This window comes from Pristiophorus japonicus, chromosome 2 (genome assembly GCF_044704955.1).
Source record: "Pristiophorus japonicus isolate sPriJap1 chromosome 2, sPriJap1.hap1, whole genome shotgun sequence".
In the NCBI taxonomy this organism is placed as follows: domain Eukaryota; kingdom Metazoa; phylum Chordata; class Chondrichthyes; family Pristiophoridae; genus Pristiophorus; species Pristiophorus japonicus.
This window is the reverse complement of record NC_091978.1, coordinates 31,173,433-31,245,521: the sequence shown is the minus strand read 5'-3', so window position 1 is coordinate 31,245,521 and position 72,089 is coordinate 31,173,433.

Genomic DNA, 72,089 nt, shown 5'->3' with positions numbered 1-72,089 from the left:
CAGCTACAGCCGCCTGGTCGCAACAACATTTAATCAACATAAACAAACAATATAAAAGTAAAGTAATTGCAACAAATAGAATTAAACCTTCCACCAATGAAGTTCCTATTGAACCTAGCTTTTCAGTGGCTCCGATCCACAAAGTGAATGATGGGGGTTGCTTAAGTTTTTCTACCTCCTTTTGGATATGCTCCGCTAAGTGGGTAATTTCTTCGGAGCTATCTGGGATATGTGTGCAACACTCAGTTCCGAGTAGGGCGCAAGTACCTCCCTTTTCAGCCAGGATGTAATCAAGGGCAAGTCTATTCTGTAGGGCTACTGTGTGGATTGCTACCATTTCTGCATTGATTTTAACTCGGGCCTCTGAGGTATCATTGGCTACCCGTTCCACAACGGATGCCATGTTAATGGATTCCCTTGCCAGTCTGGCGGTCCCATACCTGGGGATCAGAATGGCAAAGAACCTCTCTGTTTCTGTGATAGCTCTCTTAGGACGGTGTAAATGTTCCGACATATAAGGCACAATGTAGGCTAAATAGCAGGATCCCGTCCAATTCTGGAGCAACCAAGAGTAGGCCTTGTGGCCACATACCCAATAGGTGCCATTATAGGCAATGAAGGTTAGCTGTTTCTTTGTCAGCAACACTCCGGGGCCTATCCAGGCTTTTCCATCTGTTTTATTCAGTATCCCCGTTACGTTAAGAATTCCCACATCGGCCCAGTTTGGACGGTTCCGTGGCTTGATTATATTATAATTCCGGGAGCAGTTACAATGCCCCATATATTGACCTCCTTTGATGTTTCTAATCAGACAAACCGATTCCCCCGGTCTTCCTATTCCCGTTGTATTCGTGATAACAAAAAATGGGGGCCGTTTGGAATTATTGTAGCACGGTTGGTATCCCCCTTCAAAGGTAGTCAGATTGTAACCTGCTGACTTCCATTTACCTGCCCAGTTTTCTGTATCCTGAAACGCATTGCCTGTTGTGTTTTGATTAATTATCCAATCAGCCATTTCCGAGATATTCAAGGGAACTGGCCTGAAGGGAATCCCTCCCTTTGAGTGAATAGACATATGGGCACATACCCAACAACTAGAAATGTTACCTTGTTTGGCATAAATGTATGACATATATAAAAAGGTATTTACATGTAATTCCCTTGCTACCCTACTATTTCCCTTTGGTGCAGAGGGTTGGCTAGTAAGAAGTAGGCCTAGGCCTAGAATACCTACAATCAGTAATACAGTAAATTTATACATTTTGGCAAAAAGTAATTGTCCTTATTAGATTTCAGCTTCAGTTACGGGTGCTCGTTTAACGTGTGAAGCATGGATTCAGGCTTTCTTTCCTTGGACTTTAACAGCTACCTGGGTGTTCAATAACACTTGATAAGGTCCCTCCCACTTGGCACCCAAAGGTTCTTTATGCAACTTTTTCACATACACCCAGACTCCCGGGATGATGTCGTGTCCTCCTTCGGGTGGATTACCCCAAGCTGCCGATACCTGTCGGGATACAGAACTAATAGAATTGGTTAGGTTCTGACAGTATGATAACAAAGTGTCACTCATTAAGTGAACATCAGCTTTCCGTAAATCGATAGTTCCTGGCAGCGTCATGGGTCTTCCTGTTATAATTTCAAATGGGCTTAGACCTGTAGTTCTGTTTGGGGTTGCCCTAATGCTACATAGCACTATTGATAGTGCCTGGGGCCATGGTATACCTTCTTGGTGATATTTGGCAAGCCGTTGTTTCAGAGTTCGATTCATTCGCTCCATTTGTCCTGATGATTGTGGATGATAAGGACAGTGTAAATCCCACGTAATGTTCAGTAACCTACAGACTTCTTGGCAGACAGCACCTGTGATGTGTGTTCCCTGATCTGAGTCAATGCTACTCGGGACTCCCCATCGGGGAATGTAATCCTTACACAAGACCTTTGCAGTGTGATTGGCTGTGGCTCTTTTAGTTGGGACAGCTTCTACCCATCTAGAGAATCTGTCGACCATGACAAGAATGTTAGTGTATCCTTGGCATGAAGGAAGAGATATATATAATCAACCTGCAGATGCTGGAATGGTCTGACAGGGGCAGGAGGCCTCAGTTGGGGCATTACCGTGATGGGTCCAGAATTATTTTTCTGGCAGACCACACAGCGGCCTGTTACGAGCTGGACATGTTTTTTAATCCCCGACCTCACCAGCTTTTCTGGAACCGTGCCGTCATCTGTTGTGAGGCCAAGTGTCCCCACAAGTTGGGCTAAAAAAAGCATAAGCGCTTGTGGCGTGACTGGCTTGTCGGTAACTCTTTGTCTCCAGACACCGTCTTCACATAGCTTAATTCCTGCCTCAATCCATGTTCATTTTTCCTCTCGGGAGCACTCGCCTTGCATTGTTTGAAGGTCTCGTGTCAGAGTCCTGAGTGCTTTCAATCTGCAGATCTGTGTTGGTTCTTCTGGAGGAACGCCCTGTGAGGCGGCATCTTTAGCTGCCTGGTCGGCTAGGGCATTTCCCTGTGCTTCCATGGTATTTTCCTTGGTATGGGCCTTACACTTCAGGATGGACACTTCCTGAGGTAATTGTATGGCGTCCAGTAAGTCTCGGACTTCTTTTCCATTTCGGATAGATGTACCAGCAGCAGTGAGGAATCCTCTTTTACGCCATAACAGACCAAAGTCATGAGCGACTCCAAAAGCACAACGCGAATTTGTGTAGACATTAGCTGTCTGTCCTTCTGCTATGCTTCTGACAGGGCCCGTAACTCGACCTATTGTGCTGACGTTCCTGAGGGTAAACATCCTTTTGCCACTACCTCATATAAGGTTGTAACTGCCCATCCTGCTTTTCTGGTACCATTGTCAACAAAGGAGGAACCATCTGTAAACAGGATGAGGTCTGGGTTGTGCAGAGGCTCCTCTGCTGCTAAGGCTGCTTCTTCTGTTTCTTTTAAAATCTCCACGCAGTCATGCTCTTCACATTCTCCCCCTCTTGCTCCCTCGATTCTGACATCGGGAGCATAGTTGCGGGATTAACCGGGCTGGCCCGGACGATATGGAGATTAGGAGCTTCCAAAACTGCTGTCCAGCGGGTCCATCTAGCTGCCGTCACCTGAGACATCCTATTCATAGACAGCAAAGCGTGTACGGTGTGGGGACACTTGACAATCAGATTTTGGTCGAGGACTAGACCCGCAGTGGTCATTACCGCTCGACATGTAGCTTCCATGGCCCTTCGGCAACTTCCCCATCCGAGGGCTACCGCATCCAGTTTTGCCGAATAATAGCCAATAGGTCTTTGCCGATCCCCATGTTCTTCTGTCAGTGTAGCTGTTATATATCCTTCTTTCTCATCGACAAACAGGGTAAATGGCTTACCACTGTCGAACCTCCAGTGCCAGAGACACCGTCCAAAATCCGTTGGCCATATCCATAACCGAGAAATATTTATGTTCCAGTTTGAGGGCATTAAAAATGGTGAAGGGATCTGCGACCAAAGGAGTTTTTTGATCAATACACTGGTTAGCTTTCCTATAATCGACAGTCAAACGCCAAGTCTCATTAGATTTCTGTACCGGCCACATGGGGCTATTGGAGGAGCTATGCGTTTTAATAAGCACCCCTTGTTTCTCCAATTGTTGAATAACCGGTAAGATTCCTACGATGGCAGTTGGACTGATGCGATACTGTTTAGTGCATGGATGCTTGGTCCCGGTAAATGACACAGGCTCCATCTGGAGTAGGCCACAATAGTTCTTATCTTTAGCCCATATCGGGTGTTCCTTCAATTCTTCTTTTTTAAAAGTTCTAATTGACCATGTCACCCGACCATCCTCGAAATGCAACGATGAATCTACTTGGATTAGAACGTCCATTCCCAAAAGGGGTTGATCTACTGGGCCTATCCAGACCGGCGTGGTTAGTTCATGTGGACCCAACCCTAAAAGTACCGGTGTTGTCCTTATAATTTCCATTTTATGGTCCCCAACTCCATAGGCTGTACATGCCCTACCATCCAACGGCAAAAAGTCTCCATATTGTAGGGGTAAGCATTTTAATTCTGTCCCTGTGTCTAAAAGACAGTCCACATCCTTATCGCCCACCCTCACAGTTATATATAGCCCATCTCCCCTTTGTTGTATTAGTGCGAGGAGTGGGGCCAGGATGGGCTCTAATCGTTTTTTACTATCCCAAGTAACTCCTTCTGTTGTTGTATTGTCAGTCGCTTAAATGCTTCTATGAGGTCATTATCTTGTGACAAGCCTGGTTTGTTGGCTGAATTGTATCCCTGGCTGCGTCCTCTTCCCCGGCCACGACCTTGCTGTTTTGCCCTACATATCTTGGCCCAGTGACCTTCTTTCCCACAATAATGGCATTTTCCGGGTAATTTTCCTAATGGCTGTTTATCGGAATCCTGGGATTTCCATCCCATAGCCTGTACAGCTCGGACTTTAGCTCCCATATCCCTGTCTAATTGGTAACTTCGATCCACCAATGCTGCAAAGGTAGTTCCTCTACCTTCCCAGTCCGGTAACACTACCTTAAGCATTTTGGACAGTTCTGGCTTTAGACCTGCCACGAAAGCTGTTTTCAGAGGTCCAAACACTTGTTCATCCATTTCCTCATCCGTATTATTCATACCCGAATGTTCTAGCCACGTGCATCTAAACCGCTTGTCATACTCCAGGACCTCCTCTGTTCCTTTCTGTTGGCAGGCTGCAATTTTTCCCCAGTCTGTCTTAGCCGGACTGAAGGCTTGCAACCAGTGTTTAATCGCCTCCCATCCTGCGTTTAATTCTTGCTCGTCCTGCCCCAAAGCTTCTTCTATCTTGTCATGCAATTTTCTTCCTTGTGTTTTTGTCACCATTATAATCAAAATTTGCACTCCATCCCAGGGATGAAGTTGATATATATTTCTTAAGCGGTCCAATTGGTCCCACGTTTTCACTCCCCCTTTCTTTGGATTGGCATTTCCTTGGACCATTTATCAATTTTCTCTGGGTCTGCCGGATCATGAAATAAGTATTCTGCATACACCCTTTTCCTCGTTTTTTTTGGTTCCGCCCTCATCCGCAGTCTCTTCTGATTTGACTACAAGTCGTCTTTTTTTAAATGGGGCAAAGCGCACCCCTAATTCTTCATCCTCCGACCCTGTATCGTCAGAGGATTCAGAATCCGTATCTAATCCTCGGTCGTGTCTTCGGGTTTGCGCTTTTAATTTATCCAAACATGGGTACACTGGGAATTGACCGATACATTTTCCTTTTCCTATTACTGTCTCTTGACCTAATGATTTTTTCCATTCTTTAATTTCACCTTCAAGATCTTTAACTTTCGCTTCTGACTTTTCAAGTTCAAGTCTTGTCTGTCGCAGCTGCGCACAAACAGCTTGCAATTGGTCCTTTGTACTGGTCAGGTCCCTATCATGTTGGGAATGCATTATAATTTCATTCTGCTTTCGGATCTGTCCCATAACGGCTAGGGACCATCTAGTCCGCTCTTTATTTTTCATACGGGTCATTTTTCCCCAGACCCTTTTGATCTCGTCCAAGGATCATTGTCCTTTGGAGGTTCCGTACTTTTGTTCGATCTTAATACAGGTTTTAGATAAGTCAAATTGTTGCTCTATGTATTCTTTCAACCGTTCGAGGATTTCATCTATCGAAACCTCAGGTGGTGCCTGCCCACCTTTAACAGCTGTAGGCAATTCTTTGCTCTTATCTCCTGCTGCCATAATACTGATTTCTTTACTGGGGTCTCGAGTCGTAGGCTTTCCAGCCGATCAGTGGGTTGGTGATTAATTAACTAACACACCGCCGAAGTTAGACGTCTATGGGACAGCGAGCCAACTACCAACCGGAGGGTTCACAAACCAGAGGCTTTCGGAATCGTGTAGAAGGAGAGGCAAATTTAGACTTTTGACCGAGGACTTTTATAAAGAGGAGTCCTTACCTCAGTATGTAGGTCCGATGTCCAAAATTCAGTTTCTTTCCTCAGCGATCGTGTTCGTGATGCCAAAATTGTTAGATCTCTTAATTTCCAATGAAATACGAACTCCGATTGTAGTTTTAATGTAACTTTATTCTGGCAGCAGCAACAAGCTCTTGGCTTTAAGCCAGGCCTTTGTCCTTCTGATACCACATGGCCAAAATGGTTGTACTTATACCCGGCTCAGTTTACAGAAAATAACTCGCTTCTTTGACCTTATTGGCTCAATTGATAGTCTGTTAACCTTTAATTGGCTCGCTACCCAAAGGTCCTAAAATGTCAAGTTGATTGATGACTTAATGCAATGTGGTCTGTGCTTTCTCAAAACTGCAGCCAGGCTGCAGAGCTTGAATTCTCTATCAGTGAAGAAACTACCAGAACTCATCAAGAACAGACCGAGCACGAGGCCCACGAAATGGAAGGTTGTCAGCAACCAAATTGACAACCACTCTACAATCTACTTCTGAACGACCAACGGGGGAGAAATTACCAAAAGGGACTAACTAAAACTATTCCGAACCAAAGAAAGTGGGTACTTACCCCATACATCCAAAACGCAACTTACCGCATCAACGGACGCACCCAACCGAAGACTACGCAGTCCGAAGTCCTCTCCTCCGTCCGGGGTGCGGCTCGCCTAGAAGGCCAAGTGCAGCGAACCCCGAAACCACGATTCACCAGCAACTGTCTAAAGGGATTGGTGAGCATAGCCCCTGAATCCTAAGAGCTATAACTTAGTTAGTTAGGGGAATTGGGAGGGAGGAGGCTAGGATAACTTATGTAAATGTATCTGCATTCTCCTCTTTACCCCATTTAGAGTTTAAGCTGTATTCTTTTCCCCACAGGCTGTAATTTGACAATTTATTCAATGTGTTGTACCCCTCAGTGTGTATTGGTCTGTGTGTGTTATTAAAGGTGTGCCTTTTACTTCTTTTTAAACACAATAAAGCCATACCTGCTTCCTACCTTAAAAGCGACTGTCTGTCCAAGTCTGTCACAGTCCCTTCATAATTCCAGTGTCTAGAACCAAGGGTGTGGGAGCGATTCGGAACCGCTCATATAAGGTCAGAAGGGAAAACTGACCCCCTGACAACCACACCTTACAGCTTTTTAGTCCATAAAAGCTCACTCTCATTATCAGTTATGAATCCTGGTATCAAAGGTCAGTGTTGTTGTGTATTTTGCCTGTATTTGAAAGTGGCAAGGCATGTGAAGCATTCCATCCCACACAGTAATAATACTCGCATACTTATGCATTGAGATCAGACTATTTTGCTTTCATACTCAGTTGGGATATTATCAGTAAAAGGTGCATCTTGTTTTGAATTTTCAGTAGCGGGTTTTATTTCAGTGAACAACAGTGTCCTTAAATCAAAGCAGTGAGGGTTCAAAGAGTGAAAAGGAGTAAGGTGGCGTTACAATGGGCGAACTGAGAATCCTTTTGACTGAGTAGTTTTCTAGTGATGACCAGATACAATCCACATATGAAAGTCAGGTCATATTACTTGAAGCTTTGCTCTGCAATTAATTAAAAATGATTCCGATTGTGGTGGACAAACTTGATTGTGTGAATGTTCTCCTGGAATATATCCCGGGGAATTATTCCGAAAATAAAATGAATAAATTTATTGGTAAAAAGATAAAAATGGAAACAAGCTAAATTAGAGGTACCAATACAGTATTCAGAACAAAATGGGAGTCAGAAGCAAGTCATCAACATCAATAGTATGAGCAGAAGAAATAAGAGCAGGAGTAAGCCCTATGGCCCATTGAGCATGCTCCGCCATTCAATAAGATCATGGCTGATCATCAGTTTCAATTCCACTTTCCTGTCTGATCTCCATATCCATTAATTCCCCTAGGCTCCAAAAATCTATCTATCTCAGCCTTGAATATATTCAGAGACTCAGCATCCACAGCTCTCTGGGGTAGAGAATTCCAAAGGCTACGAGACGAATTTAAGGAGCTAGGAGCTAAATTAAAAAGTAGGACCTCAAAAGTAATACTCTCGGGATTGCTACCAGTGCCACGTGCTAGTCAGAGTAGAAATCGCAGGATAGCTCAGATGAATACGTGGCTTGAGCAGTGGTGCAGCAGGGAGGGATTCAAATTCCTGGGGCATTGGAACCGGTTCTGGGGGAGGTGGGACCAGTACAAACCGGACGGTCTGCACCGAGGCAGGACCAGAACCAATGTCCTAGGGGGAGTGTTTGCTAGTGCTGTTGGGGAGGAGTTAAACTAATATGGCAGGGGGATGGGAACCAATGCAGGGAGACAGAGGGAAACAAAATGGAGACAGAAGCAAAAGACAGAAAGGAGATGAGTAAAAGTGGAGGGCAGAGAAACCCAAGGCAAAAAACAAAAAGCGCCACTGTACAGCAAAATTCTAAAGGGTCAAAGTGTAATAAAAAGGCAAGCCTGAAAGCTCGGTGCCTCAATGCAAGGAGTATTCGGAACCCAGGAGAGGGCTCTGAGCTAGTTAGAGTGGGTAAGAGCACAGATGAACAGGACCCCAAGAAAGAATGCAAAAGGCAGAGGCAACAGAGCAGAGTAGCACTGGGGTAAGAGTAAACCACAAGGTGATAGGAAGGGACAATATGTATGAATATAAAAGGGCTGCAGGAGGGGTCAAAACTAAAAATCATGGTTTAAAAACTAGTATTAAAACACTCTACCTAAACGCACCCAGCATTCGAAATAAAGTAAATGAGTTGACGGCACAAATCATTACAAATGGGTATGATTTGGTGGCCATTACAGAAACGTGGTTGCAGGGTGGCCAAGACTGGGAATTAAATATACAGGGGTATCTGACAATTCGGAAGGATAGACAAGAAGGGAAAGGAGGTGGGGTAGCTCTTTTAATAAAGGATGATATCAGGGCAGTTGTGGGAGATGATATTGGCTCTAATGAACAAAATATTGAATCATTGTGGGTGGAGATTAGAGATAGTAAGGGAAAAAAGTCACTGGTGGGCATAGTTTATAGACTCCCAAATAATAACTTCACGGTGGGGCAGACAATAATCAAGGGAATAATGGAGGCATGTGAAAAAGGAACAGCAGTAATCATGGGGGATTTTAACCAACATATCAATTGGTCAAATCAAATCGCACGGGGTAGCCTGGAGGAGGAATTCATAGAATGCATACGGGATTGATTCTTAGAACAGTATATTACAGAACCTACAAGGGAGCAAGCTATCTTAGATCTGGTCCTGTGTAATGAGTGAGGAATAATAAACGATCTCCTAGTAAAAGATCCTCTCTGAATGAGTGATCACAGTATGGTTGAATTTGTAATACAGATTGAGGGTGAGGAAGTAGTGTCTCAAATGAGCGTACGATGCTTAAACAAAGGGGACTACAGTGGGATGAGGGCAGAGTTGGCTAAAGTAGACTGGGAACACAGACTAAACGGTGGCACAATTGAAGAACAATGGAGGACTTTTAAGGAGCTTTTTCATAGTGCTCAAAAAAATATATTCCAGTGAAAAAGAAGGCCGGTAAGAGAAGGGATAACCAGCCGTGGATAACCAAGGAAATAAAGGAGAGTATCAAATCAAAGACCAATGCGTATAAGGTGGCCAAGGTTAGTGGGAAACTGGAAGATTGGGAAAATTTTAAAGGACAGCAAAGAATGACTAAGAAAGCAATAAAGAAAGGAAAGATAGATTACAAAAGTAAACTTGCGCAAAACATAAAAACAGATAGTAAAAGCTTTTACCGATATATAAAACGGAAAAGAGTGACTAAAGTAAATGTTGGTCCCTTCGAAGATGAGAAGGGGGATTTAATAATGGGAAATGTGGAAATGGCTGAGACCTTAAACAATTATTTTGCTTCGGTCTTCACAGTGGAAGACACAAAAACCATGCCAAAAATTGCTGGTCACGGGAATGTGGGAAGGGAGGACCTTGAGACAATCACTATCACTAGAGGGGTAGTGCTGGACAGGCTAATGGGACTCAAGGTAGACAAGTCCCCTGGTCCTGATGAAATGCATCCCAGGGTATTAAAAGAGATGGCAGAAGTTATAGCAGATGCATTCGTTATAATCTACCAAAATTCTCTGGACTCTGGGGAGGTGCCAGCAGATTGGAAAGCAGCTAATGTAACGCCTCTGTTTAAAAAAGGAGGCAGACAAAAGGCCGGTTAGTTTAATATCTGTAGTGGGGAAAATGCTTGAAGCTATCATTAAGGAAGAAATAGCGGGACATCTAGATAGGAATAGTGCAATCAAGCAGACGCAACATGGATTCATGAAGGGAAAATCATGTTTAACTAATTTACTGGAATTCTTTGAGGATATAACGAGCATGATGGATAGAGGTATACTGATGGACGTGGTGTATTTAGATTTCCAAAAGGCATTCGATAAGGTGCCACATAAAAGGTTACTGCAGAAGATAAAGGTATGCGGAGTCAGAGGAAATGTATTCGCATGGATCGAAAATTGGCTGGCTAACAGAAAGCAAAGAGTCGGGATAAATGGGCTCTTTTCGGGTTGGAAATCGGTGGTAAGTGGTGTGCCACAGGGATCGGTGCTGGGACCACAACTGTTGACAATATACATAGATGACCTGGAAGAGGTGACAGAGTGTAGTGTAACAAAATTTGCAGATTACACAAAGATTAGTGGGAAAGCGGGTTGTGTAGAGGATACAGAGAGACTACAAAGAGATTTAGATAGGTTAAGCGAATGGGCTAAGGTTTGGCAGATGGAATACAATGCCGGAAAATGTGAGTTCATCCACCTTGGAAAAAAAAACAGTGAAAGGGAATATTATTTGAATGGGGAGAAATTACAACATGCTGCAGTGCAGAGGGACCTGGGGGTCCTTGTGCATGAAACTCTTTTGAGTTTACCTGCGAAAACATAAAACATTAAACGGTGCCACCCGACCTGGGTGACACTCCAGACATTTACAAGGCCCTTTTTTTTTTTCCCCCCTTTTTTTTTTTGTGTTTTTCTTTTTTTTGTTTTTTTTTGGGCACTAAAATCACAATTTTCCCCAGTGCCCCCTATAAAAGGGAAGGGGGACACTAAAAGCACCGGCAATTAAAACAAATTAAACTTTAAAATGTAAAATCAAATTAAAATTTGGTTGCCGGGCGTGATGATGCACTCCAGTCCCTCCGGTGCCCACCTCTCGCGGAAGGCCGCGAGCGTACCGGTGGACACCGCGTGCTCCATCTCCCAGGACACCCTGGACCGGATGTAAGAGCGGAAGAGAGGCAGGCAGTCAGGTTGAACGACCCCCTCGACCGCCCGCTACCTGGACCGGCTGATGGCACCCTTGGCCGTGCCCAGGAGCAGTCCTACGAGGAGGCCTTCAGACCTACCCGCTCCCCTCCGCACAGGGTGCCCAAAGATCAGGAGAGTGGGACTGAAGTGCAGCCAGAATTTCAGGAGCAGCCCCTTCAAATAATGGAACAGGGGCTGCAACCTCATGCACTCAATAAAAACATGGAACACGGACTCCTCCAGACCGCAGAAATTGCAGGCGGCCTGGGAGTCCGTGAACCGGCTTAAAAATTTGTTGCACGGCACTGCTCCGTGCACCACCCTCCAGGCCAAGTCCCCGATGAATAGTGGGAGGACCCCTGCGTAGAGTGCCCTCCATCGGGAACCCCCGCCTCCTCCGGACGGCAAGATGGTACGCCATGGCGTGTCCGGACGGCCGGCGAGGATGGCAAAGTTGAGGGTGTGCAGGAGCAGCCCGTACAGGAAACCCCTCCGCGCGGAACTGAAAGGCGCGGAGGGGATTTCCCCGAGGCGGCTCAAGTTGTGAGGCGCCGGCCCCCGAGGGAGGTTCCGGGGTTTGGCGCCGATGAGGAATTCCGTCCGGACGGGGGTCAGTTCGGACGGGATCTCCCCACGTGCTTGAGCCTCCTCGATGCACCTAACGGAGTCAGGGCCCAGAGCTGTTTTTAGCGACTCGATGGCATCGGCCGCATGGCGGACGTTGGCAGAATTTAGGCGCCGCGCCAGCGTGTCTGGCGCCATCCAGCCCGCTCCTCCGCCATCGAGCAGGTCCCTGACCCTGGTCACCTCACCAGCCACAGCCCTCTCTTCCGACCGCCACATAAAACCTCGGCCGTGGAGGTACGGATTCCCGAGCAGCGGTTCCTGCAGGACGGCCGCCACTCCAGCCGGTGGAGAGCTGCGCTTGGTGGAGACTTTGTTCCAGACCCTGATGAGTTCCCTGTAAAAGACAGGCAGCTCCCGGAGGGCGGTCCTGGCACCCCCCAAGTTCACAAACAGGAGCTGCGTGTCATAATTGAGGTCGCGCTGCTGGCGGAAGAAATACCTCGCCAGAGCACACCACCTAGGAGGGGGCTCGACGTAAAGGTATCTCTGCAGGGTCTGAAGACGGAAAGTCGCGAGCTGGGCGCTGACGCACACCAACGACTGACCGCCCTCCTCAAGCGGGAGACTCAAGACCGCAGCAGAGCCCCAGTGCTTCCTGTTGTTCCAGAAGAAGTCCACCAGCTTCTTCTGTATCTTGGCGACAAATGCAGGGGGAGGGGTTAAAGTGACCAGCCGGTACCACAGCATTGCGGCCACCAGCTGGTTTATGACTAGCGCTCGACCCCTGTAGGACAGCACTCGGAGCAGTCCTGTCCAGCGCCCTAGGCGAGCGGCGACCTTGGCCTCCAGCTCCTGCCAGTTCGCCGGCCAGGCTCCCTCGTCGGGGCTAAGGTAGACTCCCAGATAGAGGAGATGGGTCGTGCTCCAGGCAAAAGGCCTGAGCTCCTCCGGCAGGGAGTCCACCCGCCACTGACCCACCAGGAGTCCGGAACATTTCTCCCAGTTGATCCTGGCGGAGGACGCGGCCGAGTAAATCTCCTGGCACTCACGCATCCTCCGCAGGTCAGCGGGATCCTCTATCGCGAGGAGCACGTCATCGGCGTAAGCCGAGAGGACGACCTCCACGCCCGGCCCTTGCAGAGCCAGTCCCGTCAACCTCGTCCGCAAGAGGCGCAGGAAAGGCTCCACGCAAACGGCGTATAACTGGCCGGACATGGGGCATCCCTGGCGCACCCCTCTCCTAAAGCGAAGGGGCGCCGTCAAGGACCCGTTAACCTTAATCAGACACTCCGCGGCGGCGTACAAAAGTCGGATCCGGGCGACGAAATGCGTCCCGAACCCGAAAGCGCGCAGAGTTCCGAGCAGATAGTCGTGATCCACCCTGTCAAACGCCTTCTCTTGGTCGAGGGATAGGAAGGCGACCGACAGACCAGTCTCCTGGGAACAATGGATGAGGTCCCGGACCAGATGGATGTTATCGTGGATTGTCCGGCCCGGGACCGTGTAGGACTGGTCGGGGTGGATCATGTGGTCCAGCACGGCACCAAGGCGAGCAGACATCGCCCTGGCGAAGATTTTGTAGTCCGTGCTGAGGAGGGAGACCGGGCGCCAGTTCTTAAGGAGGCGGAGATCGCCTCCTTGTGCATGAATCCCAAAAAGTTAGTTTGCAGGTGCAGCAGGTAATCAGGAAGGCGAATGGAATGTTGGCCTTCATTGCGAGAGGGATGGAGTACAAAAGCAGGGAGGTCCTGCTGCAACTGTACAAGCTATTGGTGAGGCCGCACCTGGAGTACTGTGTGCAGTTTTGGTGACCTTACTTAAGGAAGGATATACTAGCTTTGGAGGGGTTACAGAGACGATTCACTAGGCTGATTCCGGAGATGAGGGGGTTACCTTATGATGATAGATTGAGTAGACTGGGTCTTTACTCGTTGGAGTTCAGAAGGATGAGGGGTGATCATATAGAAACATTTAAAATCATGAAAGGGATAGACAAGATAGAGGCAGAAAGGTTGTTTCCACTGGTCAGGGAGACTAGAACTAGGGGGCACAGCCTCAAAATACGGGGGAGCCAATTTAAAACCGAGTTGAGAAGGAATTTCTTCTCCCAGAGGGTTGTGAATCTGTGGAATTTTCTGCCCAAGGAAGCAGTTGAGGCTAGCTCATTAAATGTATTCAAATCACAGATAGATAGATTTTTAACCAATAAGGGAATTAAGGGTTATGGGGAGCGAGCGGGTAAGTGGAGCTGAGTCCACGGCCAGATCAGCCATGATCTTGTTGAATGGCGGAGCAGGCTCGAGGGGCTAGATGGCCTACTCCTGTTCCTAATTCTTATGTTCTTATGTTCTTATGTTCCTCCTTATCTCTGTCTTAAATGGCCTACCTCTTATCCTGAGACTTTGACCGCTAATTCTAGACACTCCAGCCAGGGAAAACAACCTCTTCGCATCTACCCTGTCAATCCCCTTCAGTGGCCCCTTCATAAACAAAATTCAAGTTTTGCAATATATAAAGAGGAACAGAAAACAAGTGAAAATATTGTTTTTGACTGAGCTTTGTGTGGGGCTTTACGTGTAATCGTGCAAGAGATGGGCCGGAGAACTGTAGAATTGGACGGGGAAATCATGCAATCTCCTCTGCGCACGTGAGATTTCAGATTCTTGAAACTCTTGAGACCTCAAGCTCACTAAAAAACTTCAGGGTCCAGATTTTCCGTTCTCCTCCCCAGAATAAGGTAGCTCACCCGCTAGGAATGGACATCAGGAAAACTGCTGTCACACTGTTCAATATTTTCCGATTCACCCTCATGGTGAGTGAGGTACCACGCCAACAGGCGAGCACTTAGAAAATCTGGCACTGCTATGTCTTCATAGCAAGTTGGTGTTGTTACGTATGTAAACATTGTAACTGTGTAAGACTTGCCACCAGAAGGCGCAACTGTTGGAGGCCCAAGGGTCACCTGACACCTCGTGCAAGGGAGTATAAAAGATTGTCTGCCATGCTGCTTAGGCACTCTGGAATTGTATTAAAGAGACTAAGGTCACATCAGTTTTAGCTCACAGTACTCAGTCTTGTGGAGTTCTTCCATACTTAACAGGTATCTCTACACATCTGGCATCCAACATGTCATCTCAGTGGGAAGCAATCTTGCCTCTGACTCAGAAGGTAGTGGGCTCAAATCCCACTCTGGAGCCTTGAACATAAAATCCCGGCAGACACTGGTGCAGTACTGAGTGAGTGCAGCATTGTTAGAAGTGACTGCACTTCTAAAAGTATTTAATTGGCTGTAAAGTACTTTGGGACATCCTGGGAACATTAAAGGTGTTATATAAATGCATGTTCGTATTTCTTTACACATTGGACAATAATATTCTCCCTGGATATGGTCACTGGTAGTCCATGTTCCTTATGACATGGATAACACCTGGAACAATTTAAATTTTAATTTAAAAAAATGAATTCTCTGCAGCATCTTCTCTGCAAATTCATCCTGTCTTCAGCTCATGTGTTCATTTCAATGGTACAGTCAGTATAGTCTCGTTGAGTCTGGAATTCGGCGAGTCCAGAGTTCGACGAGTTGGGAGATCAGTGAGTTCAGCGAGTCGGAAGGTCGGTGAGTCGGGAGGCCCTGTGCGTTCGGCAAATCGGTATATATCAAAGATCTATATTTGAATATAGGGAGTATGAATAAGAAGTTTGCAGATGACACTAAAATTGGCCGTGTGGTTGATAATGAAGAGGAAAGTCATGGACTGCAGGAGGATAGCAATCTACTGATCAGGTGGGCAGAACAGTGGCAAATGGAATTTAATTCAGAGAAGTGTGAGGTAATGCACTTGGGGAGGGATAATAAGGAAAGGGTATACACATTAAATGGTAGGCCACTTAGAAGTGTAGATGAACAAAGGGACCTTGGAGTGCTTATCCACAGATAAGGCAGTTAAGAAGGCATACGGACTGCCTGCCTTTATTGGCCGAGGCATAGAATACAAGAGCAGAGAGGTTATGCTTAAATTGTATTAGGTTAGGCCAATTAAATTGGTTGGGCCACAGCTGGAATACTGTGTGCAGTTCTGGTAGCCGTATTATAGAAAGGACATGATTGCACTAGAGAGGGTGCAGAGGAGATTTACTAGAATGCTGCCTGGAGTGGAGAATCTTAGCTATGAGGACAGATTGGATAGGCTGGGTTTGTTCTCATTGGAACAGAGGACGCTGAGAGGAGACTTCATTGAGGTGTATAAAATTTTGAGGGGCCTGGATATAGTGGATAGCAACTGCCGATTTCCCTTGGTGGAGGGGTCAATTACGAGGGGGCATAGGTTTAAGGCGGTTGGTGGATGGTTCAGAGGGGATTTGAGGGGAAGCTTCTTCATGCAGAGTATTGTGTCTGTAAGCACTCTAGTAATGACTCCATGAGGTAAGGTATTGTACTTGAACTGTGGTGACCTTAGTCCATTTATTGCAGCTCCTGAATGAGGGTACAGTAAGGTGAGCTCCCTTTTATACTTGGTTACTTGCAGTGTGCAGGTGACCTCTAGGTCTGCACCAGTTGCACCCTTGGTAGTACAGGCATATTGTATACAGTGTGAAGATACATTCAATGGTCTCATGTAACTATACATTAAGTACAAGGTATATACATAGACAACATCACTCCCTCCTCAGTCTTGTGCCACTGACCTTTGCACTGTGTGCTCTGGCCCTCGACTTGAGTGCCCAAAGCACTTTGTCTGTGTTTGGGAATGGCTCTCTCCCTGTGGATCCCCAAGTCCTTATTGCCACGACATTGGGAAATAGTCAGCAGTGGACGGTTGGAGGTTGCAGTGGGGTTTGAGTGGGTATGGGTGTGATCCATGTGTGTCCATGGCTACATCCATCCATTTCCGCCCCCACCCCATACATAGTGTCCCTCACGAATACATGTGCGGGAAGTGTATCCATCTGCAGCACCTGACAGACCGCATTGCGGTACTGGAGCTGCGGGTGGATTTATTCTGCGATGCTGAGGATGTTGTGAATAGCACGTTTAGTGAGTTGGCCACACCGCAGGTAAAGGGTACACAGCCAGATAGGGAATGGGTGACCAACAGGAAGAGCAGTAGAAGGAAGGTAGTGCAGGGGTCCCCTGCGGTCATCCCCCTGCAAAACAGATACACCGCTTTGAGTACTGTTGAGGGGGATGACTCATCAGGGGAAAGCAGCAGCAGCCAAGTTCATGGCACCGTGGGTGGCTCTGCTGCACAGGAGGATAGGAAAAAGAGTGGGAGAGCTATAGTGGTAAGGGATTCTATTGTAAGGGGAATAGATAGACATTTCTGCGGCCGCAATCGAGACTCCAGGATGATATATTGCCTCCCTGGTGCAAGGGTCAAGGATGTCTCAGAGTGGGTGCAGGACATTTTGAAGGGGGAAAGTGAACAGCCAGTTGTCGTGGTGCATATAGGTACCAACGATATAGGTAAAAAATGGGATGAGGTCCGACAAGCTGAATTTAGGGAGCTCGGAGTTAAATTAAAAGGTAGGACCTCAAAGGTAGTAATCTCAGGATTGCTAGCAGTGCCACATGCTAGTCAGATAGGAATCACAGGATAGCTCAGATGAATACATGGCTTGAGAAGTGGTGCAGAAGGGAGGGATTCAAATTCCTGGGACATTGGAACCGGTTCTGGGGGAGGTAGGACCAGTACAAACCAGACGGTCTGTACGTGGGCAGGACCGGAACCAATGTCCTAGGGGGAGTGTTTGCTGAGTGCTGTTAAGAAGGGGTTAAACTAATATGGCAGGGGGATGAGAACCTATGCAGGGAAACAGAGGGAAATAAAATGGGGGCAGAAGCAAAAGATAGAAAGAAGAAAAGTAAAAGTGGAGGGCAGGGAAACCCAAGGCAAAAATCAAAAAGGGCCACATTGCAGCAAAATTCTAAAGGGGCAAAGTGTGTTAAAAAGACAAGCCTGAAGGCTCTGTGCCTCAATGCGAGGAGTATTCATAATAAGGTGGACGAATTAACAGCACAGGCAGCAATTGATGAATATGATATAATTGGCATCATGGAGACATGGCTCCCGGGTGACCAAGGCTGGGAACTCAACATCCAGGGGTATTCAACATTCAGGAAGGATAGACAGAAAGGAAAAGGAGGTGGGGTAGCGTTGCTGGTTAAAGAGGAAATTAATACAATAGTAAGGAAGGACATTAGCTTGGATGATGTGGAATCGGTATGGGTGGAGCTGCGGAATACCAAAGGGCAGAAAACGCTAGTGGGAGTTGTGTACAGACCACCAAAACAGTAGTAGTGAGGTTGGGGACAGCATCAAACAAGAAATTAGGGATGCGTGCAATAAAGGTACAGAAGTTATCATGGGCGACTTTAATCTACATATAGATTGGGCTAACCAAACTGGTAGCAATATGATGGAGGAGGATTTCCTGGAGTGTATTAGGGATGGTTTTCTGGACCAATATGTCAAGGAACCAACTAGAGGGCTGGCCATCCTAGACTGGGTGATGTGTAATGAGAAAGGACTAATTAGCAATCTTGCTGTGCAAGGCCCCTTGGGGAAGAGTGACAAATTTATATGCCTCTTTTTTGGATTTAACACTATCCTTAATTTCCCTTGTTATCCACAATTGAGCCATCTTCCCCGTTTTATTTTTACTCCAGACAGGGATGCACAATTGTTGAAGTTCATCTATGTGATCTTCAAATGTTTGCCTATCCACCGTCAACCCTTTAAGTATAATTTTCCAGTCAATTCTAGCCAATTCACGTCTCATACCATCAAAGTTACCTTTCCTTAAGTTCAGGATCCTAGTCTCTGAATTAACTGTGTCACTCTCCATCTTAATAAAGAATTCTGCTGTATTATCCCAGGTCCCATCGGGAGGGCTGGAGGGTGCTAGCCTCTTCCTCCCGGTACTTGCTCCCGGTGGTGGCCAGAGAGGTAGGGCCGATCTGGGGCAGGGTGCCAGTAGTGGTGCCTGTGCCATCCACTGATCGCTGGCCCTGCAGTGGGTATGTCCCCTCTGTGTGTGGCCACACTCCCTGGGGCATCACATTGGTCCCGGAGGTGCAGGCTATATGATCGGGTAGCCCACTGGACCTGGGTGCTTCAAACGGGAGGTTGCCCTTGGTTTTGTCGGCGTACATGTAGAACCCGGCATCACACATTATTCCATCATTTACATTCATGATACATTGGCTCCGATCGCAATCACCCGACTCAACATTGTTGGTTGTCTTTACAAATTCACATTTGTCAATTACATCTTTTCCCTCAATTACATCTTTTCCCTGTATACTGCCGGCATTGCTGCACAATATTACATTTAGATACTTGTATCCATCAATTACATCATTTCCACATATCCTACCGGCATCGCTGTTCAAAGGTACATTTAGATACTTGCATTAATTACATCTCTTACATTAGTATTACGGGCACAAAAAGTGGAACTGCCCCTTTAATTATTCTGGGTTGCCGGTCTCCTTTAAGAGTGCCTTGCAATCTTTACCCCAATCCAGTTCGCTGCTCAACATCAAGTGTTGCTCCCTCAACTCTGCCCCTCGTGGTCTGGTTGCGGCCATCTTGATTTCAGGTGCTTCACCTCGTGGTGCGGGCGCCATCTTTTCTCTCTCCACGAGGTAGGCTGCAGTGATCCTTCTCTCCCCAGGTTCTGCCACTGAAACTGCAAAATTACCTTCTGCGCCGATCTTCTTCCTTCGGAGTCCTGCCACTGGAGCCTGGAAGGTGAGGTCTGGTCGTTCAGGTTGGATCATCTCACTGTTGGGTAGTGCGGTCTGTGTCGTCGCAGCGCAGTCGAGTGGACGGTTGGATCTTCAGGTGCTGCGATGGATCCAAATTTGGGACCGCGTAGGACATCGATCGGCGGGGCCTGGAGGCTTTCCCAGCTCCGACAGATTTGGATTTATTTCATCCACCTCCTTCCTAGCAGCGTTGGACCATCACCAGCAACGATCCACAAAGGTAGCCTGTGCATCATGCCGCAGTAGGACACCTGGACATCCACGCTGCCAACGACTGGGATGGTGTTGTTTGTGTAAGTGAGCAGCTTCACCTGGACTGGTAGCATTTTAGGTTGTTCGCCGGGATTGTCCCAGAGTTTCTCGTCTGGTTCATCAGCAATTGGCTCGCCCCTGTGTCGACCTCCATCGAGACTGGAACATCGTTGATTTCGACTTCTATTTTCAACGGGGAACTCTCGGTGGAGTAGCTAAACACTCCGTACACCTCTTCCTGGGGCTGAGCTGCCTCCTGGACTCTCTCTTCGTCTTCATCAGCGCTGGAGCCCGGGTGATCGGCCAACTCTTCAGCGACTCGGTGAGTAAAATTTCTTTTACACATTCGCTGGAGATGGCCTTTAGTGTTACAGCCTTTGCAAGGATAGACTCTGTATCGGCACTGGTGGGCTCTGTGATTTCCTCCACAACACCAGCATGGGGCTGGCCGGTTGGCCCCATGCGGTGGATTCAGGGTTGCGAGGCCCAGGGTCGCAGTCTTGCCTCTGAAAGGCGCCATTCGGTTCATGGTACTTGCCGGCTTAGAGTCCTGGGGTTGAGTCATCATCCTTCTGGAATCACAGGCCGAGGCCATGACTGACTGGCTGACGTTAATTGCCTTCTGCAGGGTGACCATGGTGTCCGCAGAGAGCAGCCCGTAGAGGAGGCCTTCGTGCCCAATTCCAATAACAAAGATGTCCCTCAGTGCTTCGGTGAGGTGGTCACCAAAATCACAAGGTGCAGCCAATCGTCTCAGGTCTGCAGCATATTTTGCGATTTCTTGACCTTTGGGCCGCCGGTGTGTGTAGAACCGGTGTCTGGTTGTGAGGATGCTCTCTTTAGGCTTGAGCTGTTCCTGTATCAACATTACGAGCTCCGCAAACGTTTTGTTTGTCATCTTCTCTGGGGCTAGCAAGTCCCTGACAAGGCCATAAACGGTGGGCCCACAACTGTTGAGCAGGACAGCTCTGCGCTTATCAGCCAGTAATGTAGATGTGTTTCCAGCCAGGTCGTTCGCGATGAAATAGTGTTCCAGTCTTTCCACAAAGACATCCCAATCTTCCCCATCAGCAAATTGTTGAAAGTTGCAAAGGTTAGCCATTTTTCTCATGGAAATTCGTATTCTCGTCGGCAGTTATTGTGTCTGCAATCATTCTGGTAATGATTCCACGAGGTAAGGTATTGCACTTGAACTGATGTGATTTAGTCCATTTATTGCAGCTCCTGAATGAGGGTACAGTAAGGTGAGCTCCCTTTTATACTTGGTTACCTGCAGTGTGCAGGTGACCTCTAGGTCTCCAGCAGTTGCACCCTCTGGTGGTACAGGCATATTGTATACAGTGTGAAGATAGATTCAGTGGTCTCATGTAACTACATTAAATGTACAGGATATATAAATGCACAACACAGAGGGTTGTGAGGGTCTGGAGTTCACTGCCTGGAAAGGTGGTAGAGGCAGAAACCCTCACCACATTTAAAAAGTGCTTGGATGGACTCTTGAAGTGCCGTAATCTACATGTTTACGGACTAGAGCTAGTAAGTGGGATTAGACTGGATAACCTCTTGTTGGCTGGCGCAGGTACTGTCATGTATCTCACATTACTGTATATAACTGTATCTTACCATGCTATACATGACTGTAACTGGATATGACCTGTAACAATAAGCATACCTTACCACCAGGAGTGCACTTGCAGGAGACACTCCATACCTGTCCCACTGAGGTATATAAAGGGAGGTCTCAGGCAAGTGCAGCACTGGAGAGCTGGAACTAAAGGTACAAGTCCTGAGTGACCTTGACTTCAGCATGTGTCCCGTGTAAGTCAGTACATTAGAGTCAGGACTTAACAGTGGCGACGAGTTACGGGATCACAGAATCCACAGAATGGCTACCAACAGCTCAGATGAGAAATACAATGCTGGAGACAATTGGGATGAAAGGCTCCAGGAAAGCTTTGTGACCAAAGACTGGTTCGGCAATGATAAGGCAGACAAGAGAAGAGCCCATCTCTTGACCAGCTGTGGCTCGAAAACATACGCTTTAATGAAAGACCTGTTGGCACCCGAGAAACCAGCAAGCAAGTCATTTGAGGAGTTGAGCACACTGGTGAGAGACCACCTGAAGCCAGCGAGCAGCCTACACATGGCCAGACACAGGTTCTACAACTACAGGCGCTGTGTGGGCCAAAGCATACCCGACTTCGTGGCGGAACTTCAGAGGCTGGCTAGTTCATGTGAGTTCCCCGATGAACTAAGGAGAGAAGTACTGAGAGACTTGTTTATTGAAGGAATAGGCCACGCAGGCATATTCCGAAAGCTTATAGAGACTAAGAACTTGACTCTAGAGGCAGCAGCACTGGTTGCACAGACGTTCTTGTCAGGCGAAGAAGAAACGAGGCGGATCTATACTTCGGGTACGACAACCAACGAGGCATCGGAACAAGGGATTCACATTGTGAAACAAATCGCTAACCCCACACACAGACAAAGGCAGGAGAGCAGGCCTTCAACAGCAGACAGTGGCGCCAGAAGCCATCAAAATCAAGGGCCACATGAACGGCCGATCACACCTCATCAACCCACAATGCGAGCAATCAACAAAAGATTGAGAGTAGCTCAAGGGAGATCAGCCAGACGCAGCTCATTCTTTGAAAACAATGGAAACGTTCTGTGTTGGAGGTGTGGGGTAAGACACTCAACCAGGGTGTGTCGATTTCAGCATGCCGTTTGCAGAAACTGCAACTACACAAGGCATCTGGCTTGCATGTGCAGAAAAACAGTAGCTCGGCTGGTACACGAATCGGAAGGGTCGGAAAGCGGACTAGAAGACGGTTGAAACAGTGCACGGGACGCCGAGGTACAGCGGGTTAACACGATCAATGTCCACTGTTCTTACACCAAGACGCCTCCAATTATGATGAGGGTTCTACTCAATGGGATACCCGTCAACATGGAACTGGACATGGGGGCCAGTCAATCCCTCATGAGCATTCAATAATTTGAACAGCTGTGGCCGCACAAAAGCAACAGACCAAAACTCACAAAGATCGACACCAAACTAAGGACCTATACTAAAGAAATCATCCCAGTCCTTGGCAGCGCCATGCTCTCAGTCACACACAAAGGGATGGTGAACCGACTTTCCCTGTGGATTGTCCCCAGGGATCTTCCAGCCCTGTTGGGGAGAAGCTGGCTAGCAGAACTTAATTGGAAATGGGATGATGTTTACGCCATGTCGTCAGAGGAACGGACCTCCTGCTCAACAGTTCTAAGCCGTTTTGAACATCTCTTTCAGCCAGGTGTGGGCACCTTCAAAGGAGCTAAAGTTAGAATCTACATCACACAGAATGCCAGACTGGTCCATCACAAGGCTTGAGCTGTGCCTTATGTGATGAGGGAAAAGATTGAAAACGAACTGGACCGGCTTCTGCGGGAAGGCATAATTTCTCCCATGGAATTCAACGACTGGGCAAGCCCCGTTGTCCCCGTCATGAAGCCTGATAGATCCGCGCGAATCTGTGGCGATTACAAGTCCACCATAAACAGAGTCTCCCTACAGGACCAATCCCCGCTGCCCAGAGCGGAGGACCTATTTGCCACGTTGGCTGGAGAAAAACTTTTCTTGAAACTTGACCTCACATCTGTGTATATGACACAAGAACTGACCGAAGAGTCCAAGCTACTCACCACCATCAACACACATCGAGGCCTTTTCATGGACAATCGATGCCCATTCGGCATCAGGTCGGCAGCGGCTATATTCCAGCGCAACATGGAGAGTCTGCTCAAGTCCATCCTGGGGACGGTTGTGTGTCAAGATGACATACTCATCATGGGCAGGGACACAGAATCTCATCTCCGCAATCTTGAGGAACTACTAAGTCGATTGGATCAGGCTGGCTGAAGAGTTAAGAAATCAAAGTGTCCGTTTCTCGCGCCTGAGGTTGAATTTTTGGGCATAGAAACATAGAAACTTAGAAAATAGGTGCAGGAGTAGACCATTCGGCCCTTCGAGCCTGCACCGCCATTCAATAAGTTCATGGCTGAACATGCAACTTCAGTACCCCATTCCTGCTTTCTAGCCATACCCTTTGATACCCCTAGTAGTAAGGACTACATCGAACTCCTTTTTGAATATATTTAGTGAATTGGCCTCAACAACTTTCTGTGGTAGAGAATTCCACAGGTTCACCACTCTCTGGGTGAAGAAGTTTCTCCTCATCTCGGTCCTAAATGGCTTACCCCTTATCCTTAGACTGTGACCCCTGGTTCTGGACTTCCCCAACATTGGGAACATTCTTCCTGCATCTAACCTGTCTAAACCCATCAGAATTTTAAATGTTTTGATGAGATCCTCTCTCATTCTTCTGAACTCCAGTGAATACAAACCCAGTTGATTCAGTCTTTCTTGATATGTCAGTCCCGCCATCCCGGGAATCGGGCAGAAGGATTGCCGCTGATGGAATGCACCCAACCGAATTCAAATCCGAAGTCTCACCACATGCTACTCAGAAAGGGGTGCGATTGGTTTTGGGGGGACGCCCAAGAACGCGCCTTCAATAAGGAACGCAACCTTCTATGTTCCAAGAGTGTTTTAGACTTTTTTGACCCAGGTAAAAAGTTAGTCCTTACGTGTGATGCATCAGCGTACGGGGTTGGGTGCGGTTTACAGCACATCAATGATGCAGGTAAATTGCAACCCGTTGCTTATGCCTCCAGGTCATTTTCGCGGGCGGAGTACAGGTACGGTATAGTTAAGAAGGAGGCGCTCGCCTGCATGTATGGTGTCAAAAAGATGCACCAATTCATTTTCGGAGCCAAGTTTGCATTAGAAACCGACCACAAACCCCTCATTTCCTTACTATCCGAGTGCAAGGCAATCAACGGCAACGCCTCAGCGCGCATTCAGCGGTGGGCACTCATGCTGGCGGCTTACGACTACACGATAAGGCACAGACCAGGCACAGACAACTGTGCCGACACGCTTAGCAGGCTACCCCTGGCGACCACAGAAGGGTCCAACTAACAGGACTGTGAGATGGTCATAAGAACATAAGAACCTAAGAATTAGAAACAGGAAAAGGCCATCTAGCCCCTCGAGCCTGCTCCGCCATTCAACAAGATCATGGCTGATCTGGCCGTGGATTCAGCTCCACTTACCCGCCCGCTCCCCGTAACCTTTAATTCCCTTATTGGTTAAAAATCTATCTATCTGTGATTTGAATACATTCAATGAGCTAGCCTCAACTGCTTCCTTGGGCAGAGAATTCCACAGATTCACAACCCTCTGGGAGAAGAAATTCCTTCTCAACTCGGTTTTAAATTGGCTCCCCCGTATTTTGAGGCTGTGCCCCCTAGTTCTAGTCTCCCCGACCAGTGGAAACAACCTCTCTGCCTCTATCTTGTCTATCCCTTTCATTATTTTAAATGTTTCTATAAGATCACCCCTCATCCTTCTGAACTCCAACGAGTAAAGATTCAGTCTACTCAATCTATCATCATAAGGTAACCCCCTCATCTCCGGAATCAGCCTAGTGAATCCTCTCTGTATCCCCTCCAAAGCTAGTATATCCTTCCTTAAGTAAGGTGACCAAAACTGCATGCAGTACTCCAGGTGCGGCCTCACCAATACCCTATACAGTTGCAGCAGGACCTCCCTGCTCTTGTACTCCATCCCTCTCGCAATGAAGGCCAACATTCCATTCACCTTCCTTCTTACCTGCTGCACCTGCAAACTAACTTTTTGGGATTCATGCACAAGGACCCCCAGGAAATAAAGGAAAGTATCAAATCAAAGACCAATGCGTATAAGGTGGCCAAGGTTAGTGGGAAACTAGAGGATTGGGAAGATTTTAAGCAACAGCAAAGAATGACTAAAAAAGCAATAAAGAAAGGGAAGATAGATTACGATGGTAAACTTGCGCAAAACATAAAAACAGATAGTAAAAGCTTTTACAGATATATAAAACGGAAAAGAGTGACTAAAGTAAATGTTGGTCCCTTAGAAGATGAAAAGGGGGATTTAATAATGGGAAATGTGGAAATGGCTGAGACCTTAAACAATTATTTTGCTTCCGTCTTCACAGTGGAAGACACAAAAACCATGCCAAAAATTGCTGGTCATAGGAATGTGGGAAGGGAGGACCTTGAGATGATCACTATCACTAGGGAGGTAGTGCTGGACAGACTAATGGGACTGAAGGTAGACAAGTCCCCTGGTCCTGATGAAATGCATCCCAGGGTATTAAAAGAGATGGCGGAAGTTATAGTAGATGCATTTGTTATAATCTACCAAAATTCTCTGGACTCCGGGGAGGTACCAGCGGATTGGAGAGCAGCTAATGTAACGCCTCTGTTTAAAAAAGGGGGCAGGCAAAAGGCAGTTAACTATAGGCCGGTTAGTTTAACATCTGTAGTGGGGAAAATGCTTGAAACTATCATTAAGGAAGAAATAGCGGGACATCTGGATAGGAATAGTGCAATCAAGCAGACGCAGCATGGATTCATGAAGGGGAAATCATGTTTAACTAACTTACTGGAATTCCTGGAGGATATAACGAGCATGGTGGATAGAGGTGTATCGATGGATGTGGTGTATTTAGATTTCCAAAAGGCATTCGATAAGCTGTCACACAAAAGGTTACTGCAGAAGATAAAGGTACGCGGAGTCAGAGGAAATGTATTAGCATGGATAGAGAATTGGCTGGCGAACAGAAAGCAGAGAGTCGGGATAAATGGGTCTTTTTCCGGTTGGAAATCAGTGGTTAGTGGTGTGCCACAGGGATCGGTGCTGGGACCAAAACTGTTTACAATATACATAGATGACCTAGAGGAGGGGACAGAGTGTAGTGCAACAAAATTTTCAGATGACACTAAGATTAGTGGGAAAGCGAGTTGTGCAGAGGACTCAGAGAGGCTACAAGGAGATTTGGATAGGTTAAGCGAAAGGGCTAAGGTTTGGCAGATGGAATACAATGTCGGAAAATGTGAGGTCATCCACCTTGGGAAAAAAAACAGTAAAAGGGAATATTATTTGAATGGGGAGAAATTACAACATGCTTGGTGCAGAGGGACCTGGGGGTCCTTGTGCATGAATCCCAAAAGGTTAGTTTGCAGGTGCAGCAGGTAATCAGGAAGGCAAATGGAATGTTGGCCTTCATTGCGAAAGGGATGGAGTACAAAAGCAGGGAGGTGTTGCTGCAACTGTATAAGGTATTGGTAAGGCTGCACCTGGAGTACTGCGTGCAGTTTTGGTCACCTTATAAGGAAGGATATACTAGCTTTGGAGGGGGTACAGAGGCGATTCACTTGGCTGATTCGAGTTGAGAAAGAATTTCTTCTCCCAGAGGGTTGTGAATCTGTGGAATTCTTTGCCCAAGGAAGCAGTTGAGGCTGGCTCATTGAATGTTTTCAAGTCAAAGATAGATAGATTTTTAAGCAATAAGGGAATTAAGGGTTACGGGGAGAGGGCGGGTAAGTGGAGCTGAGTCCACGACCAGATCAGCCATGATCTTATTGAATGGCGGAGCAGGCTCGAGGGGCTAGATGGCCTACTCCAGTTCCTAATTCTTATGTTCTTATGTTCTTACGTCCCTCTGCACCGCAGCATGTTGTAATTTCTCCCCATTCAAATAATATTCCCTTTTACTGTTTTTTTTCCCAAGGTGGATGACCTCACACTTTCCGACATTGTATTCCATCTGCCAAACCTTAGCCCATTCGCTTAACCTATCTAACTCTCTTTGCAGCCTCTCTGTGTCCTCTACACAACCTGCTTTCCCACTAATCTTTGTGTCATCTGCAAATTTTGTTGCACTACATTCTGTGCCCTCTTCCAGGTCATCTATGTATATTGTAAACAGTTGTGGTCCCAGCACCGATCCCTGTGGCACACCACTAACCACCGATTTCCAACCCGAAAAGGACCCATTTATCCCGACTCTCTGCTTTCTGTTAGCCAGCCAATTCTCGATCCATGCGAATACATTTCCTCTGACTGCGTACCTTTATCTTCTGCAGTAACCTTTTGTGTGGCACCTTATCAAATGCCTTTTGGAAATCTAAATACACCACATCCATCGGTACACCTCTATCCACCATGCTCGTTATATCCTTAAAGAATTCCAGTAAATTAGTTAAACATGATTTCCCCTTCATGAATCCATGCTGCGTCTGCTTGATTGCACTATTCATATCTAGATGTCCCGCTATTTCTTCCTTAATGATAGTTTCAAGCATTTTCCCCACTACAGATGTTAAACTAACCGGCCTATAGTTACCTGCCTTTTGTCTGCCCCCTTTTTTAAACAGAGGCGTTACATTAGCTGCTTTCCAATCTGCTGGTACCTCCCCAGAGTCCAGAGAATTTTGGTAGATTTTAACGAATGCATCTGCTATAACTTGCGCCATCTCTTTTAATACCCTGGGATGCATTTCGTCAGGACCAGGGGACTTGTCTACCTTGAGTCCCATTAGCCTGTCCAGCACTACCCCCCTAGTGATAGTGATTGTCTCAAGGTCCTCCCTTCTCACATTCCTGTGACCAGCAATTTTTGGCATGGTTTTTGTGTCTTCCACTGTGAAGACCGAAGCAAAATAATTGTTTAAGGTCTCAGCCATTTCCACATTTCCCATTATTAAATCCCTCTTCTCATCTTCTAAGGGACCAACATGGTCATGGCAATCAATGCCTTTGAATCCACAGGTTCGCCCATGATGGCTCGCCAAATCAGAGCCTGGACGACCAGCGACCCCACGATGGGCTCAAGTTTCGGCCTCAGTTGCTCCTGATTTTTTGGAGCAACTGGTGTAGAACGGAGTATCTTAGAAATTCAAATTCTCGGCATTTAGTTTGCTCCAGTTCTCGTCAGTTAGAACAGTTTCACTTTGGAACAGAATTTTTTTTTCAAAAGGGGACGTGTCCGGCCACTTACGCCTGTTTTCAAAGTTTCAGCAGTGAAAACTTACTCCAAACTAACTTAGAATGGAGTAAGTGAAGATTTTTGTACGCTCGAAAAAACCTTGTCTACACTTTAGAAAATCAGGCGTAGGTTACAAATCAGGCATAGGGAATGGGGGGTGGTGGTTTAAAGAGAATTTTACAAACATTAAACACTTCAGTTTTACAAAAAAAGAGCCATCATCAGTAATAAATGATAAAAACATCAATAAATCAACCAATAAATGAATCAAAAAAAATTAATAAGAAATTATTTTTTTTTTAAATCAATAAATAAAACATTTTCTACTTTCCGACTGCAGCACCGGGAGCCCTCCAACCGCGTGCTGGGATGCCCCCCCAAGTGTGTCTCTGTCAGTGTCTCTGTCAGTGTCTCTATCTCTCTGTCTGTCTGTGTGTGTCTCTCACTCTCTGTCTGTCAGTGTCTGTGTTTCTGACAGCGATGGGAGGGGGAGGAGTGTGGTAGAGGGAGAGAGGCAGGAGGAGGGGAGGGAGGAAGGCAGGGGGGGAGGGATGGGGGAGAAGAGGGAGGGAAGGGGAGGGGGGAGAGAAGGGGGGGATGAGAAGAGGGGGAGGAGAAGGGGGGGAGAAGGGGGGAGGAGAAGGGGAAGGGGGAGGAGAAGGGAAAGGGGGGGAGGAGAAGGGGAAGCGGGGGGGAGGAGAAGGGGAAGATGGAGGAGAAGGGGAAAGAGAAGGGGGGGAGAAGGGGAAAGAGAAGGGGGGAAGGGGAAGGAGAGGGGGGAGAAAGGAAAGGAGAAGGGGGGGAAAGGAGAAGGGGGGAAAGGAGAAGGGGGGAAAGGAGAAGGGGGGAAGGAGAAGGGGGGAAGGAGAAGGGGGGGAAGGAGAAGGGAGGGGGGGAAGGAGAAGGGGGAGGGAGGCTGAACAGGCCGGGCCCGGCCGGGCCCAAGACTTCGGGCAGGGCCCGTCCCCAGCACCAGATTTACAGGTTACAGGTAGGTGGCGCTGGGTCGGGTCGGGTCCGGGGTCGGGAGCGCGGGTCGGGTTGGGGGGGCGGAGGGAGGTCGGGTCGGGTCGGGTCCGGTCCGGTCCGGGGAGGTGGGGGGGCGGTCGGGAGCACGGGTCGGGTCGGGGGTGGGGAGGAGGGAGGTCGGGTTGGTTCGGGTAGGGGGGAGGGCGGGAGAGAGGGAGAGGGAGGTCAGGTCGGTTGGGGGTGGGGGGAGCGCGAGTCGGGTCCAGTCCGGGAGCGTGGGTGGGAGTTGAGTCGAGTCGGGTCGGGAGGAAGCAGGAGCTGGAAGTGGGAGGCAGCCTTATGCACGCAGCCCCAGTGAGGCCATTCGGCCAGGGCTAGGGACTGCGTGCTTCGGGCCCCTCCCACACAGTTTTGGGCATCTGGAGCTACTGCACATGCGCGCCCACTGTAGTGCACATGTGCAGAGGTCCCGGCACTGTTTTCAGCGCAGGGACCTGGTTCCGCCCCCTACAGCTCGTACTGCGCCATGCCCGACTCCAGAGGGCCAGCAGGGAGCCGGAGAATCTGTAAGTTTTTTTTAGGCGCACTTTGTGGCACAAAAAACAGGCATCGGCGCAGCCCGAAACTTGGGCCCGTTATCTCTAGTTAAAAGATGCGTTTTAACCGGTGACTGGGCAGAGGCTCGCGATGCCTGCCCCGAGGAGGTCAAACCCTTCCATAGGCGCATGCATGAACTCTCACTATGGGCAGACTGCCTGATGTGGGGCAGCCGAGTAGTTATGCCCTTACGAGGCAGGAAGGCGTTTGTCCGGGAGCTCCATCACGAGCACCCGGGGATCGTCCTTATGAAGGCCATAGCCAGATCTCATGTCTGGTGGCCTGGCATTGACGCGGACTTAGAGCTCTGCGTCCATGGTGCACCATTTGTGCCCAACTCAGTAATGCCCCCAGGGAGGCCCCCCTAAGTCCTTGGCCCTGGCCCACCAAACAGTGGTCGAGGGTGCATGTAGACTATGCGGGCCCATTCATGGGCAAAATGTTCCTCGTAGTCGTTGATGCATTTTCAAAATGGATCGAGTGCACCATTTTAAACTCGAGCACCACCTCAACCACTGTGGAGAGCCTTAGAACCATGTTTGCAACGCACGGCATTCCTGACATATTGGTCAGTGATAATGGTCCTGTGCTTCACCAGTTTAGAATTTCACGATTTTATAGTTGACCACGGTATGAATCACGTTAAGACGGCACCTTTCAAGCCGGCCTCCAATGGCCAGGCGGAGCGAGCAGTGCAGATCATTAAACAAGGCATGCTCAGAATCCAAGGTCCCACGCTGCAGAGCCGCCTGTCACGACTGCTGCTGGCATACAGATCTCGTCCGCATTCGTTGACTGGTGTTCCCCGCACATAACTATTGATGAAATGAACCTTAAAGACCAGGCTCTCGTTAATCCTCCCAGACATGCATGAAATTGTTGAGGCTAAACGTTAAAAGCTAACTGAGTACCATGAAAGAAATTCGAGGGGGAGGTGGAATGAGATAGGGGACAAAGTGTTTGTGCTAAACTATGGCCGGGGTCCCAAATGGCTTGTAGGGACAGGAACAGACAAAGAGGGAATCAGGCTACTGGTTGTACAAATGGACAATGGCCAAACCTGCCGGAGGCATGTAGACCAAGTAAAAAGTAGATTCACTGATAACACTGAAGAACCAGAGGCAGACTACAATGTGGAACTCACACTACACCTGGTGGACAGACAGGTGGAACAACCTGAGGAAAGGGCAGTCTCAACAGACAGCCCAGACGAGATACCAGCACTCACACCGAACAAAACAGACAGCCCAGGCGAGATACCAGCAATCACACCGAACGAAAAACAGGCACCAAGGCAAACAACTGAACCACAACTAAGACGCTCCACGCGAGAGTGCAGACCACCTGAGAGACTGAATCTATAAAGGCAATAAGACCTTGGGGGAGGGTGATGTCATGTATCTCACATTACTGTATATAACTGTATCTTACCATGCTTTACATGACTGTAACTGGATATGACCTGTAACAATAAGAATTCTCTACTTCAGAGGCCAATTCACTAAATATATTCAAAAAGGAGTTCGATGTACTCATTACTACTAGGGGGATCAAGGGGTATGGCGAGAAAGCAGGAATGGGACACTGAAGTTGCATGTTCAGCCATGAAGTCATTGAATGGCGGTGCAGGCTCGAAGGGCCGAATGGCCTACTCCTGCACCTATTTTCTTTGTTTCTATGTTTACCTTACCACCAGGGGTGCACTTGCAGGAGACACTCCATACCTGTCCCACTGAGGTATATAAAGGGAGGTCTCAGGCAAGTGCAGCACTGGAAAGCTGGAATTAAAGGTGCAGGTCCTGAGTGACCTTGACTTCAGCATGTGTCTCGTGTAAGTCAGTACATTAGAGTCAGGACTTAACAGATACGATGGTAAGTCCTACAGGGAATTGAATACGGCCAGGGTGATCTACTGGACTGGTTTTGATCGCCTGGATTGGTCGGAGAGGAATTTTCGCAGATTTTTTCCCCAATTGGCCTGGGTTTTTATTTGTTTTTTGCCTCTCCCAGGAGATCGCATGGCTCTGGTTGGGGTGGAGTGCAGAATGTTGCTGTCATGTATGTAACCACAATGTAACACCACGGTGATACACACCACCCCGGACGCCAGGCCAGTGCACCACAAAGCCGGAACCGTGCCGTATGTGATGCGGGAAAAGATCGAGAGCGAACTGGACCGACTGTTGAGAGAGGGCATCATCTCGCCTGTTGACTGGGCAAGCCCCATCGTTCCTGTCTTAAAAGCGGATGGCTCTGTCAGGATCTGTGGCGACTACAAGGCCACCATCAATCGGGTGTCCCTACAAGATCAATACCCGCTCCCAAGAGCGGAGGACCTCTTCGCCACGCTGGCAGGCGGCAAGCTGTTCACCAAGTTGGACCTCACTTCAGCCTATATGACCCAGGAACTGGCCGACGAATCTAAACTACTGACCACCATCACCACACACCAAGAGACTGTTCATTTATAACAGGTGCCCGTTTGGCATTCGATCAGCGGCTGCGATTTTTCAACGAAACATGGAAAGCCTGTTTAAATCCATTCCTGGAACGATCGTATTCCAGGACCACATCCTCATCACGGGTCGAGACACCGAGGAACACCTCCACAACCTGGAGGAGGTGCTACCCCGACTGGACCTGGTAGGCCTGCGACTCAAAAAGTCTAAATGTTTGTTCTTAGCTCCTGAGGTTGAGTTTCTGGGCAGGAGGGTTGCTGCAGATGGGATTCGGCCCACCGAATCCAAAACAGAGGCGATTCGACGAGCACCCAGGCCCTGCAACACATCGGAGTTGCGTTCATTCCTGGGACTGTTGAACTATTTCGGGAACTTTCTGCCGAACTTGAGCATGTTGTTGGAGCCGCTACACGTGCTCCTGCGTAAGGGTTGCGATTGGTTTTGGGGGGACTGTCAGGAACGGGCTTTTGATCGGGTGCAAAACCGACTTTGTTCAAACAAGTTGTTGACCCTGTACGACCCCTGTAAAAAATTGGTTCTGACATGTGATGCATCGTCCTATGGGGTTGGATGCGTGTTGCAGCAGGGCAATGCTGAGGGTCAACTACAACCTGTGGCTTATGCCTCCAGGTCGTCTCTCAAGCAGAACGGGGATATGGGATGGTCGAGAAGGAAGCGCTTGCATGTGTCTATGGTGTAAAAAAAATGCATCAGTACCTATTTGGTAGGAAGTTTGAAATAGAGACGGACCACACGCCATTAACATCCCTGTTGTCAGACAGCAAGGCTGTCAATGCCAACGCATCAGCTCGCATACAGCGATGGACTCTCACGCTGGCTGATTATGACTACTCCATCCGGCACCAGCCCGGCACTGAAAATTGCGCTGACGCGCTCAGCAGGCTTCCACTGGCCACCACTGAGGGGGCAGTGGAGCAAAGCGCCGAGATGGTCATGGCTGTCGATGCCTTTGACAGCACAAGCTCCCCCATCACAGCCAGCCAGATCAAAATCTGGACAAACAGAGATCCCCTCCTATCCCTGATTAAGATTGTGTCCTGACTGGGGATTGGGCGCCCGCACACGGAACATGCCCTGAGGAGGTCAGACCGTTCCACAGACGGATGGATGAGCTCTCCATCCAAACCGACTGCTTACTATGGGGCAGCTGGGTAGTTATGCCCCAGAAGGGCAGGGAGTCATTCATCAGGGAACTCCACAGCGAGCACCCAGGCATTGTGCTGATGAATGCCATTGCCCAGTCACACGTTTGGTGGCCTGGAATTGATTCAGATCTGGAACATTGTGTTCGCAGTGTACCACGTGTGCCCAGCTGGGTAATGCCCCCAGGGTGGCCCCGCTCAGCCCATGGCCCTGGCCCACCAGGCCATGGGCACGCATTCATGTTGACTACGCGGGCCCATTCATGGGAAAGGTATTCCTTATTGTGGTAGATGCGTACTCGAAATGGATCGAGTGCATCATTCTGAATTCATGCACGTCATCCACCACCGTGGAAAGCCTACGTGCGATCTTTGCAACCCATGGCTTGCCGGACATCCTGGTTAGTGATAATGGCACATGTTTCACAAGCCATGAATTCCGGGAGTTTACGTCAGGACTGTGCCGTTCAAGCCGGACTCCAATGGCCAGGCAGAACGTGTGGTCCAAATCATTAAGCAAGGTATACTCAGGATTCAAGGGCCCTCCCTACAATGCCTCCTATCGTGCCTCCTGCTGGTCTATAGATCCCGACCGCACTCGCTCACGGGGGTCCCGCCCGCAGAGCTACTCATGAAACGGACACTCAAAACTCGGTTGTCCCTCATTCACCCAGTCCTGACCGACAAAGTTGAGGGCAAGCGCAAGTCACAAAACGTGTACCATGACCGTAATGCGAGAGGGAGGTGTATAGAAATAAATGATCCGTATTCATCCTCAATCACACCATGGGGCCCAAATGGCTTGAGGGCACTGTAATTGACAAAGAGGGGAATAGGGTCTTCGTGGTAAAACTCAACAATGGTCAGATATGCCGTCAGATCTGGACCAAGTAAAAAAAAGGTTCAGCATCGACACTGGGGAACCTGAAGAAGACCAGGAGATGGAACTCACAACACCGCCAGTGAACAAGCAACAAGAGCAATCAGAAGAATGCACAATCCCTGCGGTCAGCCCGGACAGGCCGGAATCACCACAGGTGACAGACACTCACGTCAGTGTCCAACAACCAGAGCCCCAACTGCGGGGCTCCACGAGGGAGCGTAGACCACTTGAAAGACTAAACTTATGATTCCAATAAGACTTTATGAGGGGAGGTGATGTCATGTATGTAACCAAAATGTAACACCACTGTATTACAGTAAACACTCAACCTAGATGCACACCTTGACCACAAGGGGTGAACTTGTGGGAGACACTCCTTACCGGATCACTCAGGTATAAAAAGGGAGGTCCCACGCAGGATCACTGGCTTTGGAGTCCTGTGAATAAAGAGTTCAGTTCACAGAGTGACCTTATCCCCAGAATGTGCCTCGTGTGGTTTCATACTGTGGAGTAAGGACTTTACAGTTACGATACATGGGGTATCGCAATTGTGTGGGGCAAACTGGTTGGGCCGGATGCTCTTTGCCTTTCCACCATTGTTCATCGGTTTATATGTAACCTTCAGGGCTGCTGACCGAGGGCCGTGTGGCTCTTTGGCGACAGGCGCGGACACGATGGGTTGAAATAGCCTCCTTCTGCGTTGTTGATTTGTATGTTTCTATGTTTCTGTAAAGCATAATATGAGGATTTGGTACTTCTGTGATTTTTTTCACCTTTAAAATAAGAGAGTTTTCTCTTGCTATCCAATTTCCTGGTTCATAATATTTTAATGCATACCCCAAAACACTAATGAGAAAAATATACCGAATAGTGGATTTTATTGCTTTACCTGATGGCAACCACCGTGCACCCTTAACACTTTCAGGGCTGGAGTTTCGGTATTGGTGATTTTGGGGTGTTATTCACGACGGAGCGGTACTTATAGTGCCTGAAAAAGGTTTCGCCTCCATCCGAAAAATTCGCCCGAAACTGAGTTTCAATGATTGGGAGCGCTAAATTGGGCATTACACACCTGTGCTTGGCCACCCCAGCCGACAACCGCGGCGCAAAAAAAGCTCTAAACTTTGCGCATGCACAGACACGCTCGAGAGTTCCCGAGCCCAGGCGAAGGTTTAGGTTGTATATGCGCAGATGCACCGACCCACTTTGCTGAGAACGGGAGACATGGCCCAGCAGGAGGGACGACAGAGAGCACCCTGCCTCTCTGCAATGCCCACTTAGGCCCTAGTTCAGGCCATTGGGAGGAAGTGGCCCGCACTGCATCTAGTGGGAGGAAGGAGGCCCATGCCAAGTGTCTTCAGGAACATTTGGAGGGAGATAGCGCTGGAGGCATCAGCGGCAGACACGGTGCCTCGAGCTCTAACCCGATGCCGTAAGAAGTTTAACGACCTCAGGAGGGTCATCAGGGTGAGTACCCTTATCATTTATGCACCCCCGCCATTGTTGCAAAATCATTGTCTCACACAATGTAAAGTCTTTGAGGAAGCTGCCCCTTCTCTATCTGTTCCAGGCCACGGTGTGAGTTGTTGAAGCCACGTGAAAGCTGATGGCTCAGTTCAGCAGCCATGCCCTATGCATTCAGGTGGCGCAGACCCTCTTGTCCCCTGATCATTTTCACCCCTCCTCGTACTCCCCTTCGACTCTTGACATGCGTTGGCCAAACATCGCCCTGAGCCGCAATCCTACCTGGCTCTAACCTCCTCCCAGTTTTTCCACATGCCCAATCCACAGCCACTCAGATTATAATTGTTATGTCTTTGGATGCTCTGATAATGACTTCACGAGGCAAGGTATTGCACTTGAACTGTAGTGACCGTAGTCTATTTAATATAACTCCAGAGTGATCATCACACCTGGTGGCCTGCCTTTTATACTAGGCACACCTGTACAGGTAACCTACAACTCTCCCACTGCAGTGCCCTCTGGTGGCACACCTTAGTGACCATACAGTTGGTGTACAAGTTTCCCATAGTAATGCCCTCTGGTGATATACCATATTTAATAGTACAAGCAGTAAACACGTTGGGATACATGACAATAATGAACACATTTGCACTTCCAGACAGTAGCAGCTATTCTACTATGAAAGGCACATGTGACATAAGAGGAGCTGCGCACTTAGTCAACCCTTCTTGCTTTTATTGTAGGCCAAGGTAGCGCATAATTGGAGGGAGCAGCAGCGGACCGAAGACGGTGAGCCTGATCTGCAGGACCTCACCGAGGTAGAGCAGCCAGTATCGGCCCTCATGGGCACCCCAGTTCGCACAGTGGCCGGCGGCGAGGGTAGTGATGGCATGTGAATGGCATTTGAGATTGATGTGACTTCCTTGCCCCCGAATATCAAGTGGCCTAGCCCCTTTACATATGCATGTCCAATGTCACCGTCTACTTATCACCCTGGCCCCTTTCCCTGCTGCTATCCACACTTCTATTGCTTTATGCTTACAAATGACCAGTCAGTCGCGCAGCAGCCTTCCCGTGAGCCGTCGACATCGGGACTCGGGAGTGAAGATGAGGGAGGGGACATCAGTGTGCTCCCTGAGCGTGACACCCCATCAGTCCCACTGAGCGGGAACACAACATCGGTGGTCGGGGGCGGGGGTGGCGGGGGAGGTCGTTTGAGGGGTTTGAGGACTCTGAGGCTCCTGCGCATAGATGCCTACAGCAACGCAGAGCGAGAGGGGAAGTTCGGAGGCGAGCTCCCCAAAGGGTGAGTCGGCCCAATAGGCCTGCTCAGAGACAGGCAGACGTGGACATGGACTTGGTGGCTATGTCCAGGGAGAACGCGCAAATGCACCATGACCTCATGGGTGCATTGGGTAGGATCATAGAAACATAGAAACATAGAAAATAAGTGCAGGAGTAGGCCATTCGGCCCTTCGAGCCTGCACCAGCATTCAATAAGATCATGGCTGATCATTCACCTCAGTACCCCTTTCCTGCTTTCTCTCCATACCCCTTGATCACTTTAGCCATAAGGGCCACATCTAACTCCCTCTTGAATATATCCAGTGAACTGGCATCAACAACTTTCTGTGGCAGGGAATTCCACAGGTTAACAACTTTCTGAGTGAAGAAGTTTCTCCTCATCTCCCCTTATCCTTAGACTGTGTTCACTGATTCTGGACTTCCCCAACATCGGGAACATTCTTCCTGCATCTAACCTGTCCAGTCCTGTCAGAATTTTATATGTTTCTATGAGACCCCCTCTCATCCTTCTAAACTCCAGTGAATACAGGCCCAGTTGATCCAGTCTCTCCTCATGTGTCAGTCCTGCCATCCCGGGAATCAGTCTGGTGAACCTTCGCTGCACTCCCTCAATAGCAAGAACGTCCTTCCTCAGATTAGGACACCAAAACTGAGCACAATATTCCAGGTAAGGCCTCACCAAGCCCCTGTACAACTGCAGCAAGACTTCCCTGCTCCTATATTCAAATCCCCTAGCTATGAAGGCCAACACACCATTTGCCTTCTTCACCGCCTGCTGTACCTGCATGCCAACTTTCAATTACTGATGTACCATGACACCCAGGTCTCGTTGCACTTCCCCTTTTCCTAAACTGCCGCCATTCAGATAATATTCTGCCTTCGTGTTTCTGCCACCAAAGTGGATAACCTCACATTTATCCACATTATACTGCATCTGACATGCGTTTGCCCACTCACCTAACCTGTTCAAGTCACCCTGCAGCCTCTTAGCATTCTCCTCACAGCTCACACTGCCACTCAGCTTAGTGTCATCTGCAAACTTGAAGATATTAATTTTTTCATCTAAATCATTAATGTATATCGTAAATAGCTGGGGTCCCAGCACTGAGCCCTGCGACACCCCACTAGTCACTGCCTGCCATTCTGAAAAGGACCCGTTTATCCCGACTCTCTGCTTCCTGTCTGCCAACTAGTTCTCTATCCACGTCAGTACATTACCCCCAATACCATGTGCTTTGATTTTGCACACCAATCTCTTGTGCAGGACCTTGTCAAAAGCCTTTTGAAAGTCCAAATACACCACATCCACTGGTTCTCCCTTGTCCACTCTGCCAGTTACATCCTCAAAAAATTCCAGAAGATTCGTGAAGCATGATTTCCCTTTCACAAATCCATGCTGACTTAGACCGATTCAGTCACTGCTTTCCAAATGCGCTGCTATTTCATCCTTAATGATTGATTCCAACATTTTTCCCACTACTGATGTCAGGCTAACCAGTCTATAATTACCCGTTTTCTCTCTCCCTCCTTTTTTAAAAAGTGGTGTTACATTAGCTACACTCCAGTTCATAGGAATTGATCCAGAGTCGCTGAACTGTTGGAAAATGATCACCAATGCATCCACTATTTCTAGGGCCTCTTCCTTAAGTACTCTGGGATGCAGACTATCAGGTCCCGGGGATTTATCTGCCTTCAATCCCATCAATTTCCCCAACACAATTTCCTGACTAATAAGGATTTCCTTCAGTTCCTCCTTCTCACTAGACCCTCGGTCCGCTAATATTTCCGGAAAGGTTATTTGTGTCTTCCTTCATGAAGACAGAACCAAATATTTGTTCAACTGGTCTGCCATTTCTTTGTTCCCCATTAAAATTCACCTGATTCTGACTGCAAGAGGCCTACGTTTGTCTTCACTAATCTTTTTCTCTTCACATATCTATAGAAGCTTTTGCAGTCAGTTTTTATGTTCCCAGCAAACTTCCTCTCACACTCTATTTTCCCCCTCCTAATTAAACCCTTTGTCCTCCTCTGTTGAATTATAAAATTCTCCCAGTCCTCAGGTTTGCTGCTTTTTCTGGCCAATTTATATGTCTCTTCCTTGGATTTAACACTATCCTTAATTTTCCTTGTTAGCCACGGTTGAGCCACCTTTCCCGCAAAGCATAGATGCACTTGTTGTGATTGTGGTGGAGGCAGCCTCAAGCATTGCCCATCCATCTGAGGAGTCCAGCGAGCCCATCCTTGGTCGCTTACAGAGGCAGATGGGCTCCAGCAGCGATACTGGAGTCCCGGAGGGGACAGCGCATGCCATGGGTGATGTGGCAGTAGCAATCGCATCGCAGGCACAAACCACTCAACAACTAGGTGAAACAACAACATGCAATGACTGACTGCTGCCATTCTCGCTGTGTTCCCCACAGTCCGACGGGGAAGTGATGGTACCGAAGCAGGCCAGCAAGCTGTGGTCACACATTGTGCTCCGGATGCTGAGGCTCAGCCCCGTGTGAGTGGCGTGGTCCTCAGGAAATGGAAGGTGATGGCATTCCGGCTCCCACCATGCCTCTCCATGAAGTGCAACAATGTAATTTAACTATATACAGGCCTGATTAACAATTCTAAGTACATGTCCCCAATATGGTGCAATGTCCTTAATCAGACATGGCCTCACCTTTCTCCCCTCCCTCACCTTTACCTCCCTCCTATGCCTACTGCTTCTCCTCAATGAGGTCTCAGTGCCTACAGCAAGGCTGCTTCAGGGCTGCTGTGTTATTGGGCCAGACAGTACAGACAGCCTACAAGGATGCACTGGACCAGCTCTGGGCCTGGAAGACCAGGCTGCAGCCTCCTCCGACTCAGCATCAGCAGCAGCAGTCTGTGATGGCTCGGGTGTGGACCGCATTAGGTGCAAGGTTGGAGCGGCAATGGTGGGAGCCAGAATGCTGTCATCTTGAGGAAGGACAGCACCGTCCATTTCCTAGGGCTCACTGCCAATCAGACGACGCCGAACCTCAGCATCGATGTGTGACCACAACTTGCTGGCCTGCTTCAGTACCGTCATTTCCCTGTTGGACTGTAGGGAACAGCGAAGATGGTAGCAGTCAGTGATCGCATAGCATCACCTAGCTGGAGCGTGGCTTGTGCCTGCGATCACCCATGGCCCGCGCCATACCCTCTGGGAGTCCACTATCGCTGCTGGAGCCCATCTGCCTCTGTGAGTGGCCAAGGATGGGCTCGCTGGACTCCTCAGGTGCATGGACAATGTGTAAGGCTGCCTCCGCCACACACAGCAAATGCACCTATGCTGCGCGGGACCCTACCCTACGAGGTCGAGGTGCATTTGCGTGTTCTCCCTGGACATAGTCACCAAGTCCAGGTCCACGTCTGCCTGTCTCTGAGCAGGACTACTGGGCCGACTCACCCTCCGGGGAGCTTCCAAGCTTCCCTTCCTGCTCGGCCTTGCTATAGGCCACTCGGGCCAGGAGCCTCAGAGTCCTCAAACCCCTTAAAATCACCCTCCTCCACGGTGGGACTGATGGGGTCTCACGCTTAGTGAGAACACAGTCCTCCCCTCCCTCGTCATCTCCACCATGCCTAGATATCGATGGGAAGACATGTTATTAGCAGCGGGGAGGGGGCAGGCAAATAAGAGGAAGGTGGCATTGGACATGTATATGTAAAGGGGCTAGGTCACTTGATATTAGGGGTCAAGGAAGTCACATAAATGGCAAGAGCCATTCACATGCCATCGCTATCATAGGGGGCTTGGCCTCACCGTCGGCCACTGTGCGAACTGGGGTGCCCATGAGGGCCGACACTCGCTGCTCTACCTCAGTGAGGTCCTGTAGATCAGGCTCACCGCCTCTGGTCCACTGCTGCTCCCTCCAATCATGCGATCATTTTGATGCAATAACAGCAAGAAAAAGGATTGAGTAAGTGTGCAGCTCCTCTTGTGCCACATGTGCCTTCCGTAGTAGAATAGCTGCCACTGTCCGGAAGTGCAAATGTGTTCAGTACAATCTGTGTGGCTGTGGACTGAGCATGTGCAAAAACTGGGAGGAGGTGAGAGCCAGGTAGCATTGCGGCTCAGGGAGACGTTTGGCCAACAATGAGAGTGTTGTCCTATATAATCCAATGATCAATGACCAAAGTATTATTGATAAAGCAAAGAAAGACAAGAAAGGTTGTTAAACAGTGCTTCAAAGTATTTACAGCACAGAAACAGGCCAGTCAGACCAATAGGTCCATGCCAGTGTTTATGCTCCTCACGAGCCTCCTCCCACCCTTCTTCATCAAACTCTATCAGCATAATGCACTTTGGCAGACAAAATCAAAGAGAAAGTTATTATTTAAATGGAGAAAGATTGCAAAGTACCGTAATACAGTGGGACCTGGGGGTACTTGTGCGTGAAACACAAAAGGATAGTATGCAGATACAGCAAGTGATCAGGAAGGCCAACGGTATCTTGGCCTTTATTGCAAAGGGGATGGAGTATAAAAGCAGGCAAGTCTTGCTACAGTTATACAGGGTATTGGTGAGGCCACACCTGGAATACTGCGTGCAGTTTTGGTTTCCATATTTACGAAAGGATATACTTGCTTTGGAGGCAGTTCAGAGAAGTTCACTAGGTTGATTCCGGGGATGAGGGGGTTGACTTATGAGGAAAGGTTAAGTAGGTTGGGCCTCTACTCATTGGAATTCAGAAGAATGAGAGGAGATCTTATCGAAATGTATAAGATTATGAGGATGCTTGACAAGGTAGATGCAGAGAGGATGTATCCACTGATGGGGGAGACTAGAAGTAGAGGGTACGACCTTAGAATAAGGGACCACCCATTTAAAACTGAGATGAGGAGAAATTTCTTCTCTCAGAGGGTTGTAAATCTGTAGAATTCACTGCCTCAGAGAACTGTGGAAGCTGGGACATTGAATAAATTTAAGACAGAAATAAACAGTTTCTTAAACGATAAGGGGATAAAGGATTATGGGGAGCGGGCAGGGAAGTGGAGCTGAGTCCATGATCAGAACAGCCATGATCTTACTGAATGGCGGAGAAGGCTCGAGGGGCCGTATGGCCTACTCCTGTTCCTATTTCTTATGTTCTTATATTCTTATAACCTTCTATACCTTTCTCCCTCCTGTAGCTTCCCCTTATATCTATGCCAGATTCCTTATAATAATGAGTTCCACATTCTAACCACTCTCTGGGTAAAGAAGTTGGTTATGACAAGAAAAATGACTGAAATCTGTGCCAGCAGAAGTGAGTGGAACCACATCCTCAGTACTGCAAACAGTACGGCCCTGCTCGGGATACAAAAATACATTGAACATTCAGTGAAAGTGTTGCCGGAGAAGAGCTTTACAATCCTGAAAATGCGGTAAATGAGAATACGGTGTAATACCATTCTGGGAATATTTGTGTTCAGAACATGGAAGTATAAGGAATAAGTTGTGGTGGAGGAAGCAGCAAGAATTCTCATCTGGTTATATTCACCACTGGAAATAATAAGGTGTGAAACTGCTTGTTTTACAGAGGTGGTTAATGATGGAAAATGTTTGCTGGATAATTTCTTGAAGGGTTAACATACAAAGCAATCTTTGCACACAGCTCCTCAGAAACGTATTCCTATATAAAAACAATCCATATTCCTTGGAATTAAAGAATGGGGTTGAGCACTGTAGTAATTATTGAAGTTGTGTTTGTCTGTTAAGGTCCGCTTGTGCCACCTAGCAACAGTTTAGTTGAACTACAGGATGCAAATGAATTGCGCTTTTATTCTCTCACATTTACAGGTTTAGTAACTGGCTGGGCATCGTAGAAAGAAGTAGGTGTGTGGGTGTGTTTTCTGACTTAGCACCAGCAGTTAATGTGCAGGAACAGTTTTAGTAAGAATATAAGAACATAAGAAATAAGAGCAGGAATAGGCCATTTGGCCCCTCGAGCCTGCTCCGCCATTCAATAAGATCATGGCTGATCTGATCATGGACTCAGCTCCACTTCTCTGCCCACGTTCCATAACCCTTTACTCCCTTATCGCTCAAAAATCTGTCTATCTCCGCCTTAAATATATTCAATGACCCAGCCTCCACAGCTCTCTGGGGCAGAGAATTCCACACTTTTACAAACTTCTGAGAGAAGAAATTCCTCTTCACTCAGGTTTAAATGGGCAGCCCTTATTCTATGTCTCCTAGTTTTCCCTATGTGTGAAAATATCCTCTCTGGATCCACCTTGTCGAGCCCCCTCATAATCTTATACATTTCAATAAGATCACCTCTCATTCTTCTGAACTCCAATGTGTAAAGACCCAACCTATTCAACCTATCCTCATATGTCAACATCCTCATCTCCAGAATCAACCGAGTGAACCTTCTCTGAACAGCCTCCAATGCAAGTATATTCTTCCTTAAATACGGAGACCAAAACTGTACGCAGTTTGCAAGTGTGGCCTCAACAATACCCTGTACAGTTGTAGCAGGACTTCTCTGCTTTTATACTCTATCCCCCCTTGCAATAAACTCTTAAACTCTTTTGTGGGGCTTCAAAGAAGACGGCAATGGGGCCATGTTAGTTCAGTGGATGATGTGACTTAAGATGATCTGCTTCTATTTTCCTCACACTTACTAACATCTTTAACATAGTCTCAGGTGGGGGAGCAAAATCGGCCCGTATGCGTTTGTGGGCATTGGGGGTGGCTGGGATCAGGCTCAACTCTGATATCCTTTGTGATGAAGAATGAAATATGGCCACTGACACCTGTAGTACAATTCAGTCATCATCAATGAGGGCCGGGGAGTAAAAAACAAATCTGAGATCTATTTTACAATCTTACCATCATTGTTAACAGTTTTAACAAAAACTCAATTCAATCCCATCACAAGACTCTAACACTATGATGACCAAAAATGGGTGACATTGAATTATTTTGCCTTATCAAAACGTGGAATCAGAATTTTTTAAGATTAGGTTTGTTATTTTTATAAACATAGGGCTAAGATCACTGCTGTTACATGTCAGATAATTGGCTACAGGGCTGAGATGACCCTACGATACTGTTACCAAAATAAGAGAGGTTGTCTTATGAGTAATTTTGTTGATTACTGTTGTGAGAATATCCTTTTGTCTCAAATCCAATTTCTGCAAATGTCACGGGGGCATGAGAGCGGTGATTGTAAACAGCTGCTGAAGAGACTTGATCTGAACTTTATTCATTCTGCTTCAATTCCATTTGACTGTCACTGAAAAGCTCAGGAGGTCTCCTTACTGCTGTAACGTCTAAATAATTCATGTAATTATTAAGAGCAAGGAAAGTTTTTAGTAAGTCAAATAACAAATATGTCACTAAATTCAATCTCTTACTACAATTGGGATGGGGGGAGTGGATAGGGAAGAGGCAAACAGCTCCAGTGATAAATATCCCGACAGGCACAAGGTAAAAGGAGGGGGCTCTAACTCTCTCCAACCGTGGTGGTATTTTGCACAATGGGCCTCGACCCTTCACAACAGTTTTTCAATCAATTGGAAAAGTAAAAGAATGTACGAGGACTGGATGGTGCAGTGGACTAGACACCCCCTTGCCCCCCTGTGACCTGAGTTCCCCATTGCGTCTCAGATTCAACTTCCAGCCTCTTCTGCCTGTCACATCTATGTACAAAGGGGGTGCAGTCTCAGTCCAGTTCCTGCTGGCTACATAACGCAGCATAAGTCTGTCACAAAATGGGCACGCAGGCCACGGTAATGGCTTACGTGAGAAATGGAAAAGTGCCACATTTGTGCAGTAAGGGGTTCTCTTCTGAGGTTGGGGCTGAGGCATATTGTTGGAGCCTCGTAAAGGGTGCTTTACTCCGCACCGATCATGAAACTAAATCCGCGAGTTTAAGAGGGAATCAGACAGGCGGGTGGGGAAGGGGGGCCCCGAGATTAGCACCAAATCAGAGAATCATGGAAATTTACAGCACAGAAGGAGACCATTTTGGCCCATCGTGTCCAGCCGACCGATAAAGAGCTATCCAGCCTAATCTCACTTTCCAGCTCTTGGTCGCTATCTTTGTAGATTACGGCACTTCAAGTGCCAATCAAAGTACTTTTTAAATGTGGTGAGGGTTTCTGCCTCTACCACCCTTTCAGGCAGTGAGTTCCAGACCACCACAACCCTCTGGGTGCAAATATTCCCTGTCAAATCCCCTCTAAACCTCCAACCAATTACTTTAAGAACATAAGAATACAAGAAATAGGAGCAGGATTAGGCCTTACAGCCCCTCAAACCTGCTCTGCCATTTAATACTGATATGTCTTTACCATACAGTATAAATGCACACGAGGCCCATACTTGAGAGAAAGTCACTCTGTGACCAGTTACCTTTATTACCAAGAACTCAAGTGATGAAGGTGGGTGGAGCTTCCCCTTTTATACCTCAATGTCCAGGTTAGGAGTGTCTCCCACAAGTTCACCCCCATGTGGTCAATGTTCTCAAGGTGTACAACTTAAGTCAGCTTATACATGGATTACAATGATAGTCGAATACATGACATCACCTCCCCCCAAAAGTCTTATTGGGATCACAGGTTAAGTCTCTCTGGTGGTTCACGCTCCCTTGTAGAGCGCCGGAGTTGGGGCTCCGGTTGTTGGGTGCTGGCCTGAGTGTCTGCTGTTTGCGGTGCCTCAGGCCTGTCCAGACTGCCCACAGTGACTGGGCTCTCCTCCACTTGGTTCCGGTGTTCGGTCACCTGTTCTTCCTCTGCTTCTTCTATGGGGTTGCTGAACCTCCTTTTAGTTTGATCCGCGTGTTTGCGGCAGATTTGTCCATTGGTAAGTTTAACTACCAAAACCATATTCCCCTCTTTGGCAATCACAGTGCCTGCAAGCCATTTTGGCCCTGCAGCATAATTAAGGACTAAAACAGGGTAATTGACATCAATACATCGCGCCCTCGCATTCCAGTCATGGTAGTCACATTGTGACTGACGCCTGCTCTCAACAATTTCTTTCATAGTGGGGTGTATAAGGGATAACCTGGTTTTGAACGTCCTTTTCATTAGCAGCTCTGCGATTGGAACCCCTGTGAGCGAGTGTGGTTGGGATCCAGTGGCCAACAGGAGGCGTGATAAGCGGCTTTGTAGGGAACCCCCTTGGATTCTGAGCATCCCCTGTTTGATTATCTGCACTGCTCATTCCGCCTGGCCGTTTGAGGCCGGCTTGAACGGTGCCGTTCTGACATGGTTGATTTCATTGCCTGCCATGAAGTCCTGGGGCATTGTCGCTGACCAAGACATCTGGTAGACCATGGACGGCGAACATTGCCGGTAGACTTTCTATCGTGGCAGAGGATGTGCTTGAATTTAAAATGGCACACTCAATCCATTTGGAGTAGGCGTCTACGACAACGAAAAACATTTTTCCCATGAAAGGACCTGCGTAGTCCACATGGATGTGTGACCATGGCTTGGCGGGCCAGGACCAGGGGCTAAGGGGAGCTTCCCTGGGCACATTGCCCAGCTGGGCACACGTGTTGCACCTGCGAACACAAAGTTCCAGGTCTGCATCTATCCCTGGCCACTAAACGTGTGACCTGGCAATTGCCTTCATCGTGACAATGCCTGGGTGCTCATTGTGAAGTTTTCTGATAAACACCTCTCTGCCCATCTGGGGCATGACTACACAGTAGGCAATCGGCCTGAATCGAGAGTTCTTCCTTGTGCCTATGAAACGGTTTAAATTCCTCAGGCCATGCCCCATACGTGGCTGCCCAGTCCCCATTCAGGACACATTTCTTAACTAAAGGCAGTAGCGGGTCTTTATTTGTCCAGACTTTAATCTGACGGGCTGTCACAGGTGAGCCTTCGCTTTCGAAAGCTTCAACAGCCATGGCCATCTCAGCACCATGCTCAGTTGTCCCCTCAGTGGAGGCTAGTGGGAGCCTGCTGAGTGCATCGGCGCAGTTTTCAGTGCCCGGTCTGTGCCGAATTGTGTAGTCACAGGCGGCTAACGTGAGTGCCCACCTCTGTATGTGGACCGATGCATTCGCATTTATGGCCTTGTTGTCAGCCAAAAGGGATGTCAGGGGTTTGTGATCTGTCTCCAGCTCAAATTTCCTGCTAAACAGGTAGTGGTGCATTTTTTTTACTGCATATACACATGCTAGCACTTCCTTTTCTACCAGCCCGTAGCCTCTTTCTGCCTGGGACAGACTTCTGGAGGCATAAGCTACCGGCTGTAACTGACCATTGGCATTCACATGCTGCAACACACACCCGACCCCATAGGACGACGCATCGCACATTAAAACAAGTTTCTTACACGGGTCATATAACGTTAACAGTTTGTTGGAGCGTAACAAATTGCGTGCTCTATTAAAAGCCCTTTCCTGGCCCCCGAGACCCAATTGCGACCTTTGCGTAGGAGCACGTGCAGCGGCTCTAACAGTGTGCTCAATTTGGGAAGAAAGTTACCAAAATAGTTCAGGCGCCCCAGGAATGAACGCAGCTCCGTCGTGTTACGGGGTCTGGGTGCTCTCTGGATCGCTTCCGTTTTTGACGCAGTAGGTCTGATCCCGTCTGCTGCTACCCTCCTCCCCAGGAATTCTACCTCTGGAGTAAAGAAGAGGCACTTCACCTTTTTCAGTCGCAGCCCTAACCGGTCCAGTTCTGCGTAGCACCTCCTCCAGGTTGTGGAGGTGTTCTTCAGTATCGCGACCTGTGATGAGGATATCGTCTTGAAAAACCACCGTCGTTGGAATCGACTTGAGGAGGCTTTCCATGTTTCGCTGAAAGATCGCAGCGGCTGAACGAATCCCAAACGGACATCTGTTATACTCAAACAACCCCTTGTGTGTCATGATGGTGGTCAGCTTCTTCGACTCACTCGCCAGCTCCTGGGTAATGTAAACTGAGATCAGTTCCAATTTTGAAAAGTTTGCCACCGGATAGCGTCGCAAAGATGTCCTCTGCTCTCGGTAGCGGATACTGGTCTTGGAGTGATACCCGGTTGATGGTGGCCTTGTAATCGCCACATATCCTGACCGACCCATCCGCCTTGAGCACCGGCACGATCGGGCTCACCCAGTCACTGAATCCGACTGGCGAGATGGTGCCTTCCCTCAGCAGGCGGTCCAATTCGCCTTCTATCTTTTCCCGCATCACGTACAGCACTGCTCTGGACTTGTGGTGCACTGGCCTGGCGTCCAGGTTTATGTGAGTCACTACCTTGGCCCCCATGAAAGTGCCGATGCCGGGTTGAAATAATAAGTCAAATTAGTCCAGGACCTGTGAGCATGATACTCGCTCCACAGAAGAAATTGCATTGACATCGCCCCAGTTCCAGTTCTTGACTGCAAGCCAACTCCTCCCCAGTAGTGCAGGACTGTCCCCCGGGACAACCCACAGTGGCAACCTGTTCTCCGAATCTTTGTGGGTCACAACTACTGTGGCGCTGCCTAGCACTGGAATTATCTCCTTTGTATATGTCCGTAGCTGTGCGTCAATCGGCAATAATTTTGGCCTCCTGGCCTTGGACGCCCACAACCTTTTGAACTGTTTGATACTCACTGGCCCCATCTCAGTGGCTCACTTGACACCGACTGGCCCCCGTGTCTAGCTCCATTAATACTGGGGTGCCATTGAGGAGCACTTTCATCATTATCGGTGGCGTCCTGGTATATGAACTGTATATGTGCTCCACATGAACTCGCTGAACTTCAGCTTCCAGTGATTTCCCCCAGTATTCATTTGGCCCGTCCTCCTCGTACATCAACCTGGCGGCAGGCTTCCTGCACATACGCGCCAAGTGACCGCTGACGTTGCAGTTTCTGCAGGTATATTTGGGTGGGTGTTTGCCTCCACACCTCCAGCATGAGCTGGAGGTCCCGTTGTTGGAAACAAAAGGTCCATTACCAGTCTATTGTCTCTGACTGTCTCTGTAACTGTCCTTAAGCGCACCATTAACAGCTGTTGATGGCCCCATTACTGGCCGCATTGTCCATTGCGATGGCATGAATCGCTGTTCGCCATTGTCCCTGTTGAATTCCCCCTTTGGGTTCGACTACATGCTAGGGCATGTCCGATTGCTCTTGTCTGCCTCGAGAACTGTATGCCGTGTTAACAATGTTGACCCCCTGGTCGTTTGCCGCATTTGAGCCAAGATTTTTGTCATACATCATTCTGGTCTCTTCCTCCCCTGAGATAAATGTCTGGGCTATCAGAGCCGCCGCTTCCAAGGTCAAGTCTTTGGTCTCAATCAGTTTCCTGAAAACCCCAGCGTGCCCGATGCCCTCAATAAAAAAGTCTTGCAGCATCTCCGCTCTGCATGAATCTGGGAACTTACATAGGCTCGCCAGTCGCCAGAGATCTGCCACGAAGTCTGGAACGCTTTGCCCTCTTCACTGCCGGTGCGTGTAAAACCGGTGTCTCGCCATGTGCATACTGCTCGCCGATTTAAGGTGTTCCTCGATCAACTTACTGAGCTCTTCGAATGTTTTGTCCGCTGGCATCTGTGGAAATGTATTTTTATCTAAGCTGATACCATACGGTATTTGTGTGCCTTTTGATTAAAATGGAGTCCTGGCCCTTCCAGAACTTTCTGCATTTTAGCAGCCAGCTTGCATAAACAGCCAAACCTGCTGTTAGATGGCTGATGGTTATCAGACAGCTAGGAGACAAGTCATGCTGAGACAAGTAACCCCCATGGTGCTCTCCTATTGTCTACACTACAGGAGTTCCATGTCACCCCACCCTTATCTTCTAGCCATTATCTCTTTCCTTTACCTCATCCATTTGAAGCAAACAGGTAAACTGACCAGGAAATTGGATAATCCTGACACAATACAAGACAGGTGATAGCCCATTACCTATGACTCATGGAGTAATGGCCGTTTGGCTTTCTGATAACCCTGACAAAAGGAAATATCTCGACACCATGTCAGGACCAGGATATAGTAATTAACTCTTTATCTGTATTCACTGACTGTGAGACAGAGCAATACACAGGGAGAGGCCAGAACTTGGGTTTTACTGTATAAATATCTTGTGAAGCTGTACCATTGCGGAGGTGTTCATTTAGCCCTTGACTGAGTGAAACCTACCCCTTGCGAGCAAGTAAATTAAAAGGGAAACTTCTATCGGAGCTGTAAGTGTCGGAGTCATTCTTTTCTGAGGTCGAGATTTCGACACATCGCTGGCGCTAGAAGGTCCTTCATCAGGGAGTGCGTCCTGGCTCCACAAACCGTCAGGAGATGAGCCCTGCGTTTGTCGGCCGAATCCTGTCCCAACCATTCCTTAATGACAAAACTTTGCTGTCGTCTCTCAATAAAGTCATCCCAACCATCAGCAACACAGTACCTCTCTTCTGTGCTGCTAGTGGCCATGCTCACATGGTTTAAATCCCAGTTTCTCGTCGCCAATGATATGTCTTTACTATACAGTATAAATGCACACGAGGCCCATACTTGAGAGACCAGTTACCTTTATTACCAAGACCTCAAGTGATGAAGGTGGGTGGAGCTTCTCCTTTTATACTTCAAAGTCCAGGTTAGGAGTGTCTCCCACAAGTTCACCCCCTTGTGGTCAATGTTCTCAAGATGAACAACTTAGGTCAGCTTATACATGGGTTACAATGACAGTTGAATACATGACAAATATGATCATGGCTCATCCGATCATGGACTCAGGTCCATTTTCCTGCCTGCTCCCCATAACCACTTAATCCCTTATCGGCTAAGAAACTGTCTATCTCTGTCTTAAATTTATTCAATATCCCGGCTTCCACAGCTCTCTGAGACAGCGGATTCCACAGATTCACAACCCTCTGATAGAAGAAATCCCTCCTCATCACAGTTTTAAATGGACGGCTCCTTATTCTAAGATCATGCCCTCTAGTTCTAGTCTCCCCCATCAGTGGAAACATCCTCTCTGCATCCACCTTGTCAAGCCTTCTCATAATCTTATACGTTTCGATAAGATCACCGCTCATTCTTCTGCATTCCAATGAGTAGAGGCCCAACCTCCTCAACCTTTCCTCATAAGTCAACCCCCTCATCTCCGGAATCAACCTAGTGAACCTTCTCTGAACTGTCTCCAAAGCAAGTATATCATTTTGTAAATATGGAAACCAAAATTGTACACACTATTCCAGGCGCGGCCTCACCAATACCCTGTACAACTGTAGCAAGATTTCCCTGCTTTTATTCTCCATCCCCTTTGCAATAAAGGCCAAGATTCCATTGGCCTTCCTGATCACTTGTTGTACCTGCATACTATCCTTTTGTGTATCATGCACATGTACCCCCAGGTCCCGCTGTACTGCAGCACTTTGCAATTTTTCTCCATTTAAATAATAACTTGCTCTTTGATTTTTTTTCTGCCAAAGAACACTTTACAACATTATACACCATCTGCCAAATTCTTGTCCATTCACTTAGCCTGTCTATGTCCTTTTCCATGTGTCCTCCTCACACATTGCTTTTCCTCCCATCTTTGTATCGTCAGCAAACTTGACTACGTTACACTCAGTCCCTTCTTCCAAGTCGTTAATATAGATTGTAATTGGTTGGGGTCCCAGCACTAAATCATTGCCCCCTGGTTGTTGATTCCCCTGCTAAGGGAAATAGATCCTTGCTATCAACTCTGTCTAGGCCCATCAGAATTTTATATACCTCAATAAGGTCATCCCTCAGCCTCCTCTGTTCCAAAGAAAACATACCAGCTGATCCAATCTTTCCTCATAGTCAAAATTCTCCAGTCCAGGCAACATCCTCGTAAATCTCCCCTGTACCCTCTCTAGTGCAATCACATCTTTCCTGTAATGTGGTGACCAGAATTGCACACAGTACTCTAGCTGTGGCCAAACTAGTGTGTTACACAGTTCAAGCATAACCCACCTGACCTTGACAATGTGAGACCATGAAGATTTTAATGGAGAAAGTGACAGCTGGAAGGCAGGCAGTGAGCAATGTTGGGTGGCACAAGGCCACCGGCCAGGACCGAAGGAACATTGCGCACATACATGTCCCTTTGCATCTGCTCTTACAACTTCCAGCCTCTCGAGACCACTTTTCTGCTGGGACCACCATAGGCCACCCTAATCCTAACCCTGGTGAGAAGCCTCCAGAAAACTTCAGAGGTCTACAATGCAGGCCCTTGCTCTTTTTCAGTACCAGTCGCCATTTAATTTTTATTTATCTCCTGTTACCAGCTTCCGGTCACGCGAAAGGAGTAAAGCACCTGTTGATAGAATGGGCTTTCCTTTGAAATTCCTCCTGCCCTCTTGGAGCTGAAGGACAAGAAGACTGTCCAGAAGATTCAACAGAGGGATGCCTGTCTATGCCTGACGCACAGGCATAGACTAACCGTTACCCAAGTAGACTCATCCACAGGTTCCAGTGGACCTTCCTGGGCCGTTCACAGGAGACTTGACAAGGTTTTTATTAAATGGAATAGGGAACAAAATGTTTCCTCCTCTGGGAAATCAGTCACAAATGGTCAGCAATTTAACATTGTCACCAGGAGAGTGATGAGAGAAGGTCCCACGTCCAGGGGTCCTGCTCCACCAAAGTAAACGCAGTATATCAGAACCCATATCCATCCAAGCTCAAGGTTGTGAAATGGCAGGACTGGAGTCATTTCCATTGTTGAGGTGGACCACCAGCGCCTGGTCCGCCCTTGTAAAGCAGAATGACCCATAGTCGTTTCACCAACTTTCAGGCTGAAAATACAACAGTCTTCAGCTCTGAGGAGAGTCAATCTACCTTCAATAGCCGAGATTGATTACCTTAGAAACATAAAAATATAGAAAATAGGTGCAGGAGTAGGCCATTCGGCCTTTCGAGCCTGCACCACCATTCGATAAGATCATGGCTGATCAGTCCCTCAGTACCCCTTTCCTGCTTTCTCTCCATACCCCTTGATCCCTTCAGCCGTAAGGGCCATATCTAACTCCCTCTTGAATATATCCAATGAACTGGCATCAACAAATCTCTGCGGCAGGGAATTCCACAGGTTAACAATTCTCTGAGTGAAGAAGTTTCTCCTCATCTCAGTCCTAAATGGCCTACCCCTTATCCTAAGACTGTGTCCCCTGGTTCTGGACTTACCCAACATGCGGAACAATCTACCCACATCTAACCTGTCCCGTCCCGTCAGAATCTTGTATGTTTCTATGAGATCCCCTCTCATCCTTCTAAACTCCAATGTATAAAGGCCCAATCGATCCAATCTCTCCTCATATGTCAGTCCGGCCATCCCGGGAATCAGTCTGGTGAACCTTCGCTGCACTCCCTCAATAGCAAGAACGTTCTTCCTCAGATTAGGAGACCAAAATTGAACATAATATTCCAGGTGAGGCCTCACCAAATCCCTGTACAACTGCAATAAGACCTCCCTGCTCCTATACTCAAATCCCCTAGCTATGAAGGCCAACATACCATTTGCCTTCTTCACCGCCTGCTGTACCTGCATGCCAACTTTCAATGACTGATGAACCATGACACCCAGGTCTCGTTGCACCTCCCCTTTTCCTAACCTGCCATCATTCAGATAATATTCTATCTTCGCATTTTTGCCCTCAAAGTGGATAACTTCACATTTATCTACATTATACTGCATCTGCCATGCATTTGCCCACTCACCTAACCTGTCCAAGTCACCATGCAGCCTCTTAGCATCCTCCTCACAGCTCACACCACCACCCAGTTTAGTGTCATCTGCAAACTTGGAGATATTACACTCAATTCCTTCATTCAAATCATTAATGTATGTTGTAAAGAGCTGGGGCTCCAGCACTGAGCCCTGCGGCACTCCACGAGTCACTGCCTGCTATTCTGAAAAGGACCCATTTATCCCGACTCTCTGCTTCCTGTCTGCCAACCAGTTCTCTATCCACATCAGTATAATACCCCCAATACCATGTGCTTTGATTTTGCAAAACAATCTCTTGTGTGGGACCTTGTCAAAAGCCTTTTGAAAGTCCAAATACACCACATCCACTGGTTTTCCCTTGTCCACTCTATTAATTACATCCTTAAAGAATTCCAGAAGATTTGTCAAGCATGATTTCCCCTTTATAAATCCATGCTGACTTGGACCTATCCTGTCACTGCTTTCCAAATGCGCTGCTATTTCATCCTTAATAATTGATTCCAACATTTTCCCCACCACTGATGTCAGGTTAACCGGTCTAAAATTACTCGCTTTCTCTCTCCGTCCTTGTGTAAAAAGTGGTGTTACATTAGCTACCCTCCAGCGCATAGGAACTGATCCAGAGTCGATAGACTGTTGGAAAATGATCAACAATGCATCCACTATTTCTAGGGCCACTTCCTTAAGTACTCTGTGATGCAGACTATCAGGCCCCGGGGATTTATCAGCCTTCAATCCCATCAATTTCCCAAACACAATTTCCCGCCTAATAAGGATATCCTTCAGTTCCTCCTTCACACTAGACCCTCGGTCTCCTAGTACTTCCGGAAGTTATTTGTGTCTTCCTTCGTGAAGACAGAACCAAAGTATTTGTTCAATTGTTCTGCCATTTCTTTGTTCCCCATTATAAATTCACCTGAATCCAACTGCAAGGGACCTACATTTGTCTTCACGAATCTTTTTCTCTTCACATATCTATAGAGGCTTTTGCAGTCAGTTTTTATGTTCCCGGCAAGCTTCTTCTCAGACTCTATTTTCCCCCTCCTAATTAAACCCTTTGTCCTCCTCTGCTGAATTCTAAATTTCTCCCTGTCCTCAGGTAGGATGAGGTCCTACGAGGCGAATTTAAGGAGCTAGGAGCTAAATTAAAAAGTTGGACCTCAAAAGTAGTAATCTCAGGATTACTACCAGTGCCACGTGCTAGTCACAGTAGAAATCGCAGGATAGCTCAGATGAATACGTGGCTTAAGGAGTGGTGCAGAAGGGAGGGATTCAAATTCCTAGGACATTGGAACCGGTTCTGGGGGAGGTGGGACCAGTACAAACCGGACGTTCTCACTTGGGCAGGACCCGAACTAATGTCCGAGGGGGAATGTTTGCTATTGCTGTTGGGGAGGAGTTAAACTAGTATGGCAGGGGGATGGGAACCTATGCAGGGAGACAGAGGGAAATAAAATGGAGTCAGAAGCAAAATGTAGAAAGGAGAATAGTAAAAGTGGAGGGCAGAGAAACACAAGGCAAAAAACAAAAAGGGCCACATTACAGCAAAATTCTAAAGGGGCAACGTGTGTTAAAAAAAACAAGCCTGAAGGTTCTGTGTCTCAATGCAAGGAGTATTGAATAAGGTGGATGAATTAACTGCACAGATAGCAGTTGACGATGTGATTGGCATCACGGAGACATGGCTCCAGGGGGACCAAGGCTGGGAACTCAACATCCAAGGGTATTCAACAGTTAGGAAGGATAGACAGAAAGAAAAAGGAGGCGGGGTGGTGTTGCTGGTTAAAGATGAAATCAATGCAATTGTAAGGAAGGACATTAGCCTGGATGATGTGGAATCGGTATGGGTGGAGCTGCGGAATTCACTAGTGGGAGTTGTGTATAGACCACCAAATAGTAGTAGTGAGGTTGGGGACAGCATCATACATGAAATAAGGGATGTGTGCAATAAAGGTACAGCAGTAATCATGGGTGACTTTAATCTACACATTGATTGGGCTAACCTAACTGGAAGCAAAGCGGTGGAGGAGGATTTCCTGGAATGTATTAGGGATGGTTTACTTGACCAATATGTGGAGGAATCAACCAGGGAGATGGCCATCCTAGACTGGGTGATGTGTAATGAGAAGGGGCTAATTAGCAATCTCGTTGTGCGAGCCCCCTTGGGGAAGAGTGACCATAATATGGTAGAGTTCCTTATTAAGATGGAGAGTGACAAAGTTAATTCGGAAACTAGGGCCCTGAACTTAAGGAAAGGTAACTTCGACGGTATAAGGCGTGAATTGGCGAGAATAGACTGGCAAACGATACTCAAAGAGTTGGCGGTGGATAAGCAATGGCAAATATTTAAAGATCACATGGATGAACTTCAGCAAATGTACATCCCTGTCTGGAGTAAAAATAAAACTTGGAAGGTGGCTCAACCATGGTTAACAAAGGAAATTAAGGATAGTGTTAAAGCCAAGGAAGAGGCACATAAATTGGCTCGAAAAAGCAACAAATCTGAGGACTGGGAGAAATTTAGAATTCAACAGAGGAGGACTAAGGGTTTAATTAAGAGGGGGAAAATAGAGTACGAGAGGAAGCTTGCAGGGAATATAAAAACTGACTGCAAAAGCTTCTATAAATATGTGAAGAGAAAAAGATTGCTGAAGACGAGCATGGGTCCCTTGCAGTCGGATTCGGGTGAATTTGTAATGGGGAACAAAGAAATGGCAGACCAATTGAACAAAAACTTCGGTTCTGTCTTCACGAAGGAAGATATAAGTAACCTGCCGAAGGTACGAGGGGACAGTGGGTCTAGTGAGAAGGAGGAACTGAAGGATATCCTTATTAGTCAGGAAATTGTGTTAGGAAATTGATGGGATTCAATGCCGATAAATCCCCATGGCCTGATAGTCTGCATCCCAGAGTGCTGAAGGAAGTGGCCCTAGAAATAGTGGATGCATTGGTGATCATTTTCCAACAGTCTATCGACTCTGGATCAGTTCCTATGGACTGGAGGGTAGCTAATGTAACACCACTTTTTAAAAAAGGAGGGAGAGAGAAAACGGGTAATTATAGACTGGTTAGCTTGACATCAGTAGTGGGGAAAATGTTGGAATCGATCGCGAAGGATGAAATAGCAGCGCATTTGGAAAGCAGTGACAGAATTGGACCAAGTCAGCATGGATTTATGAAAGGGAAATCATGCTTGACGAATCTTCTGGAATTTTGTGAGGATGTAACTAGCAGAGTGGACTAGTGAAAACCAGTGGATGTGGTGTATTTGGACTTTCAAAAGGCTTTTGACAAGGTCCCACACAAGAGATTGGTGTGTAAAATCAAAGCACATAGTATTGTGGGTAATATTCTGATGTGGACAGGGAACTGATTGGCAGACAGGAAGCAGAGAGTTGGGATAAACGGGTCCTTTTCAGAATGGCAGGCAGTGACTAGTGGAGTGCCGCAGGGCTCAGTGCTGGGACCCCAGCTCTTTACAATATACATTAATGATTTGGATGAAGGGACAGAGTGTAATATCTCCAAGTTTGCAGATGACACTAAACTGGGTGGCGGTGTGAGCTGTGAGGAGGACACTAAGAGGCTGCATGGTGACTTAGACAGGTTAGGTAAGTGGGCAAATGCATGGCAGATGCAGTATAATGTGGATAAATGTGAGGTTATCCATTTTGGGAGCAAAAACACGAAGGGTAGAATATTATCTGAATGGCGGCAGACTAGGAAAAGGGGAGGTGCAACGAGACCTGGGTGTCATGGTACATCAGTCACTGAAAGTGGGCACGCAGGTACAGCAGGCGTTAAAGAAGGCAAATGGTATGTTGGCCTTCATAGCTAGGGGATTTGAATATAGAAGCAGGGAGGTCTTAGTGCAGTTGTACAGGGCCTTAGTGAGGCCTCACCTGGAATATTGTGTTCAGTTTTGGTCTCCTAGTCTGAGGAAGAATGTTCTTTCTATTGAGGGAGTGCAGCGAAGGTTCACCAGACTGAATCCAGGGATGGCTGGGCTGTCATATGAGGAGAGATTGAATCAACTGGGCTTTTATTCACTGGTGTTTAGAAGAATGAGAGGGGACCTCATAGAAACATATAAGCTTCTGACGGGACTGGACAAGTTAGATGCGCGAAGAATTTTCCCGATGTTGGAGAAGTCCAGAACCAGGGGACATAGTCGTAGGATAACGGGTAGGCCTTTTAGGACTGAGATGAGGAGAAACTTCTTCACTCAGAGAGTTGTTAACCTGTGGAATTCCCTGCCACAGAGAGTTGTTGATGCCAGTTCACTGGATATAATCAAGAGGGAGTTAGATATGTCCCTTACGGTTAAGGGGATCAAGAGGTATGGAGAGAAAGCAGGAAAGGGGTACTGAAGGAATGATCAGCCATGATCTTATTGAATGGCAGTGCAGGCTCAAAGGGCCGAATGGCTTACTCCTGCACCTATTTTCTATGTGTCTATGTTTCTATGTTTTTCTGGCCAATTTATCTGCCTCTTTCTTGGATTTAACACTATTTTTAATTTCCCTTGTTAGCCACGGTTGAGCCAAATTCCCCGTTTTATTTTTACTCCAGACAGGGATGTACAATTGCTGAAGTTCATCCATGTGATCTTTAAATGTTTGCCATTGCCTATCCACCATCAAATCTTTAAGTATCATTTGCCAGTCTACTTTAGCCAATTCACGCCTCAAACCATCGAAGTTACCTTTCCTTAAGTTCAGGACCCTAGTTTCTGAATTAACCGTGTCACTCTCCATCCAAATAAAGAATTCTACCATGTTATGGTCACTCTTCCCCAAGGGGTTTCACACAACAAAATTGATAATTAGTCCTTTCTCATTACACATCACCCAATCTAGGATGGCCAGCTCCCTGGTTGGTTCCTCGACATATTGGTCTAGAAAACCATCCCTAATACAGTCCAGGAAATCCTCCTCCAGCACATTGCTACCAGTTTGGTTCGCCCAATCAATATGTAGATTAAAGTCACCCATGATAACTGCTGTACCTTTATTGCATGCATCCCTAATTTCTTGTTTGATGCTGTCCCCAACCTCACTACTACTGTTTGGTGGTTTGTACACAACTCCCACTAGCGTTTTCTGCCCCTTGGTATTCCGCAGCTCCACTCATACCGATTCCACATCATCCAAGCTAATGTCCTTTCTTACTAGTGCATTAATTTCCTCTTTAACCAGCAATGCTACCCCACCTCTTTTCCTTTCTGTCTATCCTACCTCAATGTTGAACACCTCAGGATGTTGAGTTCCCAGCCTTGGTCACCCTGGAGCCATGTCTCTGTGATGCCAATTACATCATACCCATTAACTGCTATCTGCGCAGTTAATTCGTCCATCTTATTACGACTACTCCTCGCTTTGAGGCACAGAGCCTTCAGGCTTTTCTTTCTAATGCACTTTGCCCCTTTAGAATTTTGCTGTAATGTGGCCCTTTTTGCTTTAGGTATCTCTGCCCTCCACTTTTACTTTTCTTCTTTCTATCTTTTGCTTCTGCCCCCATTCTACTTCCTTCTGTCTCTCTGCATAGGTTCCCGTCCCCCTGCCATATTAGTTTAACCCCTCCCCAACAGCACTAGCAAACACTCCCCCTAGGACATTGGTTCCGGTCCTGCCCAGGTGCAGACCGTCCGGTTTGTATTGGTCCCACCTCCCCCAGAACCGGTTCCAATGTCCTAGGAATTTGAATCCCTCCCTTGTGCACCACTCCTCAAGCCATGTATTCATCTGAGCCATCCTGCGATTCCTACTCTGACTAGCTATCCTGAGATTACTACTTTTGAGGTCTTACTTTTTAATTTAGCTCCTAGCTCCCTAAATTCGTCTTGTAGGACCTCATCCCGTTTTTTACCTATATCGTTGGTACCTATATGCACCATGACAACTGACTGTTCACCCTCCCTTTTCAGAATGCCCTGCACCCGCTCCGAGACATCCTTGACCCTTGCACCAGGGAGACAACATACCATCCTGGAGTCTCGGTTGCAGCCGCAGAAATGTCTACCTATTCCCCTTACAATTGAACCACCTATCGCTATAGCTCTCCCACTCTTTTTCCTACCCTCCTGTGCAGCAGAGCCACCCACGGTGCCATGAACTTGGCTGATGCTGCCATCCCCTGGTGATTCATCCCCCCCAACAGTACCCAAAGCAGTGTATCTGTTTTGCAGGGGGATGACCGCAGGGGTCCCCTGCACTACCTTCCTTGAACTGCTCTTCCTCTTGGTCACCCATTCCCTATCTGGCTTTGTAACCTTTACCTGCAGTATGACCAACTCACTGAACGTGCTACTCACGTCATTCTCAGCATCGTGCATGCTCCAGAGTGAATCCACCTGCAGCTCCAGTGCCAAAATGCGGTCCATCAGGAGCTGCAGCTGGATACACTTCCCACACACGTAGTCGTCAGGGACACCGGAAGCATCCCTGACTTCCCACATAGTACAGGAGGAGCATAACACATGTCCGAGCTCTCCTGCCATGTCTTAACCTCTAGATCAACTTAATTTGGCAACAACAAGGCTCGAAGGTTACTTACTGATAAAAAAAAGAAACAGAAAAACTACTTACCAATCACCAGCCAATCACTTACCCCCTTGGCTGTGACGTCACCTTTCGATTTCTTTCTACTTCTTTTTTGTCTTCTCACCCTGCTGCAGCTGCACAAGGTGGGCTCAGTGACCACGAACTCCTGCTGGGCCTTTATAGGCCTCTCCTCCGACCTCCTGACGACGCTGCTTCCCGCTGTCCTCAGTGTCCACGAACTCCTGCTGGGCCTTTATAGGCCTCTCCTCCGACCTCCCGATGACGCTGCTCCCTGCTGGGAGTGCGGCAGAGAGATCATGGGCGGGGCAGGGGGGAGGGCACTAAATTTTTCATAAAATCTGTTGTTTACCTTATGTGTTGCTGTGTAGTGTCTCATTTGCAGAATAAGAGGGGGATAGTCAACATGTTGGGATAGAGTGGCCAGACAACGGTCAAACATGCCATTCACTCTTCAAGCAAAGCATTCAATTATGAGCTGCTGACGAAAGGCTTTCACAGCGGAAAAATGTCCACGATACCACCCCTGTGGTTGTGGTGGGGGTCGTGGTGGTACGGGATCCTCGCCAGCCTCCTCTTCCTTGTCCTCCTCCCCCTCCTCCCCTTTCTCCTGAGGTTCTCCTGCAATCCCCAGTGACAAATCCTGTCGCCTCATGATGGCTAAGTTGTGTAACATGCAGCACACCACAATGAACTGAGAGACCTGCTGAGGGGAGTATTGCAGGCAGCCTCCAGTGTGGTCCAGGCATCGGAAGCGCTGCTTGAGCACTCCAATTGTCTGTGCGACCATGTTGTGTGTGGCTATATGATTCTCATTATAGCGATGCTCGGTTTCTGTCTGAGGGGTCATGAGCCAGGTGGCGAGGCCATAACCTTTGCCCCCAGCATCCAGCTCTGGTCTTGTGGTTGATGCTGGAACATGCGTGAGACACTGCTCTCACGCAAGATGAAAGCATCATGGATGCTACCTGGATATTGGGAATTGACTACCATGATGCACTGAGTATGGTCGCAGACAAACTCTACGTTCATGGAGTGGAATTCCTTTCGGTTTCAGTAAACCTCTGGATTGTGCAAAGGTGCTCGCAGGGCGATGTGCACACAGTCAATGGCACCGTGAACCTTGGGGAAGCCAGCAAATGGTCCAGAACCTACAGCCCTCTCATTTTGGGTCTCCCTGACCATTGGGAAGTTTATGAAGTCCATCCTGCATGCATACAGTGCAGTAGTCACCTGGCGAATGCAGCAATGTGTAGCATGCTGCGAGATGGAGCACATGTCCCCCGCTGATGCCTGAAAGAAGCCGGAGGCATAGAAGGCAAGTGCCGCAGTCACCTTTCTCCTCAACGGGCAGTGCAGTCCTGTTGCCGCTGGTAGGCTGTAGGTCTGCCTGTATGAGCTGGCATATCTTTGTGACCACCTCTTTTCGGAAGCGCAGCCTTCAAACACACTGTGCCTCAGACAGCTGCAGGGACGAGCGATGTTCCCTGTAAACTCATTGGGAGCAAGACCTCCTCCCCATACGTCTGCAACCTCTTCAATTACATTCAAAATGATCTTCAATAAGCCTTTTTGCAGTTTGACGCCATGTAAATATAGCAGCCAGGAATAATGGCTGACATAGTGTAGCCCCCATCTTTTAAAATGTCCTTAAATGTCCTTTACAACAAACTATAAACTGACATCAAACTTCACTATGAAAAACACAGCCTTCTTCTCCCAGTCCTTTTCAATGGCGAATTAGTCGAGACAGCAATGGCCACGATATAATTGGCTTATGTTTAGCGAAGCTTCTAGAATTGCACACCTATGGATAATGAGTGAGAACCTCACTTGGCCGTGCCTTTCCCTACCCTCCACTCACTTTCACTAGATGAATAAAATGGAACATTAAAACCGGATCTGCAGATTATAAAGGTCTCAGGCTTAACCCACTTGCCTGCGAGATTTGCTGATCTCAGCCAGGACAGTGCTGAGCCATTATAATTGGCTTTGAAGAAAAGAAAATAACCCAGGAATGCCGATGAACTGAGCAACATCTGTTTGACAGAGTGATCCATAAACACAAGAAATAGTTTGCTCAGAACAGAAAATTTAATAACATATCATTAGTCACTAAAGCAAGGTCAAATGTAACATTTCGATTGCATTCCTTCCAAATGCCAAAGATATACTCAGGTTTTGAGTTACAGAAAAAAAAGATCAGCACTATAGTAAGCTTCTACATTTTTATTAACTTAAACAATTTGATATCTTTACAAAACAGCATTAGATTTAAAACTTTTAAAGATGGCAGCGTTAGCACCGGGTGCACCCTGGGTGCGACTGGTTTTTGCTGGCAGGTTCCCGGGCCGACGCTAAATTGGGCAATATGCTCGAAAGTTCCGCCCGGGGCCTGAGCGCAGCATTCCACGATGATTGACGTCAACCAAATGCTGAAAACACGGGCGGGCCACTGCCAAAAGTTCCGACCGGACGCAAAATGTTGTGCGCCCCATTTTTCAATCAAAAAATAATTTTTACACCCTGCCCAGGCACTAAACAGGCACAAATGAGCCGAGAATCCAGCCCCTAATGTTGGATTTAGTTCCAGCACAATCTTTTTCCCTTATTCACTTTATTTTGTACTTTTCTTAAGTCGTTACCTTGTAGTACTCAATATGAAATACCATCTGTTATTCAGCTGTCTCTGCAAGGTGCCAAGTCTCTGCAAGTATCTTTGAATCTGATCCCTTTCCTGAACCCTTTCCCAGAGAAAGACTGGTAGTGATTCAGGTTTTAACCAGCACTGATTGTTGAACAAAAGGGAAGGATTGTAGCCAGCAGTTCTGATCTCGAGCTCCCTCCAAACCATTAGCCTGACTTTCCCTTTGACAAGCTGAGTAGCCTGGTCTGCATTTCCAGCATTCATTTATTTTTATTTTAATCACATAACGATTATTGACTGGTTATAGCTAGTTATTGGGAATGATTTCTGCAGTTCTCTGTCAGTCACAGATATCTAATTAGAACCGTTGATCGCTGCATTTTATTTTCTGTTATCTAGTCCATTAATTATCCAGTTTATAGCACTTTAGACATCACGAGCTTTCACTTCAGTGATATGTTTCCTGCGATGGAGCGAATCGAATGATTTCCTGAAAATTGTGATATGTGGTATAAATAACCTTACAATCACTCTTCAATCCATGAAGAAATTCTCATCAATCTGTTAGGTGTGAGATGCCTTCCATTTTGTCATGGAATTATTGCTGTGCATGCTGCAACTATTTCCTTTGTCATATTCCAGACTTTTCCCCATTATTATTGTTACGTAACATAAGGAAGCATAGGACAGGAAAGGACCATTATGGGCCTTCTGGCCTGTTCCAAAGCTAAGAAGGGACAATCGTGTACTCTATTCAGTATATCCCTCAATTACTTATGATGCCAAACACTAACCACCTCCTCCTTGAATTTGTGTCAGCTGTGGCTCAGTGGTAGTGCTCTCAGCTGAGTCAGAATGTTGTGTGTTCAAGTCCGATCCTGGAGACTTGAGCACAAAATCTAGGCTGACAGATCCAGTGCAACTGACAGACCAACATCTCCAGCATTGAAGCACTGACCACACTTGATCAGCTCCGCTGGGCAGGCCATGTTGTTGGCATGCCAGACACGAGACTCCCAAAGCAAGCGCTCTACTTGGAACTCCTTCATGGCAAACGAGCCAAAGGTGGGCAGCGGAAACGTTACAAGGACACCCTGATAAAGTGCAACATCCCCACAGACACCTGGGAGTACCTGGCCAAAGACCGCCCTAAGTGGAGGAAGTGCATCCGGGAGGACGCTGAGCACCTCAAGCCTCGTCGCCGAGAGCATGCAGAAATCAAGTGCAGGCAGCGGAAAGAGCGTGCGGCAAACCAGCCCCACCCACCCCTTCCCTCAACGACTATCTGTCCCACCTGTGACTGAGACTGTGGTTCTCGTGTTGGACTGTACAGCCACCTAAGAACTTATGTTAAGAGTGGAAGCAAGTCTTCCTCGATTCTGAGGGAATGCCTATGATGATGAGTACTGATGGAGTGCTGCACTGGCAGAGGTGCTGTCTTTCAGATGAAATGTTAAACTGTCTGCCCTCTCAAGTGGACATAAAAGAATCCATGGCACTATTTCCAAAATAAGCAGGGGAGTTCTTTCTGGTGCCCTGGCCAATATTTTTCCCTCAATCAACATCACAAAAACAGACTATCTGGTCATTATCACATTGCTGTTTGTGGGAGCTTGCTGTGTGAACAATGGCTGCCACGTTTCCCATATTACAACAGTGACTACATTTCAAAAGAACTTCATTGGCTGTAAAGCGCTTTGAGACGTCCGGTGGTCAGGAAAGGCACTACATAAATGTAAGTCTTTCTTTCTTATCCACCTTGTTTCATTGTGGCCAGTATTTTTTTTTTTACGTCATTACCTTGTATGAATCAATATAAAATACCATCTATTACTTATTTATCCAGATACCAAGGGTCTGCAGGTGTTTTTCAATCTGATCCCTTTCCCAGATAAATACTGGTAGTGTTTCAGGTTTTATCCAGCACTTCAAACTGAATTTATTGCCTGTAAAATGCTTTGGGACATCCTGAGCCCATGAACTTTGCATTATAAATACAAGTCTTTCTTCTCTTTTCTCTCCATTTCCAGTGCCAGGGTGGCCAATCTATTCCACACATTCACTGGTCTGTGTGTGAGGTAGCTAAATCTCAACTGTCTATTCACCTTCCTGCAGATGTCAAACTCACAGAATGATTTTCCATCACACCTAATAACGGGTGCGCAGGGTATGGGCGTACACTGCACGTGTCTGTCCAAGTGGTTTACGCACCAATTTATTAAAATGATTGAGGCATGCAGCCAGCGTTATTCATTGATTACACGCCTAATTTTATTTTTGAGGTGTTGGTGGCGGGTCGGGGGATGCGCAGATATCGGCCTCTGTGACACCACATATAGATGGCCAGTTCCTCGTTAAGGGGAGGCGCACTCTGGCTGCAGGCACAAAGGAAGCTTCCCAGATTGAAGAAGATGACTGGAAGAGGTCCAGACCGGGAACCCAGGTTGTTCGATGCCACGTCACAGGTCCTGGTCCAGGATGGAAATCCTGTTCCACCCCAAGGGGGCAGGAAGCTTTCCAGGTGACACCTCTGGTGCTAGTGGATGATGTCACTGTGGGTCACCTGAGGGGGTCGGAGAGGAATGTTCGCGAGTATTTTTTTCCTTATTGGCCCTGGGTCTTTCCTCGATTTTGTTTTCCCTCTCCCAGGAAGTTACGTGGCTGCGAGAAGAGGTGGGGAGAAGGGTGGGGGGAGGGAAGATGTGTTTAGTCATGATGCTCCAGACATCAGGGTGTGAGGTGGGCTTGATGGGCCAGCTGGGAGGTCACCTATTACTTGGAGGGTGCGAGTCGAGGTAGAGTAGAGGAACAGAGGGATCTCAGAGCACAAATCACTGAAAGTTGCGACACGGGTTAGCATGAAAAAAGCAAACCAAGCACTAGGATTTATTTCTAGAGGTATAGAATTGAAAAGTAGGGAAGTTATGCTAAACCTGTATCGAACTTTGGTTAGACCACACAGTGTAATGTCCCTGCACCTTGTTACAAACTCACACGAGGCATGGATATATCAGACACGGTCACTCTGTGACCTTCCTTTATTTCCAGGACTGAAGAGTCTTGATCCTGGGTGGGACCTCCCCTTTTATACCTGGAAGCCCAGGTGAGGAGCTCACTCCCTGTGGTCAGGGTGTGCATTACAAGGGTACAGGTACAGTATGCATGAGTTACAGTTACATACTTATAGTCATTGCAAGATGGTGAAATACATGACACACAGAGTCCTGCGTACAGTTCTGGTCGCCATATTATAAAAAGGATATAAAGGCACTGGTGAGGCTGCAGAGAAGATTTACAAGGATGATACCAGAAAGGATGAACAGACCGGGTCTCTTTCCTCTTGAAAAAAGAAGGCTGAGAGGTGACCCAATAGAGATCTTTAAAATTATGAAAGGTTTTGATAGAGAGGATACAGAGAGAATGTTTCCACTTGTGGGGAAGAGCATAACTAGAGGCCATCAATATAAGATAATCACCAAGAAATCAAATAGGGAATTCAGAAGAAAGGTCTTTACCCAAAGAGTGATGAGAATATGGAACTCGCTACCACAGTGAGTGGTTAAAGTGAATAGTATAGATGTATTTAAGGGCAGGCTAGACAAGCATATGAGGGAGAAGGGAATAGAGGGTTATGCTGATAGATTTAGATGAGGAAACAAGGGAGGAGGCTCGATTGGAGCATAAACGCCGGCATGGACTGGTTGGGCCGAATGGCCTGTTTCTGTGCCGGATATCCAATGTAATCCTGACAGCTCAGATGCCTGCCGCCTAGGGGCTGAAATTGATCAACTTACCGCCCACTGCCGCCAACATTCCTCTGCAACATCCGCCCAGTGCCACTTTCGATGTGGCCTGGAGCGGGCGGGAGGGGAGAACTGCCGGGAAGCGTCCGCCGACGTCAGCGGACGGCTGAGTGACGTAAGTAGACTCCTGCTCGCCGAGGTGCCAGATTGGTGTGGGCGGGAGTTGGGGGGCAGAACGGGCGTGGACCACTGGCTGGAGTCTGGTCTGTCCCCGAATGTAAGGAGGAAGATGGTTGAAAAAAGTTTAGTGAACATTTTTTAATTAGTTTTTCCAGAGCGACTTACATTGTTGGGGTCCCCTGAAGGTTTCCGCTAATTTTTTTATTTTTTGTTAATGATTTTTATTTTTAGGTCTTCGATCCTCCGTGGGCCCGACTCCATCCTCGGCGGCACTTGGGCGGCAAGCGCCTCTGCCGCTGAGAATGAGACCTCCCACCGGCTGCCGCCCAGTTTTACAGCGTAATTCCCATATTTGCCGCCCGCCGACCTTTGAGGCACCTTCTTCATGAATATCCCGCCGAAAGTACCGTCAGGTTCCTCGGCAGCCATCGGCGGCAGTTTGGGCGGCACTTGTGCGGGCGGAGGCCTTGACCAAATTCGGCCCCGTGGTCTTTGGTGCCAGTGTTGAAAGAGGCTTCAAGAGCGTCATATCACTCATGCACTCCGTTGTCGTGCAGAGCCGTCGGACGGCTGAGGTGCAGTCCCAGGAGAGGGGCCTTGGCTCGGTGGGATAGACACTTAGTGTCCTCCCTCAGGATGACAGCATGCCTGCTCCTTCGCCAAGCACTCCGACTGTGCCCTTGTTCGTGCCACTCATCCAGCTGGGCCAGACTGCCCGGTCCATGCTGAGATTCTGCCGTCTGCAGCCGCGCCCTCAACACCCAAAGATGTTTGAGGTCACCACACAAGACACAATCTAAGGTGTCCTCACAGAAGCTCAGCAGCCTTTGACCTCCAGAGCTGTAGCCACTGGGTAAATACTTCATGGGACCACAAGAATAGGTAAATAAATACTTCTTCATTATTTCTGCTAACTATTAGATACAGATGGAATTAAGTTATTATGATGAATTTGTTTTTTGTTGTGCATTTGGTGTTGTTTATATTTGCAGTGCGGTGAGGGCAAGGCCCATCAAGCAGGACTGAAGGAAAACAATGGTAGTAAGGACAGAGGCGATAAGGATATAGGAAGAGTTGGTGTATTAGTGATTGACCACGTGAATGAGCTGCTCTCTGAGAGCTCTGGCAACTAGGCGCAAAGTTGGTTGATGCCGCTCGAGCCCTTCCTCCTCATCCTGCTCCTCCTCCTCCTCCTCTTGGTCCTGTTTCACAGCTCCTGCTGGCACTTCTTGCTGCCCAATTGGTGGTAAGGGCTGGTCCCTCACAATGGCAAAGTTATGCAGCAGACCACCACAAATCTGGAAGCCCACTCAGGGGTGTGCTGTAAAGTTCCCGCGGAATGGTCCAGGCAGCGGGAGTGTTGATTGAGCGCTCTAATTGTTTGCTCGCTGATGTTCCTGGTGGTGGCACGGCTCTCGTTGCTTGCCAGTGCTGCAGCTGGGCCTGGATTCCTTACAGGATTAAGCGGCCAAGTCTGAAGGGGATCGCTCTTGTCGTCCAGTGGCCAGCCTAACATGAAGAACTAGTCCCACTCCAGGGTCTTGAGTACAAAATCTGGGCTGACACTCCAGTGCAGTGCTGAGGGAGTGCTATTCTGTCGGAAGTGCCGTCTTTGAGACGAGACGTTAAACCGAGGCTCCCGTCTGCCTTCTCAAGTGGACATAAAAGATCCTATGGCACTATTTCGAAGAAGAGAAGGAGAGTTATCCCCTGTGTCCTGGCCAATATTTATCCCTCAATCAACATAACAAAAAAGCAGATTATCTGGTCATTATCACATTGCTGTTTGTGGGAGCTTGCGGTGTGCAAATTGGCTGCCGCATTTCCCACATTACAACAGTAACTACACTCCAAAAGTACTTCATGGGCTGTAAGGCACTTTGAGATGTCCGGTGGTCGTGAAAGGTGCTATATAAATGCAAGTCTTTCTTTCTAGTTGGACTAAAGATAGCACCCGAGGATTGGTGCAGGATGAATGCATCATGCTACTGCCAGGAAAGCAGGCACAGACCTGCATGACTGCAGCCTGTGGTCAGAAACAAGTTGGATGTTGAGGGGGTGGAATCACTTTCCATTCTGAAAGATGCCAGGATGTTGATGATTGCATCATGACTGCTACCATGGATACACAAACGGTAATGTGGATGCAGTCGATGGAACCTTGCACTGTGGGGAAATCTGCAATGCTCTCTCGACTTGCTTCGCTCTGCCATTGGGAAAGGCGTTCCATCCAAGAGAACCTCGGCGACCTCTCTGATACAACGGTGCATTGCAAAATGAGATGTGTCACAGATATCACCTGCTGAAGCCCAGAGGGAGCCTGTTCCATGACGTTAACTGCCACGGTGACCTTGACAGCGAAAGGCAAGTGCTGTCGAGGTTGTGGGTCCACATTTCACTCCAAAGACTTGAGCACATGAATCTAGGCTGACATGCCAGTGTAGTGCTGAGGGAGTGCTGCACTATCGGAGGTGCCATCTTTCAGATGTTAACTGTGCAAGAGAAAAATGACCTTCGAGAGTCTCTTTTATTTATATACAAAAGCAAAATGCTGTGAATGCTAGAATCTGAGATAAAAACAGAAAATGCTGGAATTATTCAGCAGGTCAGGCAGCATCTCTGGAGAGAGAAACATCATCATCATCATCATAGGCAGTCTCTCAGAATCGAGGAAGACTTGCTTCCACTCTTAGAATAAGTCCTTAGGTGGCTGAACAGTCCAATACGAGAACCACAGTCCCTGTCACAGACAGTCATTGAGAGAAAGGGTGGGTGGGACAGATTTGCCACACATTCTTTCTGCTGCCTGTGCTTGATTCCGGCATGCTCTCGGCGATGAGACTCGAGGTGCTCAGCGCCCTCCAGGATGCACTTCCTCCACTTAGGGCGGTCTTTGGCCAGGGACTGCCAGGCATCAGTGGGGATGTTGCACTTTATCAGGGAGGCTTTGAGGGTGTCCTTGTAACGTTTCCTCGGCCCATCTTTGGCTCATTTGCCGTGAAGGAGTTCCGAGTAGAACGCTTGCTTTGGGAGTCTCGTGTTTGGCATGCGGACAATATGGCCTGCCCAGCGGAGCTGATCAAGTGTGGTCAGTGCTTCAATGCTGGGGATGTTCATCTCTGGGGAGAGAAACAGAGTTAACGTTTCAGGTCGATGACCTTTCATCACGAGTTCCGACGAAGGGTCATCGACCTAAAACGTTGACTCTGTTTCTCTCCCCACAGATGCTGCCTGACTCACTGAGCATTTCCAGCATTTTCTGTTTTTATCTTTTATTTATAGACTCGGCAAAATGCCTTCTTAGACAGTTTACTTTGAAGTCTTGTCTTATTTTTACATCAACTCTTGAGAACTGTCATATCTATTTCATTACACTTCCCGTTTCTTCCCCTAATATATTTTTTATAACCAATTTACATTCTAGCAAATAAAATTCATACCTGTGCTCTATTTGTCAAGGTTGGGACGATTCCACCCACCCTCTCATTCCGTACACAAGCCTCACTAAATAAATCGAATAAGGAATTCAGGAGAAACCTCTTTACTCAGAGAGTGCTGAGAATGTGGAACTTGCACCCACAGGGAGTAGTTGAGGTGGATCGCGTAGATGCAGTTAAGGGGAAGCTAGATAAGTACATGAGGGAGAAGAGTATGTTGAGAAGGTGAGATAGAGGAGGCTTGTGTGGAGCATAAACACCAGCTTAGGCCTGTACAGCAGGCAGTAAAGAAAGCAAATGGCATGCTGGCCTTCATTACGAGAGGATTTGAGTATAGGAGCAGGGAGGTCTTACTGCAGTTGTACAGGGCCTTGGTGAGGCCACACCTGGAGTATTGTGTGCAGTTTTGGTCTCCTAACTGACGAAGGACGTGCTTGCTATTGAGGGAGTGCAGCGAAGGTTCACCAGACTGATTCCTGGGATGGCAGGACTGACATATCAAGAAAGACTGGATCGATTAGGCTTATATTCACTGGAATTTAGAAGAATGAGAGGGGATCTCATAGAAACATATAAAATTCGGACGGGACTGGACAGGTTAGATGCAGGAAGAATGTTTCCGATGTTGGTGAAGTCCAGAACCAGGGGACACAGTCTAAGGATAATAGGTAAGCCATATAAGACCGAGATGAGGAGAACCTTTCTCACCCAGAGAGTTGTGAACCTGTGGAATTCTCTGCACAGAAAGTTGTGGAGTCCAGTTCGTTGGACATATTCAAAAGGGCTAAATGGATCAGGGGGTATGGAGAGAAGGCTGGGGTGGGGTACTGAGGTTGAATGATCAGCCATGATCATATTGAATGGTGGTGCAGGCTCGAAGGGCCGAATGGCCAGTTCCTGCACCTATTTTCTATGTTTCTATGTTGAGTTCAATGGCCTGTTTCTGTGCTGTAACATTCTATGTAATATAATTCTATCTGCTGAAATGTAAAATTCTCCATTCCGCACCTCTCACATCCCCCGTTTAGGCAAGGTCAAAAAAAAATTTTTTTTTTTTAAAGAAAGCTTCATAGAATTATTTTCAGCGACCAGTTACTTTTTGTTTTTTTCTTTGCCTTCTGTTTTTTGCACACCTAAGACCAGGGAGGGGCAAGTCAGCGAGACTTCCTGCTCTTGGTCGCCAGCCAGCTGACGTTTGGTACTCAAAGCGTTAAATTTATTTCCAGTAATCGGGAACTGCATGTGAAGTGGAACTTAATAGGAGAACGATTTTGACACGGGGCTGCTAAAATCCAATTAGGCAAAATATAATTTA